This window comes from Rhipicephalus microplus, chromosome 5 (assembly GCF_043290135.1).
Source record: "Rhipicephalus microplus isolate Deutch F79 chromosome 5, USDA_Rmic, whole genome shotgun sequence".
Taxonomy (NCBI): domain Eukaryota; kingdom Metazoa; phylum Arthropoda; class Arachnida; order Ixodida; family Ixodidae; genus Rhipicephalus; species Rhipicephalus microplus.
In genome coordinates this window covers 136,391,196-136,463,284 of record NC_134704.1, presented here as the reverse complement: position 1 = coordinate 136,463,284, position 72,089 = coordinate 136,391,196, and positions in this window count along the sequence as shown.

The window sequence follows — 72,089 nt, the reverse complement described above, 5'->3', positions numbered from 1 at the left end:
TCCCGTAGAAAGCGAAAAACTTGATAACAATGCTCGGAGCCGAAAGCAGAAGCGTTCTATGAAGAGACCATCTTAGTGAAGAAAATGTGTTACAGTAATTGGGTGAATCTCACTGCGATAAGCCCACACTAAAAGGAATACGGCAACTGTTAGCCCAACAGGGACGGCAGGGAGCCGAAGATCTCGAGTGCGTTGAACGAGCGAATGCTGGAGAATGGAAGAGGAAGCAGAGGCTGCGATAAAACCACCATACAATGTAAGACGCCAAGGACGACTTCCCGGTGTCGTGTCATGGACTGTCTGCGTAAGATTGGAACCCCTGTGCGCTATTAATAAACACAGAAAAAGCTTAGCATAACCTGAATAAAACCTAGCAATGACGGGAAGCCACCTATAAAAACAACCCGCATCACCTGCACAAGGCCTGAAAGCAAACTGCAAGCAACCAGATAGATCTACGCAATGAGCTAGTTCCACCATTTTAAGGCTTTCGAAGCACAGCCCAAGCTTTAAAACTTTTTTTCTGCACTGTAGCATGACTTGACAATTTTCTTTAATTAAAAAATGTTCGCGTATTCTCTAAAATTTAGACGGAGACCTAACTTTGTTGAATATTAGGGAAAGCCAGCTGACCCTGCTCGAACATTTCCAGCTAGCCACGCATGCCAATACCGCCCTGCATTGAGCACTCCACAACCACTAAAAGGTGAGTGTGTGCAACTCCTTACGATAAGGTAAAGCGCACCCTGTGCTCAACAAAAATGGCACTGTGAGGAAGAAATGTAGGAAGTAAAGTGATAATTTCTAGATGGGTGAAGAAGGCTGTTAGAGCATCCTTAGTGTATCCAACCTATTCGACACACCTGAGCTTTGGAAGCGAGCTTTAGCCACCCCCGCCCCCCTTGAAGATCAGCGTCAGCTGGTGGAGAGGGCTGTCGACGCGGCGGAAGCCAATGATTTCCTGGAAGGGGAAGACCAGCACAAAGATGACACTTAAAGTGCAATAAAATAAATATACTTACACACACTCTCTCTCTGCATTGTGAAAATATGTGTCATGCGAAACATTCATCCAGTAGTTATATGCAGAATTTATGTTTGCCCTGAGCAAAGTTTTACAAGATAGATTCACGTGTTTTGTAAATGTAATTGTGTGGCTTACCAATGACGACAGCTGCCCTGCTGTTTAATGAAAACTTATCGCATGCTCTAACATTGTGCGTACACTCATCTTTGAGCCATAATGTTAGCGCACAGATCTCCGTTTTGTCACAAGAAACAGTTGGGTACAGCAAAATGACGTTAATATCGCATGTTATTTAAGGTACCGCATTCCTCTGGGGCTTAGCAACGCTTCACCATAGCTTGCCGAGTCCTAAATATGTAATGACATCACTTCAAGGCAACCGAAATAGGATATATTTCGTTTCAAGGTACCCACTATTAACGTTGTGCACACACCGTAGCCAGACAACAGATGAAAATACTTCACTTTGAGTCTGATGCCTTGCATTGCCAAGCCAGCCCCACCGTAATGAACATTGTCCCGACAAGTCAACACAGTTCACAAGGCTTGAGAAATGTTCGTCCAGATTGCAGCCTAAATTGCCAAATTGGCTGTCAGAGTCTCTAAACTGTCATTCTCGCTTCGTTGTTTAAGTGCACCACGTGTGACTGACAGCGAAGCCGAGGTTGTTGCTAGTATGTCGTGAGTTGCAGTCTTCTGTGAGATCGGACAACTCTTGACACTTCACTGCGAAGTCACCCTCTTGATACCGAAACCAAATTTGTTATTAGAATTGTAGTGCGGATTAGAATGCTCTAAAGACGGCCATAAAACCTGTATGACAATAGGGTGTACAGGATACATCTGAAATATATTGCTTATGAAACGACTGAAAACAAGTCATTGACCTGATCTTTACAACACATCAAAAACGTCTTCAAATAGGCTCGTCTTACATTGATATATCGATTCCGGCAAGATTTCTGGGTGGCGATGGTTTCACTATAGCCCTGGTAGAAGCTCCTTCGGCGTTGTCAACTCTCCAAAGGAAGTTGTTTGGGATGTTTGCCACTGCAACACATCATGATAACCATAGACTGTCTGAATGATAAAAAAAATCGCAGCTTTGCCGCAAAGGCGAATTGCAGTGAACGCGATAGTAACAAATTGGAAGGTCAAGCGCCGGATGGCAAGCGCATCGAAACATGTCCCATGTTTATCACGCACAAATGGCACACAGTACGTACTCACAGGTACAAGTGAACGCGAATAAGAGTCTTGGTTGTTACTTCGCTGTGTCTGAAAAGCCCGCCCTTTTCGCAAACGAGACTGTGCAACGATTGCAGTGACCTTCCTGTGCCTAATAACTACAACGAAACTTTCTAGTGAAAGCCCAACATAAGGCAAGACGTGCAATCGTCCCCACCGCGAGATTAGGACGTGCGAGAGAACGCCCACCTTCTCCACTTTGAGGGGCAAAGTACGCGTGAGAGATGAGAACACGCGCTCATTGCGCCATCTCGGTTGTAATGCTTAAAACGCAATAGTCTCTCCCTCTTCAGAGACCCCCCCCCCCTCCCACAAATGCCCATCACCAGCGGTAAGTGGTAGATATAAATAGCTTGCCGTTTTAACGTTGAAGTACGTGCTTCTCGGTGGGTCAGTGTTTTAACACCACGCATTTATGACTCGCAGGTTCAAAGTTACACTTCGCACGGCAGAGTTTCTTTCAGGATTTCTTTAGGGGCGAGGCCCTTTAGAGCAGCACCTGTTTATCCCTCGTAGCCGTTGTAGTAGTGTGTAACAAGTATAACAATCTGATCTTCAAGGTGGTGCCGGTGAGAGATTTCTTCTGTGCGTTGTTGAACATTAAAAGATAGTGCTCAATGTACATGCCAATGGCTGCTAAGGGGGAATGAGAGACAGGACACTTCAGCTTTTAGTTAACGCGCACGCTGCGATTTTTTTATTGTTCAACAACGCACAGAAGGCAAGAAAGGATGGCTACGTCATACTCGCTGGACGTAACCTCCTAGGTTTTAGAAAGGTTTTGCGAGCGTTGGGCCGCAGTGCCATGAATACAGTGAACTAGTATATACCATGAACTCGAGGTGGTTAAAAGTGGGAAGTAGACACGAAGCGCAAGCCGCAAGAAAGTGTGCGTGTGCCTCTTCTCGTTCAGTCCTTGGAATGTCCGCTGGATGGCGTTGCTTCTATATGAGCAATATATGATGAAATGATGCGAGATGGTGGTAATTGGAGCGTGGAATAGGTGAATGAACGGACACACAGATGTATGAACGGACGCGCGGATGGCTGCACGGACGGATGGACACATGAACAGACGCAGGAGTGGATACATGGACGAAAGCAGGGACAGACGCATAGATGAACGTGCGGACGCACGAACAGAAGCACGCAGGTACGAGAGGATGGACGCACGGGTGGCCACACTTACGCACGCATGGATGGGCGGAAGCAACAACGAATGGATGGACTGATGCTTCGCCCCACTATTCATCATTCACTCCGTGGATATGCTGCCATTTTTTTCTTCATTGCGTTTTTTACATACGCGTATACATATACGGTGAGTGACGGCGACGCCGACCTTGGCGCTGACCTCGACTCCGACCTCAACGCCGACACTGGTGGCGAAATTCAGCGAAATATACTCAAATAATTGCTATCGCAATAAAATTTTAAACGATGGACTTGCTAAGTTTCCGGACAAAGTTGGGGCCGATTCGTTCGCGTTTGTTTCGAGGACTGTAGTAATACGGTTTGCAAGGGCGATGGAAACTAGTTTCATGAAAACGTCTTCCTCTACTCCTCTTATGACCACAGACGAGTTAGTGAGCCAACGTGTATCAACGAACGTCGCCTTCCTCAAAAAACAATGAACTTAGGTGCGCTTCCGCCCGTGCAGGTGCGCTTCACAATGTAATAACTGACATTAATTTTCGAACAAACCTTATATAAAGTTTTCAGTGAACAAATCTCGTATTCAATTGTTATAAATTCAGATAGCCAGCAACAATACTACAATCGACACTGTAACGCCATTATGGTTGCACAGGGGTTTTTTTTTGTTGTTGAAAGAACTTTCTATCCGTGGCGTGACTGGCAGAATACCACAAAAGCACGACTGCTCTGCAGAAAGATAGGGATTGATTGCTGCTGCAATACTAATTTTTATTCGTTGCAGGAATCAAGTGTATGCTACTGGCTTCAGTTTTGCTTCACACCTTTTGCACCTATTTCAATCACCAATGTCTCTTTTCTCCGTCTCGGGACAGATAAAAAATCACAGCATATCAACGGAGTGAATGATGATGAGTGGCGCGAAGCGTTCGCCAGACCGTCCGTGCTTCCGTCCTTTCGTTCTTTATTTTGTGTGAATATGCGTCAACCCCTGCATCAATCTGTCTGTCCGTTCTACCACCCGTGCATCCGTCCGTTCGTCTGTGCATCCGTCCCTAAATTCATTCGTGCGTCCTACCATCCATCTATCCATCCATCCGTCCTATTGCTTGTCTGTCTGTCCAATCGTGCGTGCATGCGACCATTTAGTGAACACTCCAAGTACCGCCATCTCGCATCTTTTCATCGCGATTGTATTTGCACGATCGTCTCTCTCCTTGCCCTTTGACACGTACCCGTCAATCCCCTGTCGGGTATGTGCCACCAGCAGTTACGCACAACGGCAATAGGGGACGCTCGAGCCACGGCATAATCAGGTTCGCCCTCAAAGCTGTCAATCACTTGCGGCGCATACCCTCATAAAAAAGCTCTTGGTATATTCGTTTGTGCCACGAGCGTTTGCTGTGTAAGTTTTGTTGATGTATGCGATGGTATTTTCGTGCAGTTCGTATCACGATCATAAATTTATACTTGCGAAAGCGTCTTACCTCTTTCCCCTGCCAATATTGGTCTACACCACACGCCTTGATAAGGGAGCGAGTTAGGGAGGAAGGCTCATTGAGAAGAACAGATAGATAGATGGATAGATAGATAGATAGATAGATCGATAGATAGATAGATAGATAGACAGACAGATAGATAGATAGATAGATAGATGGATAGATAGATAAATAGATAGGTAGATAGATAGATAGATAGTTAGATAGATAGATAGAAAGATAGATAGATAGATAGATAGATAGATAGAAAGATAGATAGATAGATAGATAGATAGAAAGATAGATAGATAGATAGATAGATAGATAGATAGATAGATAGATAGATAGATAGATAGATAGATAGATAGATAGATAGATAGATAGATAGATATACAGGTCCGACGGCAGTCAAGTCGAAAGGATCGCCATGTCTTGGTTTTGTTAAGACATGCTTTGCATTTAAGAAGGTAAGGAACCCGATCCAAACTTGATATTTTAGCACGTCACTTTCATGATAAAGAAGAAAGCCCTGCAAAACGTTCCCTGCGCTTACTTTTTGTGGATGCTGAATCGAAAGCGTGCATCTGAAAAGTACACAGAGCAGGGTCTCAAAATTTTGGAACTACTGACAATTATTGTAGGACAGACAAGCAATGTTAGCCGTTTATATATCAGGCGATTGATTGTATCTTCTCGTGGGAAATGCATGGATCATTCAGTATAATACGTTTGATTTTAACATGTTTAAAACATGGTAGGTCTAGCGCGAGCTTGTGCACCTCATCAAGTTCTGAAGAATCAGTCTAATTCTGAAATGTGAATTTATTTGACCTTTGTGTAAACAAAGGTACACATCCTCCTAAAGCACTCTAATTTTTTAAGTGGAAAAACAACATAATGCAGTGCAATATCCACAGCTACTGACGAGATTGTTTTCGCTATTCAAGCTTTGTTGACTAGATGGTATGTTCTTTTTTTATAACTACGCGCGGCTTCTCTCTAGTTTAACAGTATGCCAGTGTTACTGTAGGGTATGTATTCAAAAAGTTATTCTAGATTCTTGCACTTCAAACACTGAGAAGAAGGACGAACAAGTAGAAGTTACGAAAACTGAGTGATGTTCATAAAAAAACGCAATCTCTTAACTCTACTTTACAAGGCATACAGGCTGACATTATTGCGAAAGAACTGCTTTCAGTTCTTAAAACATGAGCAGGATTTAGCACTTTTTACATATCAAGGAAATATAGCCAACATGCAATGAACAAGTTCAATGGCGAAAAACCCCTTGTTTAGAACCATTCTTAGAAAGTGTTTTTTTTCCAGCACTTTCGCACAATCCCGATATTTTCTGTCGACGTAGAGTAGAATACCTCGAGGAACGTTGCGCAAATACGAAAGCAGATGCTTCCATTGTCTTTGTGTACACTTGCTGTGTTCTATCAGACGACGTAAGCCTCCAAGCAATATCAATCTCGGCATCGCTTACTATAAAAACAGAATATTTTTTGTGCTTCGGCGTGATTTTTGATGTGGAGTATTTTTTATGTGTTTGATAGCAGACCCGCATAAAATGCAGTTGCTGTTTTTGTTTACACATCTGGCTTCTGGTCTCAAAACTTTTTGTCGGCTTGGTCCTTCCTCATCAAATAGAAGCATAATAAAACTGGTGGATCTAAAGTAAATAAAACGTAATAGCGTATGTTTACATTTCTGAAGAAATGTCAACAATGAACCACCGAACAGAAACAACCTAGCAAGTTTGTGACAGAAATGCGCAAAGAAACTTTACGGTCTACCGAATGTCGCGACAACGTACTCGCCTGTTCTAAATACGAAAGGCAATTCTCTGTGTAATACTCAGATGCACGTTTGCAATTCAGTATTCAGAAGAAGTAAACGCAGTGATCATTTTGCAGGACTTTCTTCTTTATCATTACAGTGGCGTACTAAAATATCCTTACCATTGGTTTGCTAGCTCATGACATAAGCACTTGAACTAAAGAGGACTTGACGCGGATGGCAACAATCTGCTTAGGTGCTGGCAGAAAATTCGGGAATTTAGAAGGCAACTGTTCCACTAGTGCATTCTACGGTACAACTAAGGAAAGCGAAATTCCCAGTTTCTCCCCACTTCACAAAGAAGGACATGTTGAAAAAAACAAAAAAAAACATAACCTTTTCGTCAATCTTTGGTAAATGTCCCAATTTTCAGATATGTACAAATTGATGAAGTGACTAAGCAATATATTTCATAAAATGGGTAAATTGACTGGACCCTTTTTACTTTTATTGTCCCTTTCACATAGTCAAGTTTGCAGTGTTGTGTTTTACACATCTATCAGCACGCTGTGATAAGCATAGGTTATTGATGCAAGTGCAGCGCTTGAGCAAAACAGGAAAGGAACATGCGGACATGGAAAGAGAGAGAGAGAGTGAAAACGTTTTATAGGTGGTCAAAGAGTAAATGAGGGAGGGTCACCTATTCCAGGAACCTTCTGGCTCGGACCACCTTCCGGGCCTGCGCGACGAGTTGGCGCTGGCCGACGAGGTCCGGCTTGGAGATCGCAGCCTCCCACGCTTAACTGAGGAGGCTTAGATCTTCATTTAATGCAACTGCTTGTGTGGATGGGTTGCTGCCTTTCCATTGCAGTAGCAGGTGGGCTAGGGTGTCCGCCATATTACAGTGTGGGCAGGTGTGGTTTGATGTGATGCAATAAAAGATCATGCCTAAACCCTACTGAAAAAACCTATATAATTCCATACAGGATCCGTATGCTTCAATACAGGGGTTACAGGAGCTAATACAGGAGCTGTACAGGAACCAAATGGGGGTAGATGGGTCTTATACAGGAGCTATATGGTGGTATGTAGGAGCTGAATGGGACCTGGGCAGGACATATAGGTGTATGTAGGAGCTATACAGGCATTATGGGTTTGGTATGTAGGACTCTCATCTAGCACAATATAGGAGCTAATGGGGCTGAATGGGGGCCATACATAGGACTTGATAGGGCTCAATGTCAACCTTGATAGTCAATGTAGTACATCAGTAAACTTATTAGACCAAATACCTAGGCATGCATAACATTTTTGTTTTTTTTGTGTGTTTAAAGGGCTAAAATACTAAGTTTTTCAGCTCCATTAGTAAGCTGTACACAACCTCAAGAAATAACCAATTTTAACTAGTTCATATCATGAGATGCAAATATGTGCAAAAGTATAACAGATAAGTATATCAGATAATTACCAAAGAACTTTATTTCATTTGATCACCTTAGTTGTACACGTGTTATATTTGCACAAATATTGCTGTTCAATTTATGAAAAAAAAGAATATTTTAAATGTTGTATTTGTGCAATGAATAATCTTTCTATGAGAAATCTCTAACAGAAAATAGTGAGTGAGTAATTTTCTATTATATGAACATACACAAGAAGATAAAAGACAATTATTCCTTATATTCAAGAGAGATATACCAAGCCTCGCTCACGTGCTCTGTCATTGAACCAAGGCACAAAGCACAAGGGGCCATACAGGACTGCCAAGGAAGAGTGCGAATGAGCTCTACGAAGCTTGGACCTCGAGGAAAAAGTGCACACGACACAGTCGAGAGGCAAAGCGTCTCTGTTATGACATAGCAATTGCGCTCTCTGGTCTAAACACACACAATGAAAGATATCGATAAAGTCTTTAATCTGTACAAGAACAAAATAATTACATACAAACACATTAAAAAGGTTTTGCAATACTGGTATTGTTGAAAGAAAACTACATCCAATATTCAGATCAATTTTCCATGCACTGCTCAAAACGGTCGATCTGAGAGTTTGGTTGGCTTCGCACAAGCTTGCTCACTTGTGAACGGTACTTGACTGTGTTTATTCCTCAGAATCAGAATAAGAGCAAATAATTATAAAATTTCGTTTGGTGTGCTTCCATCTGAGCCGTTGAAAACGGCTTATTGTACGTCTGCATCAAAGTATCTTCACCACTGGCCAACTAAGTATTTCTAATGCTACTCCTGTCTTACAACAAAATTGATTCAAATATACAGTTTAACTTTCAACACATTACTTTAAATAGTTGAATAAGTGTTTGGGTGGCACAAGCTTGCTTGCTCGTAAAATGTACTTGGCTGTGTTTATTGCTCAAAAGCTAAATAGGAGCAAATAGTTCTCAAGATTTTGTTTCGTGTGCTTTCATCTGAACCTTTGAAAAGTTCTTGTTGTACGCATTCATATATCACATCATTCCAACTCAACAGCTAATGGTCAGGATACTCATGTCTTGCAAACAAGAGTTGCTCAAGTTGTTGTTTTGAGCTTCCATGCATTACTTGAAAAGGTTGGCAAGAGTGTTTAGAGGCACAAGTTTTCCTCTTCGTGATACTTGGCTGGGCTATCACAGAGAAGGTGTACATTAGCAAATATTTCTGCATGATTTGTTTTGTGCGCTTTTGACTGAACCTTTCAAAACGGCTTGTTGTATGCTTGCATGTATAGCATCACCCCCATTGGTCAGCTATTTGTAACAGTACTCTTGTCTTGCAAATAAAAGGGGCTCAATTTTTCATTTTGAGTTTCCATGTATTGCTTAAAATGGTTCATGACAGTGTTTTTGTGGCACAAGAATGCTTGTCTGTGATACTTGCCTGTGTTTATCACTCAGAAGGTGGACTAGGGAAAATAATTCTCCACGCTTTCTTTTGTGCGCTTCCATCTGAAACTTTCAAAACGTCTTGTTATATGCTTGCATGTACAGCATCATGCCGATTGGACAGCTATTTGCAACGGTACTCATGTCTTGCAAACAAAAGGGGCTCAATTTTTCATTTTGAGTTTCCACGTATTGCTTTAAATGGTTGACGAGAATGTTATTCTGGCACAAGAATTCTTGTCTGTGATACTTGGCAGTGTTTATCACTCAGAAGGTGGACAAGAGGAAATAATTCTCCACACTTTGTTTAGTGCGCTTCTATCTGAAACGTTCAAAACGGCTTGTTGTATGCTTGCATGTACAGCATCATGCCCATTGGACAGCTATTCGCAATGGTACTCATGTCTCGCAAACAAAAGGGGCTCAATTTTCCATTTTGAGTTTCCACGTATTGCTTGAAATGGTTCATGAGAGTGTTTTTTTGGCACAAGAATGCTTGTCTGTGATACTTGGCTGTGTTTATCACTCAGAAGGTGGACAAGAGGAAATAATTCTTCACGCTTTGTTTTCTGCGCTTCCATCTAAACCTTTCAAAACGTCTTGTTATATGCTTGCATGTACAGCATCTTGCCGATTGGACAGCTATTTGCAACGGTACTCATGTCTTGCAAACAAAACCTCAATTTTTCATTTTGAGTTTCCACGTATTGCTTTAAATGGTTGACGAGAAGGTTATTGTGGCACAAGAATTCTTGTCTGTGATACTTGGCAGTGTTTATCACTCAGAAGTTGGACAAGAGGAAATAATTCTCCACACATTGTTTAGTGCGCTTCTATCTGAAACTTTCAAAACGGCTTGTTGTATGCTTGCATGTACAGCATCATGCCGATTGGACAGCTATTTGCAACGGTACTCATGTCTTGCAAACAAAATGGGCTCAGTTTTTCATTTTGAGTTTCCACGTATTGTTTTAAATGGTTCATGAGATTGTTTTTGTGGCACAAGAATGCTTGTCTGTGATACTTGGCGGTGTTTATCACTCACAAGGTGGACACGAGGAAATAATTCTCCACGCTTTGTTTTGTGCGCTACTATCTGAACCTTTCAAAACGGCTTATTGTATGCTTGCATATACAGCATCATGCCGATTGGACAGCTATTTGCAACGGTACTCATGTCTTCCAAACAAAAGGGGCTCAATTTTTCATTTCGAGTTTCCATGTATTGCTTTAAATGGTTCATGAGAGTGTTTTTGTGGCACAAGAATGCTTGTCTGTGATACTTGGCGGTGTTTATCACTCACAAGGTGGACACGAGGAAATAATTCTCCACGCTTTGTTTTGTGCGCTACTATCTGAACCTTTCAAAACGGCTTATTGTATGCTTGCATATACAGCATCATGCCGATTGGACAGCTATTTGCAACGGTACTCATGTCTTCCAAACAAAAGGGGCTCAATTTTTCATTTCGAGTTTCCATGTATTGCTTTAAATGGTTGATGAGAATGTTATTGTGGCACAAGAATGCTTGTCTGTGATACTTGGCTGTGTTTATCACTCAGAATGTGGACAAGAGGAAAGAATTCTCCATGCTTTTTTTTTGTGCGCTTCCATCTGAACCTTTCGAAACGTCTTGTTATATGCTTGCATGTACAGCATCATGCTCATTGGACAGCTATTCGCAATGGTACTCATGTCTTGCAAACAAAAGGGGCTCAATTTTTCATTTTGAGTTTCCACGTATTGCTTGAAATGGTTCATGAGAGTGTTTTTGTGGCACAAGAATGCTCGTCTGTGATACTTGGCTGTGTTTATCCCCCAGAATGTGGACAAGAGGAAATAATTCTCCACGCTTTGTTTTGTGCGCTTCCAACTGAACCTTTCGAAACGTCTTGTTATATGCTTGCATGTACAGCATCATGCCCATCGGACAGCTATTCGCAATGGTACTCCTGTCTTGCAAACAAAAGGTGCTCAATTTTTCATTTTGAGTTTCCACGTATTGCTTGAAATGGTTCATGAGAGTGTTTTTGTGGCACAAGAATGCTCGTCTGTGATACTTGGCTGTGTTTATCACTCAAAAGGTGGACAAGAGGAAATAATTCTCCACGCTTTGTTTTGTGCGCTTCCATCTGAACCTTTCAAAACGTCTTCTTATATGCTTGCACGTACAGCATCATGCCCATTGGACAGCTATTCGCAATGGTACTCATGTCTTGCAAACAAAAGAGGCTCAATTTTTCATTTTGAGTTTCCACGTATTGCTTTAAATGGTTCATGAGAATGTTATTGTGGCACAAGAATTCTTGTCTGTGATACTTGGCTGTGTCTATCACTGAGGAGGTGGACAAGAGGAAATAATTTTCCACACTTTGTTTTGTGTGCTTCTATCTGAACCCTTGAAAACAGCTTGTTGTACGGATTCATGTACCGCATCATCCCAACTGAACAGCGAATGGTCACGGTACTTATGTCTTGCAAAGAAGAGTGGCTCAAGCTGTTGTTTTGAGCTTCCATTCATTGCTTAAAATAGTTGACAAGAGTGTTTAGTGGCACAAACTTTCTTGTTCCTGACGCATGGCCGTGCTATCACAGAGAAGGTGCACAATAGCAAATAATGCTCCACGCTTTGCTTTGTGCACAAGATGCTCATGTGCTGTGACATGAGTATCGTTACAAATAGCTGTCCAATGGGGATGATGCTGTACACGTAAGCGTGCAACAAGCCATTTTCAATGGTTCAGATGTAAGTGCACAAAACATAGCATGGAGAATCATATGCTATTGTGCACCTTCTCTGTAATAGCCCAGCCAAGTATCAGGAAGAAGAAAGCTTGTGCCACCAAACACACTCATAAACCATTCAAAGCAATGCATGGAAGCTCAAAACAACGACTTGAGCCACTTTTGTTTGCAAGACATGAGTATTTTAACCATTAGCACTTCAGTTCGAATGATGTGGTGCACGAATTTGCATTGTTTGAAATATGTTATCTGAGTAATTGTGTGACACAAACTTGCGCATTTTCTGCTTGCCTGTATTGAGTTTTTTTTTAAAGACCTAGAAAACGTCATTTGAAGACATCTCTCTAATTTTATTGAGGGACGTAATCTTGCAGTGCCATGCAAGCATGGTTTAAAGAAAACGTTGGTGTAGTGTAACTGCAGAGAGAATTCATTTTTCAAAGAATTGAAGAGAAGTGTCTAGTGTTAGCCCTCTTTATTTACTTTAAGGAAGTATTACACTCATAAAACAAAACCAAGAAATACTTTGTGTCAAGCTTGAATTTCCGTAATATGATGGCAATTGAGTCTTATAACTTGTGAATTCTTATGCGTCACTTTGACATCAGCATGTTAATATTGATTAGCACTCATGAGAAACACTGGATCCTACGCCAGCTAGGAGTCACATAGAGAAGCATACTGGTTTGTTTCTTGTTTAACTTATTATTACCAAGACTGTTAGTATATATTACTCATTTTGTTTTGCACACTTATGCATGGGTGTCAGTAAGGGGAAAAAATTGGAGTAGTTGTCCCCCTCAAGCCTCACTAGCACTTGCACCCACCCAAGCTATGGCAGTGCTTTCGCCCTACACCAGCCATTTTCACCCCTCAAGAGAGAATCCTGCCTATGACCATGCACTTATGGCATCGATAATACAGTTGTGTGAGAGAGCTGATCTCAAGGCGTGTGCTCCTCGGTCATGCGGCTTCGCTGTCTGCGTTGGAGGCGTAACCGATAGATCGAAGACGAGAGAGTAAGCGCGGAGTCTGTAGATATCAAGAGCGACTGCAGCATCGTGTGCTTGCTCACTCACACAGGCTGTCTCCCCACTCCTCGCTTTCGTTCCTTTTGAATGAAGTTTGTGCGCATGCAGTGTGGCAGGCTTCGATTGTCCTAAAGTGGCTGTAGGCGTTCCGCTTAGTTCGCGGCTCCTTGAATGCACATAGAGGTGTGCGTGAAGCTTAAGCACTGGCAGTTTTAGTGGCAACATGTAGCGAATTAATGTTATGTTTCTACAACTGCGGAGTGCATGTGGCTGCAGTTAGCATTGCTTCAACAAGAAGCTGTGCGTTAAATGTGCGTTAAGTAATATCGTAATCTTCGTAGAATTTTTGGTTAGTAAAAATGGAGCGTGACTGGAAAAAGTGCACTAGAAATTGTCGTGGCTAATACGAGAGGGATCACTTTTTGGCCACGGGGTGAAGCATGCGCTATGACAGGAATCAGTGACTTGCAGCTCTAGAAACATAAAAAATGTGCTAGCCATGTAAAATTCTAGGAGTTTGGTTAACATAAAAGTTGCTGAGGGATGTGCAGGCCAGTCTCGTGCGTTAAGCTGTCTCGCGTTTTAATTGTTTTTCCTACTAGCAGCACTTTAAAGAAGCTCCACCTTATTCAAAACAGAGCTTTATGCATAATTTACAACTTAGCCAAAGATAATTCTCCACAGCTCAGCTGTTTTTACACTATTACTTACGCTGAATTCTGGCATATGCATATACAAGATAAAGAATTTATTAATGCTTACAGATACAGTAAGGTCAGCTGAATATTCATCTATGTAACACTTACGGTTCGTGTAAAAATTCTAAGCAACACCACACACTAATTACAGGGCCCAGACGAGAATATCTCTACCATTACTCTGTGTATTGAACAAAAAATAGTCAACATCTCGCAGATCTGCGCCTTATGCTTTCGTCGTTAATCTAGATTAACACGGACGAATTTTACTTTTTATGTTTTTTTTTCTGTTGGTCTCCTCGAAGTTGGGTGTACTGGTCGCGTTCTTTTGGCGATTATGTATGCTTATGTACGCCAGTTAACGTATGCCGTCACGGCATGCTGCTGAACAATAATCAGCTGGGAAGCTTAGTGAAGTTCAAAAAAGCTTTTTTTTTCCACATGCTCTCCGCTGTAGGTAGGTCCAGTTTGTTACTGCGTCGATGAGAATCAACGGTATTATCGCAGAATGCTTAACTGCCATTTGCATTTTTGCGCGACCGGATGTTTACGAGCTATAAGTCAACACCACCTGACAGCCGCACTACGAAAGCCAAAATACAAATTTTTGGTAGCGTGGAAAAAAAAATTTTTTGAGACCAATCAAACTTACTACATGCTTTTTTATGCGCGCAAAAAAACGTGAGTTTATGAATTTGAAGTTGTGTCAATGAGTTTTCTCTTTCTCGCCAGCTTCGAGTTTTTTTTTTTCATTGTAACTGCGGGAGAGTCGGTTAACGACAAGCGGCCAAGACAAGCCCATTTCGGAGTCATTCGTCGTCAATATGGCGCTTGCAGGTTGTGCGAAGGGGTTTGTTGCTTGTCTTGTGCTACCGGATTTAAACGTTTCCTGTGTGCAGCCTCTGTGCCTATTCGAACTGTGCGGCAGGTGTGAAACAGATGTGGTTCAGTAAAACGTTGAAAAGTTATTTGAAATGCGGGGTGCACCAAAAGTCACGTTCGTCATTTGTGGAGACGGTTACCGCGCCGTTGTGGACAACCTCGAGAAGTGCTTCATATCGCTGAGCGTTGCCGATATGGCAAAAAAGGCCATTATCGGCAAAGTGAGCCGGGTAAGGACATCAAGAAGAGCTGCTATTACAGGGATGTCCATCTTCTTTGAGGTGAGTGTCATTTTATTTTCCATGACGTTTTCGCTGGCGTGCGTTTAGGCGAACAAAGGAGGGCACAACGAAAACATGTTTGAGTGCGTGTGTGTTTTCTTTTTTTATGTGGCACATTTTATCCGTGTGTTGTGTATGTTGGCATGCTGCACCTGATACCGCGCGCTCGTGTCCCATGGGATCTTTCGATCGCAATCATGACCGATCTGGATCAAAATGTATTATGTGTGGCTGCACAGTGACCTAAGTTGTAGCTGGCACTGTTGGTCGCTATCAAAAACCGCATTCGGGTCGGCCCTGATGGGGCTGGAATTGTCCGGTGTGACACTGGTAGAGTTATTAATATATGAACAAGTCGACGTCGCTATTCCTGAAGGCAAACCTGCACTACATTGCATTTATTTATTGTTCGCATGTAATAGTCACACATTCTACGTTTTCATTTGTGTGGTTATTTATAGTAGCCTGCTCTCCAACTTTATGTGTTCTCTGATTAAACTATTTTTACTGACCTCGTGCAGATGGAGAAAAAAACGACGCGCCGTGCAACACAATCTTTTCTACCAGAGTGACTGTGAAAAGAACATCAGAACTTGGAAGGTAAATGTGGTTTAATAGTAAAACTTATTTTAACAACATATACAAAATGCTAACTTCCAATGTCCTGGTTGCTTTCACAAGCCGCACGTCTGTACAATAGTCGCTCATTCATGTACATTTGTGCTACTTGGCTAGGCAAGGGTCACTCATTCTATGTTGCAATTTTTTTTTTAAGTTCTGTTCGGTCGTGAAGTAGTAACCAGAGCGAAAATGAAGACTGCTTAATTTGAAACGTTTAGGTACATATACCAGCTACATCTGTACATATTTGCCATTTTAATTCAGACATTTGACAGTGTGTAGCATCAACTCAATAATTTATTTATTCACAATACTGCAGCCTAGCATAGCCCAAGCTGCAGTGGAATTACAAGAAAGGAGAATGGTACAGAAATAATTAGTAACAATACTGGCACCACACGTAAATACGTCAATTTTGCCGGGATGATTCTTACAAAGAAAAAGAACAGCACTAATAGTTAGCAACCACACTTTTGACTTAGTAATGTAAGAGTCTCAGTGATTTAGTATTCAGCACAACAAATGTTGATCAAGGGCTTCATCAGAACTGTCTGCCTTGCAACTTCCTTTACTCTCCGCCTAGAAGTTCAGTAAGCGAGTCTGCATCAAGCAGCAGAGCGAAGAACAGGACTGGGTGAAAGCACAGGCCTCCTAGCCAGCATTTCGCGTTAGCAAAAATATGGCAATCAGAGATAGCTAAGTTGAGTCTGTATGGTGTTGGGCGACTGAACTTCCCGCTGCTTCCTCTGTGGCCCCTTGTTGTCATGAAAAAAAAAAGACAGTGTCTTATGTCTCTCTTTGCTTATTCTTAATTGCGCTCTGTAGACATTTGAGAGTTAGACCTACAATACTGCAGTGAGGGTCATGCCATGTCCCATGAATAAGTGAGGCATAAACTTGCAAAGGCTCATGGGATTCATGCCACCTGCACCAGCTACCATTTCAATGGCTCTCTGCGTGCTGCATCACTCCTTGAGTATTGGCGTTTATCCGTGTCACTCGCTTTCTTCATGGTAACCCGACGCATATGCTGCAAATTTCTAGCACACAATAGCATGGCCGCACCTACGACTGACCACAAAAGAGAAGCATGTGCTGTGATTGCCAAATAATATTTTCATTTGAAGTGGCAAACAACCGACTCTATGTGCTATCACAATTATGTGTTTTCTTTTAAGTGGCGTGGCCTTCGTTGTCACGTCTTTCAACTAATTTTACACTTGCATAATAATGCACATCACCGACTAATGTGCTTATTTTTGCGTGTTTGCCTCAGTGAGGGCGGTCAGCTGTTTTGCATTTGCAATTGAAACACTCTGTCGCTGTCTCAGATTGTTGGATATATAGTATCTTGTATCAACGTTCACCATGTGCAATGAGTATCATATGTTACTAAAACTACGTGTTCAGCGGTGACGGCCTGGTAAAATGTTCAAATGTTCATGAATGACATCGACTTTTATTTAGTAAAGTCGAGCTTCTTAGGCGTTTCCGCATTGAATCGTTTTTGTGAACAAGCTGGTATAGGCGATGCTCACCTCACAGTCAGGCACCGTGTTTGTTAAGCCTTGTTACCTGTCCTGCTCGCATGTGCACCAGATCAGGTATGAATAAATTTACTACGTATTGAATGCTTGGAGGAACAGTTGAAATCACTAGCAACACATTGTATACCTGTTCTATATATAGAATAGTGGAGCGCCCTTTCTTGTCTACATAGCATTACTGACACATCATTTTTTCCAACTGGTACGAAGTCGTCGCCTTCTTAACCACTACTAATTGTGTATACATCACTACAATTGGTGCCGTGGATTCCACGGTGTCACCCCTGGCATGATAACGTGCGGCTGTTGGCTGCTCTGTCTTGCTGTTTTCTGTATCAAGCTCAGAGCTGGCTGCACGTTGCATAGCGGCCGTGCATTTTACAACAAATGCCGTATGCTTGTCGTAGCTGTGTAGATAGTGATTGTGGTTGTGCTGATGAAAACTACACATCCAAACGACTTTTGTATTTCAGTCTTGGCGCCTTAGATTCTCTTTCGACGTGCTAATATGTTGATGGCACGTAGTGAACCTGCCATGGATCTTTGCTTGGAGCGCCTGTACATAAATACCGAATGTGTCAAACGAAACCATCCATGCAGGATTGTCGATAAATATTACTCACCTTACGGTAGACATATACCACTCACCATGTCTCTCCACAAAATTTCCTTCAATTTTCTATCTTTGTTCCAAGGGAATCTGAACATTTTTTCCCGTTTGGCACTATTTTCGACAGCTACACAGCCGACTATGATTGTGCAAATGACTAGATTTCAACACAATTGAAAGAAAAGCCCTGTCTACGTCTCCAAAAGTGTGGCCAGCGAAACAGCGTGTCACGAATATCTTTAACTAGGAGCCGATGCAGATGGCAAATCTCATGAGTCTTTGTGGGTTTAAGCCTCACCTATTTTATCAAGGAAACACCACCATTTATCTCCCCAAACACAGCAGCCATGCACTTCTTCTTGGAGAAGGTTCACTTGAATTTATTAGCGCTCATCGGAATGCTTCTGTTTGTATTGCACCTTCAGTTCTGGAGTACATCATGGTAGTGCCAGAGAAATGTCAAAATGGCACCCGTTTATTGTTTTGTTTTCATGACCAGTCAGCATTTTAGGAACTGACTGCACGCAGTTTGCAGCACTAGAGTCTCACTCTGTGTCCAACCATGGTATACCATCTGTGCTGTATTGAGCTGACTGCAATATTTTGGGAAATGAATTACTCAGCCCAAAAATTCTGACCCCATGATTTTACCAAATTATCTGATCCGTTCAGTCAACAAAATCATACTTTTACACTTGCTTCATTCCTAGTCAGTTTGCATTGTAAATATTGTACATCATGCTTCTAATTTCCTACACTATTGCAGTGCTTTGCTGTCATGTATTGAAAGTGGTGCTGTACACATTGCTCAATATTCGATGAATTTCAGCTGCACTGCACTGCTCAGCACCCTGAAATTGAATTCTAGCACACATTTCACACTTATCCGAGGCATTCTTGCATGGGTTTTGCGTCAAGAACTGAAAGCTGTGACTTCATAAGATAGACAGACACACTAAAGAAATCGTACAACACATATGCGTTGCATCATGAAATTTTAATTGCTTTTTATTCGGAGGCCAGTTTGACTTTGAAAAATATAGGCATTGTATTTTATGAGCTGAAATATATCTCCGGAGTGTCTACACGCCAAAGCAAGCTTCTCAAGTTATACTCATGCTGACTCTATGTTTGTTACGTTCATGAAGCAGTTAATTTTGTAATGATTTGCATAAATTCATGTGGCTAAATCACTGCATAAACATCAGTCTGCAAATATGAAGTGCAATTATTGCATAGTTATAAATTAAGGAGCACATGCAGCTGTTGCGGTCAGCAACGCAACAGACAGTATGATATTCAAGTGAATATTCATGGCTTACTGCAACTCTAGTCTTGAGGTACGTGTAACTGGAAAGTACAGACTTTGTAGTATGTTGTGTTTATCGAAAAATTCTCAGCAAGTGCTCCTGGAGAGTGAATGATAATTCGACAAGGTTTGAAGAGTAGGCTCTTGCTCAGTCATCGGTCAATATTTAACGTGGAAGTGGAAGAATCACTGAGAATAAAAAGTGCACATCGGTGCGTCTACTTAAGCACTTTCTTGAATGCCCATGCATCCACGGCTTTATTTCGCATTCACTCGGCAAATGAAAACAGTGAAGATGGTGGTAGAGGAGAAGAGGCTACTTATTTAGCACCTCTTATTAGCAAGAAAGTAGGGAGGTGCTTGCTCTGTTAGGAGTGCTTACTCTGGATTTTATGGCATTTAGAGCGTCTCTACTGAGTGGTAATATTTTGGATTTTATATACACTCCCAAGACCCCCCCCCCTCCAAAAAAAAAAGTCGCAGAAGGCAGCGATTCAAGAAAGAAAAAGAGCCCTGTAGGATGGCTCTGGCAATTAGAAAGTTGTTTGATTGAGCCTCCTCCAGAAAGAGAAAATTTTTACAATGGAACGAGTGGATTGAGCAACAAATAGAGGCTTTGGAGGAAAGGAATGGCAGACTTCAGAACCCCTCTCAGCCATAGGTCGGCAATCTCCCTCACAAGCCGAGTCACTCAAACTCGGATTGGGCCATAAATGAGAATCTGAATGAGCCATATGTGCAAATACAATTTGCGATTGAGTGAGCTTCACATTTTTTTTTGGTCAGCCTGTGCTTTCAACACACCTTCAACAATTTAAAGATAGAATTTTCGGTGAGCCTGTAGTTCGCGCTCTCTTCTTTTTCATTCATCTATAGTTAACACTGGCCCATCTTCCCTATGTAGGTATGGCCAAAGCTAAAAGGAACATGTTACTTTACGCCTGTATGGTAATCAACAAAATTTTTGGTGTGTTTACGAAACAAATGTGAGTCCAGCTTCTTGTCCCCTCTCGATGTTTTTCAGCATGACATTATATCTCGCCTAGTACCTAGTCTATTGGTGGCCATAATGCTTTTATGTTGTATCTGTTTATCACTCTATTTAGCCCCTGAGCTATGTTGTGAATGTAGGTACTACCCACGACACACCCTTTACATGCTACGCTTCTCGCTTATTATGTTCACAGAAGTCCAACATAAATCTCTACCAACAAGCTCAGCTGTCCATTACTCTAAGTTGCAAATTTCTATAATGTAGTGAACATTCTTTTTCATGATTTCTTAATGCCTATTATCTGTCACCCCTTAGGTTTCAGTGATATCCTCCAGATCAGGCACCTTCGGCAGAAACACTGCAGCTGCTGCTACCACCACCACGACCGATATTTCACTTCAGCCATTGCTGCATCACAACCAGTATTACAACTTCTGAGCCGCTACCACAGTCCTTCCCAATGATGCCTCACCTTGACAAGGCTTCACATGCTTCAAGAAGAAGCTGTCAGGCAAGTGTGTACTGTTAAGAAATTTAGCTTTCAATAGCACTGATGTTTTCAATGGGCAGAATAATTGACAAGTCTGCCAGCTTCATGCTTCTCTAACAGGGTTGAAACTACGTGTGTCTGTCAGTGTAGGAAACCAAGTTTATGTGAATTTCAAAATAGCTTATTTTTATTTTATTTTACAATATTGCAGGCCCCTTCTCGGACCAATGCAGGAATGGGTTGAACTTGAATACACAAAAATGTGAGGAAAATAAATCGAACTTATGTACAAAGCAAGTAAGAGCAAGAAATATGCACATTGTATAGTATACAGGTGTTCACATAAGTTCTGAATTCTGTTCATAAATTTGACAGAAGAGCAGTTCACAATATCAGCGGGCAGAATATTCCCTTGCTACAGAACTAAATAATATTTGTAAGGGTTATGTTATTAATTTTGTGTATGAAGGAAGCAGGGTAAGCAAACGTTAGAAGAAAGTACTTTTCATTGTTTACTAGATATGAAAGCAGATTCTTCTTCTACAATTTTCGTGTACCGTGCAATCCTGAGCGAGTGCTCCCACTATGGTGAAGGTGACGAGAATTGGAGGGGGGGGGGTTCTTGCTCGGTCTTGCATCAAAAAATCAAGATTATGGTGAAAAAGTCGCATGTGCTTCCAACGAAACTGAAACACTTTAAATAATATGCATGAATTCACTATGATTCTGCAACCTCGTTGCGCTTCTAAATAAAGGAAGTGAAGGAAACTACAGAAATGGCAAAAAGACGAGGGGGGGGGGAGTGCTTGCTCAGTTGTTCGTACATGTTTTAAATATCTTGAAAGAGAGAGGATGGAACTTGCTTATGTGGGGGCGCTTGCTTGAGATATTACAGTATTGTCCTCATCCTGCGTATCTTTTTTTAATCAACTGAAAAAAGCGACCTGAAAGCAAATGGCCTTTTTATATATGGTAAATTTGTAGCTTATTTTCTTTCTAAATTGACGAAAAGCCTAAAGTTTAGCATTTTTTAGCAAAAAGAAAAGGCTGTCCAACTAGTGTTGTTTAAGCATTTACCGAAGTCAGACACAGTGAAATAGATAAGGTGGCACAGTAAAAAAAATAAGTCAGCACAGAAAAAAAATGTGCAATTTTTATTGCATAAGTAGAACTCCATCTTCTCGAAATGGCATTTTTTGTTATGTCAGTATGATAATTTTAAAATGGCAAAAGATGTCATGCTGATTGTTTGTGCACGTACTCAAGCAACACATGGTGGTGTACTGAACTGAACTTGATTCTTTAGAATAACTTTCATTTGATCTTAAAGAAAGTGTGCAAAATGTCCATAGTCATGTACAGGAGCAAAAAAATGCAATTTTTTAAATAAAGAAAACCATACTTTGGTTCGGTCAATAGAACGCACGGCTCTGAACAAATTAGTATAAACTTCTGGTTGCTATCATTACATGCTCAAAAATGATTACAATAGGGTAAAAAATACGTGGAAGTCTGGGACTTGCCGGTCTTCTCTAATCAACACAGTGCTCTGAAGTAAGGCAGTGTTTACTTACACCCGCAGAGCTGTCATATTCAATAATGGCAAAGTAGATACATAGAGCAGAAAAGTTATTGTCGCTACCCCTTAATTGGAGGCAGTGACCGGGTAGACTCCAATGGCTGACTTAACATCCCCCAAAATGCACTGCTAAAGCTTGAACAGTTTAACATCAGGCCCTTTTAGCAGGGGTGCAGCAGCTGTGCCAATCGCGCCAATTTGATACAATTCCCGATTGTTGCACCGAGCTGAGCCAAACCCGTGAAATTGTTAAAATTTCACCACGCTGCGCCAAAATGCCCAGCCAGCCTCAATTTTTTTTCAGGTGTACTAATTGCGGTGAGCAATGCAGGCCATGTCGGCCACCTGCAGCTTTGCACCATCACTAAAAGCGCGCAAACCCGAAGTAAACTGCCTAGAATTACCTAAATTAATCTAGCCACCCACCCTATGCTCGTGAGACGTGATCGACCTGATAAAGTAACAACACTGCATGTCTATCGGTCCGCTGACCACAAAAGATACGTATCGGCGGGATGGCAGAACTTCAAAACAAAAATGTGTTGCACCAACCCTTCGCGGAAAATGTAAGTTCTCTTGCCAGAAACGCGGATATGGCTTAATAAGGCTTCGACATGCTGTAAATGCCGGTGTTGATTACCTTAGCAGTGGCAAATAACAAATTTTGGCTGGAAGCTGCGTCCTTGCCACGGTCTTGGCGATAGATATCTAGTACCGTCGCCGGGGCAACGGGCGTGCGCCGTTGTTACTTTATCTGGTCAAACTCGTCTTGCAAGGTAGCCGAAGCGGCACATAGCCCCATGCTGAAAAGGGTGGGTGGGAGGGGGGTGGTGAGCGGTAAGAAAATTTGTTGACTTTCGTTCTAAAGCTGCTTGAGTCACCTTTGCCGCACTAGACCGGTGCCTGCGAAAAAGCGTGTTGAGATTTACAAGGGGCTGTTCGCGATACTGGGACACTTCACATCTTGCTCAGTTACTCATGCGTTTGTACACCATTAAATTCTGAGTACCAGTATAATTACTGACGTATAAATAAGCTACTGTTAATCATTTGAAGCAGTGTGTGACATTTATGCTTCTCTACAGAAATAAACTAAATTGTGCGCCAATTTTTTTTTTCACCACCTCTACTTCTCGTTTTTACAAATCTTCCAAATTTCAAGCTCACAATATCGGCAAATTGATATTGAAATTCTCAGAGTTTGTCAATTGATTTAACAGGTGCAGTAAACGCTAATATGAACTTTATCATTGGTTCCTTAGCGAGGTGGTTCAAAATACTACCTTCATTGAAATAGTAGTAAATAGTATGCTCACACTACATAATTTAGGTTATGTTGAATTGTTTATACATGTTTTTTCTCTAAATGTAAGCCACCTTTTTTTATAGTGCTCCAAATTCGCTATGTCATGATAAAAATGCATGTTCTTTTTTTCCATAACCAGCTCCGAACTTGGAATTTAGTGCTCCAAAAGTAACATTTTGCTGCTCCAAAAATTGCTCCATATGCTATTTCAGCTGTTGTACCCCTGTTTTAGCACGCCAGCAAATGCTGGTTGGGGTCCAAAGATAAAGTCTTAGCTCAGAGTTTTGTTACAAGCACGAAGCAATGAAGGAAATAGGAGCAAATGGGAATGCTATACAAAGATTAGCACTTAACTCTTCAGATTCCATTTCACAAAACGAAACACTGGTTAAAGTCAATGTCAGTGCTGCTGAGAGTGAGTGGGTTTTTGTGCTGTCGGTAGTCTGAATGAATAGAAAGTGCTGAGAGCACACCACGTAAACAAGCCGTGTAGTGATATTTATCCAAATAGCACGCACCAGCACTCATAACTGCGCCCTTATGTTCAATGGTAGCAGCTGTTGAAAGTGTCCATATAATTGCCATTGCAATATTTTATTCTAAATGAATGGCTAGTTAAATCACTGGACAACTCAAGTGGGTTTAACAATGATGGTGAGACAATCATCAAGTATTACTCATCGCAAGCATGAAACTCAGGCACTCCAGAATATTCAATCCTTCAAGCAATGATTTTATCACCAGCCCGACTAGTCCCTCTAAGCAGACTGCAGTATTGACCAGGAGCTCCCCTGCTGCAGTCGGTGAATACTTGTTACTCCTCAGTGTCGAGACTCTCTTTCAAAACACCTCCTCAGTGACTGCACAGCATCATCTATAAAATCTTCATCATAGACCGACTGACTGATGCCCTATTAAGGTGCTATTAGGAGCTGTTTTGTATGCAAAACATCACACTGCATTGTTTCAAATTTTTTCTGGTCAGTGTTTTTCTCGGCAGCGATGTAAGATGATCGATGGTACTACTTAATAATGTAACACTTCTCTGGACAACCGAAGAACTCTTCTATATCATAACACATTGCCTTACCAGCTGAACCACTTCTGCATTTACCGTGTCTCTGCGTGCTTATATTGAGCAGCACCCTGCATAGGTTAAAAAGAAATCTGCGAATCATTCACACTCACTCATGAAATATATTTTTTCCTTAGGCCTTACTAGTGGACTCAGACTCGCTGCTCATTGCAAGTCTGACAAGTCTGGTGAGTAGACTTCCGAGTCCGTTAAAATATGATGATCTTTTCCACACATGATTTCAATGCTCCTTAACAGCAATGTGTTGCATAATTGGTGCTCCAGTTGATGATCTTTTCCACACATGGTTTCAATGCTCCTTAACAGCAATGTGTTGCATAATTGGTGCTCCAGTTACAACCTTTCAATCTCAGACCTTTATATAGTGACTGGAACCCAGTAAGGTAATCTCTATTAAAAGAGATGGCACCTCAGATATTTTATGAGAATGTCCCGGGAAGAAATTCACAGGAAGGTATGTCAAGGAACCTCGACTCCCCCCCCCCTCTTGTAGTTCTGGCCTCTCAGCTATAAATATTGAGTCGGTGCACAAATGCTTGTGCATTGAGATATGTGGGAGCTGTGAAAACTGAGAGCTCAAGGCGCGATTTCATGTGGAGGGACACTGCACGAGACACTGCAAGGTGCCAGCTGGAGCACCTATTATGCAATATATTGCTTTTATGGAGCACTGAAACTATAGGTGAAAAAGATAATCATATTTTAACGGACGCGTAAGTTGACTCACCAGACTTGGTCATTGGTCACTAACAGCACAAAAACCCTTCACTCTTGGGAGCACTCACATTTGCTTTAACCAGCGTTTTGTTTTGTAGAGTTAAGTGAGATTGAATCCAAAAGAGGTTACTGCTAATCTCGATTCTCAATTGCTATGATTCTTGAACAAGGGTGCCAATAGTTGCCATTTGCACCCTGGTTCGAGGAATATTGACATGACTCATCCATGCATAGCAAAACAAAGGCAAAGCCTTGAAATGAATAAGTTTCTTGCATGCTTTTTTCATAGCACTGTAGCAGCTTCTACATGACATTGTGTCCTGAGTTCTCATTTTTTTGGGGGGCTTTTGCACCAGCATTTGGTGTGAAGCATGCTGGCTATTGCCCGGTGCCTTCTTTCAGAGGAGGGTGCAGGAGCATGCATGCTTCAGTAAAACAGCTGTTGATAGCTCGTGTAGCTGCAAAGGGCTCATTAGGGGCTATGCTTGGGGGCTTCTTTTTTAATGCTGTTTAAGTGCTCATTTGTGTCAGCTGTGGTTGCATGCTTGTGTGGAAGCACCTTATTTTATGGCTGACTTAACTATCCACTTTTTTTGCTTTTTGGGGGGCAGCACCCAGGGGGGGGACTGCCGCTTACAGTTCTGGCCCTCATAAATAACAAAGTGGGCAGCTTTGCTTTTTTTTTTAATTTTTGTTTGCTGTTGATGTAATAATACTCATCTCTACCAGTTCCACGACATTCCTCATACAGCCTGAATATGCCACTTACACTCCTGCAGCTTGCACTTATCTTTTTTATATCCATGTACTGTATTTGCTCACATAATAATTGTATTTTCTTTATTTTTGAATAATTTACTGATATAAAGGTGTGGTTGGTACAGTGGGTAAAGTTTTGGAACAGGTCGACTAAATTTAAAACTGGAAGCTGGAATCGTAATGACTACGTTGTGCCATAACAAAACCAATATCAGGTTGAAGAGTTCCTACCTTCAAGTTATAGGCACATGTTCGCATTGCCTTGTAATGAAGAAGCCCTGAAAAGCCTTTCCAAGTAATCATCAAATGTCTTCATTAGAGAAACTTAATTCATCCTAAATCGACTGTTGCAAAAAATTTTGCAATCTGCGAAATACTAGCGGAGCTACAGGAATTCGTCACATACTTTACGTGCTTTCTTTCACCTTTCGTTCGAGTGAGCTCACTCAAAGCCACGCAGGAGGGGATGACTGGGGTACCAGAAGCTATGCCTATTTATCAACGTGCGTCCTGAAGTTGAGCTCTTTTATCCCCCCCCCCTTTTTTTTTTCTTCAAACATGGGGCTTCTTCTCAGTGTAATCACGAACGTGTGCACGGGCATACGAAAGCCTCCGGTTGCGGTTGTACACATTGCACTTGAAGCGCAGTCAGTTGAATTTGGAGCCTTATTTGTTTAGGGGAAACAGCGTTTTTCAGGTGACTGATAATAAATTATGAATTACAGGCTGCGTGTTGCCCCATCATGTCTGTCTCACATGCTCTCAGGTGCCTCGACTACCCTGGCAGCATTTTCTGACCATGCTCGAAAAGGGTTGCTGGGCCACTTAAACTGCTTCATGGAGAGTGTTGTGTTTATTATACTGAATTTGTGAAAGAAATGCCCATTTTAGCATGCCTAATTCCTGTATATCTGCCATCTGCTACAATTTATAAGAACAATTTGAAAAAGATTTAAGTGATGACAGTAGATGATCGAGGCCCTTAAATTGCTGGACATTAAATGTTACCGTCAAGGCACTCAAAGAACAGGAGGAAAAGGTCGCTCTGGTGCAAGTGTGCCCTTAATTGGCTATGCTTTATATGGTTTTGCCTGCTTCAACATCATCAAAGTGCTTGAAGAACAAGAAGAATAATTCTCTGTGGCAGGAGTGTGCGATAAAATGCTAAACTATTTCTGGTTTTCCCACTTCTCTTGAACTTTATAGTATGTGTGCCAAAGTGAATTCTAATATTGAAGTGTGTGTGCAAATTGAATATTTTTCTGAAATTTCTCGAATACTTCTAGAATTTTTTCAAATACTTCATGTGAAATTTTAGAAAAAGTTGGAGAGGCTTCCAAAGTTTATTCTTATGAGATGAAAGTCTTCCTTTTCGCAAAATTGATAAGTGTTGGTAGGGTAGCGTTTCGTAGTTGCCTTATTAAGAATAAGGCAATGCACAATTGAATTTATATATGCACAGATGTGTTCATACGGACGATTTCATGCAGCCAAAGAGTTGATGAAATTTCAGGTCAAAAAGCAGTATAAGTAAGCCCTTGTCTCTGCCACACCTATCTTCTCCTTGTTAGAATCAGCCTTTTCTAGAGTCAGTACATTTGCGACCGTAGCAGAGCCAGAAATGCAGCTTTCATGCAATACGAGTGTGATGAGGTGAAACATTAAAAATTTGGAGGGTCCCTTTCAGTCAGACATTGACCCTATTTTTTGTCTCTGGTAAGTTATAATAGTTCAAATAGCAAAATTTGCCGTACGAATTGAATCAAACAGCAAATTTTATTCAAAAGATATTCAAAAATATGAATATTTGCGTACCCCTACTTATTGTTTACTTCAAATTTTTACCCCATTTTTCGTTCTCAGTAGAAAAGACATGTGCCCTTCTAAATACTGTGCTAAGGCCACAGATCACAACTCATGCACGTGCCTAGAGCTCCACGCATATTCTTCTGTGAGACCTTCTATTTAGCTGTTTGAATTCGAAATTGTGAAACCTCGTGGATCAATTTTCACTATTAAACTTCATTTTTTGAAGTAGTTATGCTAGTAAGTTTTAAGTGTTAAAGCAACAATTTGAGGGTGAGTGTAACAATGTTAACTCCCACACACAAGAAAAAAGGATCACAGAGACATTTTTCCCCTGCAGGTTCATTTGAGAGGCAGAAGAAGGAGCAGTGGGCTTGGCTGCGGTCGTAATGCAAGGAGGCTACAAAGCTCCTGTGGAGTGTCCTTCAGCTTCAGAACAAGAGCCTCATAGTAGCCCGGCATTGGAGTATTTGTGCATCAAGAGGACAAACAAGTGCCCCTGAACGGGGCTCTGACAGCGAGAAATTTGGAGGTTGTGGCTAGTGATTATTGCTTAAAGAGGTACTGACGCAAATTTTTGTCTTGCAATATTAACATTGTTGACAGCCTATTAGTCACAATGTGGTGGATTGCTTGCTGCAGCATGGGACAGATGGACAATTGCTGTCTGTTTATTACAGACTAGTTTTGGCTTGGCACAGCTCTAAGAACACGAGCCACGGAATGCAACAAATGCCAACTAGTGTGCTAAATGGTACACATAAAACGGGGCTTCCAGGTGTAAGTAGCACTTGCACAGCAGGTCTATCAATATTGAAAGTGGACGGTGACAACCGACACACAGTAATCAAGGCGCTGGGGCAAACAGCTCCCGCTTGGCGCTTCTGGCTTAAGAGATGGCCCACCATGGCGTATTGTTCTTCTTCCTTCTTACACACAGAACACTGACGCACTTCTGTGCTGCCTGCGTTATGTGCTCACATTGTTTTGCTGCTGCATATGCAGCACAATGTCGTTGTCGTCAAGTTGATCGTTCTCGTTCGGGTGCAAAGATTTTCTTGAGGCATCCTCACGTTCCACATGTTTAAATTAGGCGTGAACACAGCAGTCGCTGAATAGTAGCCTGCTAGCACAAGTGTGGCCAAAAGGCAATAACGACTATGATGTCAATAATGTAGCTGTGCCAACTCTGAGCTCAGCAACAATGGTGGCACCTGGAAGTTGGGACTCAGCTTCAGGTCACTTTCAGTGATTCAATGATGCGAGATGCGGCATATAGCACTGGATCAGGCACGCAAACTTTAATATTCATATAATTGGCCGTCTGAGCTATAATTGTTCATCCAATTTCTAGATATATGTACGTTCAAGGGAATCAATGTCGCAGGCTATATTAGCCACAAAATTTTGTGTCAGTACTCTTTATGGTATTTTGCTTTATGTTTTAACTTACAGTTAAACAATTAAGTAAAGAATTTAGTAAGTTATAGTAATCATATAAATAAATTCGAGGATGCAAAAATATTTGTCTTGTTTTTCTCAAATGTCCCGACACTACACTACATACAACACTTCCACCCGTTTAGTCTACTGTACTTTCGAAGCACCATTAAATTGCCCATTGTGGCATATTCATATTTTTTACACTATAAACTGGTGTAGCCTTATTACCATGCTTAGACAAACATTACTTATGACCCTTACTACTTGCCCAAAGTAACCGGGGTTGTTCTGCAGAAGGGCTTGTTTTTGGGCTAGTTTATGCTTGCTTAAAATTATATGGTGTGTGGTTTTGTGTGACTGTTCTCTCTTTTTTGCACTATATTATGATTTTCAGCAGGACCGGAGAATTCCTCGGACCCCTATCACCTATATTACCCACGAACCCTTAACTCCTGTATGGTCCATATACCCCAGATGCCCCATAAGCCCTGTATCCCCCATATGGCCCGTAATCCCTGTATCCTCCATATGGCCCATAATCCCTGTATCCAATAACATCGTATAATACGGGTCCTATCTGTACAGGATTTTTCAGTAGGGATTGTATTGCTTTCAAGGCGCCTCTAGTCCGTGCTCTCATCTCTTGAAAGTTTGGTATGTGGGGGAGGGTAGAACCTGCGTTTTAACCGATAGCTTGAAGTGTTGTGTTTCAAACATCTGTTAGCACGCTGTAATAAGCACTGGCCATTGTCGCAAGTGCAGCGCTTGAGCGAAACAGAAAATGAACATGCGGACATGGATAGAAAAAAAACTGGAAGTGTCTTGAACTTTGCCTCTCGAAGCACAGAACACGGTAGAGCAATGGAGCTTCACGCGAATTGGCTGCTCAATCGCTACACTGCCTTCGGTTCTCTGTAGATACCTCAACCACCCGCAGGGTATCAAAGGTTTGTGCGCGTAACAGCGGGTGATTCAAAATGCTCTGGAATGCACCCGAAGGTTTCAGGTTGGGTTCGTGCAAGCGACAAGTTATGTTTTCTTCCATATTACTTTCTTTGCCCCTATATTTCAGTTATTACAAGGCACTTGAAACAGTCCAATTACCAATATGTTGCCCTATATATCTAATGATTTCTATTAATAATAGTACTAATACGAGGTGACCAGTAAGCCATATTTCTTTCATTCGCGAATTCAAGAGTACCGAGTACGCTTAGGTAGTGTCCCACGTGCCGCAGCACAACTGAACGCATCGTTGATGCTGTTGCTAACAATTATGACTAATTATCCCTGATCGCTTTGTAGTCGGTATTCATTTCAAACACCTACTCGTTGCTCTATGCCCATGTTTCGACGCCTGGTGCCATTCTGGATCTTGGCAACGCAATGTTACAGATGTGAAAGATATCCCTCTCCCAACAGAACGATTGTGCAGCCTTTTTTTTCACAGCAGCGAAAAAAAAGCCTAATTTTCCAGTACAACACCTGCTTCATACGTAGAAAATATTCGCTCATTTGTAACTCAAACAGAACATTTTTATTTATTGATTTACTTATACTTTTCATTTATTTTTGTATTCACCAATTATTTGTTAATTTATTTATTTCCTCTTCACGCAATTTTCCCCAACAGGGAAGGTTGCTTTTTAACTCACAACACTCATGTCGACACAGAGATTTCTGTGAAACGACTTCCTCAACGTTCCAAACACTTGTTTTTGGGCGACTGGGTGCTTAATTGGTAGTTCGCTTCCGCTGTGCTACTCTTCCGGTGTTACCGTTTCATGAAATGTTTTTTTGTGTATGCATAAGTCATCTGCACTCCTTGTCGCTCTCAAGTTCAGGGGGGACAAGAGGAACTACTGGTATGGCATGCACAATCTCCCCCCTTTTCTCCTCTGTCTGCGTGTTCCTTTTTCCTACTCCTCTTGAACTCCGTGAGTGTGAATTGTTCTGAATTTCAACTATATCATTGAACTGCATTTTGTTACTTGGTTATCTTAAGTGCTTCCGGTAGCATCATTCATGCCTATTCCTTCTGCACACAGCATTCGTAGTATACTGCTGGCTTCCGTTTTCATGTCAATAAATTTTTCATAATGCACTGCTTAGACACTATACCCCACTGTATGCGCTGGTATGCTATGGCTTTCATCGAATTATCAAACACATAATAATTAAAGATAGTGGGCTTCTTTATCTATCTATCTATCTATCTATCTATTTATCTATCTATCTATCTATCTATCTATCTATCTATCTACTTTCACTGTAGTTAGTCACAACCTTAGGATAGATGAAATTTCCTTCCACGGCCGTTCTGTGTGTTCAGAAATATTTATTGTCACGAACATCAATAACATTCAACAGAACGTTTTCTTCTTGGACGTACACTAACGATGATGACAAAGCAGACGTCATTTACATGAACAGCGATATGAGATGACGTTGGAAGAACATGTGCATTCGATAGTTCACACAAACACAACCACAAAAAATATTTCAAGGTAAACGACAAACAGAAATAAGACAGGAATATGTACATTTTGCATATTTACATGTTGGCATGCCATTTCTGCCGGCGCAATGACACATCAGCCTACCACTGTACACTTTGCATATTTAGATATTGGCATGTCATTTCTGCCGGCGCATCGACACATCAGCCAACCAATACCAGGCCGGCCGAAAGACAAGTAGAACTCGTCCATCACAGACCGACACAAAAGGGCAAGTCCAGTGCCAAAGAAATTCATCTTCACCGAGGAAGAACAGCTCCTTCGACAAAACAGACACTATCTCCGAGTACAATCGCTCTAGGATCGGGTAGAGCGTACGGTGGCGGCGGCCCGCTGCAACCACCTCGCAGCAGTTGCGCAGAGGCAGAAAGAGCCGACAAAAATGAGAAGTAGAGCGAAGCGGCCTCGCGAAGAACGCCCAGAACAAACGAAGCGATTTACTCTGAGGCAGCGAAATCCAGGCGAGTACGGCTCTCTGAAAATGCGAACAATGACACAATTCCTCCGGCATCTCTGCGGGGCCAAATGGGGTGGTACTGCATAGTCATTATTATCCGTACATGTTGCCTGAATACGCCCCATCTTAAGTTACTGCCTCTGCTGCATGGACTTACAGCACCCACCGAAAGGAGACTTCATTTGTTATTGGCAAGGAGCATGAGGGTATATCTGGGGTTGCCACGGTCAACTTCCTGTGCTTTAGCGTATGCAGAGGCTCGACAGCCAATTTTGGCAGTACTCCGAACTACAGAAACATCTCGAAACTTATTTAGAATTTTCACGCAAGATCTAATTCATTCTTTATTTGGTGCGCTAACACAAAAGACGGCAACGAGACTACAGGATAGTATCATCATTTCAAGCAGTAGTACCAGAATTTAAACGATGGAAACCTTCAAAACCACCTTGGGCGCTGCCACTTCTCAACGTTATCCGTGAAATAGGTGGCATAGAGAAGAAAGCGGACATGGCACCTCTAGTAGCGGCACAGATGGTACATCATCAGCTTCATGTAATGTATAATGAAAAAAGCGAAGATATATACAGACGAATCATGCACTGAAGAAGTGTCAGCTTGTGTGGTCTTTATACACGAAATTCCAAAAAAGAGGATGTAAAAATTATCGCAGAAATCTTCATCGGTGACAGCAAAATTGGTGGCTATCTATGAAGCAGTTCAGCTTATCTGCGAGAATCTTGAGCTGCGAAAGTGAATGGTATTGATGGATAGCAAACCTAATCTTCAGTAATCAGAAATTTGAGATCACTTTACAAAAATAGTGAAATAGCACAATGTATTGCAGAAACTGTGGAATATGCTTCATCGCAGGTTCACAACATTGTATTCCAATAGATACCCAGCCACAATGGAATACAGGGAAATGAAGAGGCTGACAGCCTCGCGAAGAAAGCATTGAAGGAAGGACGGGATTGCGCAATCCATATGTCTGACGTGGATATTCGACATTTTATAACGCAAGGAGCTAACCATTGTTCGATGGAGAAGTGGTTTGGGAGCCCTAAATCAAAGGGAACGGTACTTCATGAAGTTGATCCACACAGGAAATTTTCCATAGCGAAAAACCTCCCACGACGCCTAGAAACATTAATCCACTGACTTTTATTAGAAGTAGCATACACAAACAGCTTCCTGCACAATATTCATCGATCCAACTTGCTGGAATGTCATTGTGGTTATGCGGAAGAAAAGGTTCGCCATTTTCTTTTGGAGTGCGTTTTATACGCGAATGAAAGAGAAAAATGAAAAAAACAAATCAGCAAGTTAGGACAGACGGCCCCTCACAATAAATAAACTGCTTGGAGCATGGCCTGAGATGCATCTCAAGAAAAAGGCAATAATCTTCCTGACAGACTTTTAAGTGGAGACTGGACTGGACAAGCGCTTATGAAGGACAGCCAGAGATGGATATATATAAAGTGTGTTTATGCATATATTGACAAAAGAAAAACAAGGTGTGCGTGTAAACAGTTTATGACTATGTGAACTGCTCTAAGAAAACTGTGTATTGGCATGGTATTTGAACTGGTTTCAGTGTGCTATTATGATTTTTCTTGTATTTTAAATTTTTGCGTACTGTTCTAAATTATTCTTTATTTTTTGCTGCAGAACTTTGTGATATGGAGTAGCCGAGGCAATATGCACTTCAACCTCTCCACAGCAAAACAGTTAAAATAGAACAGAGCAAAACTGCCTCAAAAATGCTGATTTGTTTCCCGAAGGGAGCTGTTCGGACATGTTGCTGACTGGACTATTCTCCACCTTTCGAGGCGGTCGAGAGTGGGAAGCACACCCCATCCCAGGCGCCACATGGAGTCCCGCTGGTGTCCAGGCAGAAAAGAAGCCGTTAACGTGCTCCAAGACACCCGTTTAGAGAGAGCACGGTGGGCGGGGGGGACCAACGGAAGCAACAAAGCAGCACTTTTCTCAACTATGTGGTTTTCAACACAGCTATGCCAGGACATGTCGACTGAACATGGCGCAAAGATGCAACACTTGTTGCATAAAACGCAGGAAGTGTTATTGCATGACTGCGGCCTCCTGTTAAGTGGCACATTAGGCATCAAATGCCGAAGGTGAGTACCCAGAAAATAATATGCAAGCGTTCGTCCCCTTGCACTAGGTGCAAAAGGAATCGCAGTGCCAGCAGCCGACAGTGTATGGACACTGAAAGGAAATCAAAGGCTCCGTGAGAACGCTGCTGTCCCAACGCCACACGAGAGACCAACTCAGTGCCGCCTGACGAAAAAAGGAACACAAAGCAGACTGCAGTGATCGCACGTTACGTAAAGATGGTTGCACGACGTGAGAAAAGTGCAGGAGGTATTTGTGCTGCCATAGAGACAGATGGCTGTGATTGAACAAAAAAAATGGCAGCATATCCACGGAGTGAATGATGGAGAGTGGGGCGAAGAATTCGTCCGTCCATTTGTTCTTGCTTCCGTCCGTCCATGCGCCCGTCAGTGTGACCGTCCATGCGTCCATCAGCCCGTCCGTGCGTGCGTCTGTTCGTGCGTCCGTTCCTGTGTTCGTCCATGCAGCCGCCCCTGCGTCCGTTCATGCGCCCATCTATGCATCTGTCTGCATCTGTCTATGTGCCCGTTTGTCCGTCTATTCAACACTCCAAGTACCACCATCTGGCATCTTTTCATCATATATTCCCCATATAGAAGCACCGCCATTCAGCGGACATTCCAAGGACTAAACGAGAGGTGGCACACGCACACTTTCTTACGGCTTGCGCTTGGGGTCTACTTCCCACCTTTAACCACCTCGAGTTCATGGTATATACTAGTTCACTGTATTCATGGCACTGCGGCCGAACGCTCGCTAAACCTTTCGAAAACCAAGGAGGTTACGCCCAGCGAGTATGTCGTAGCCAACTTTTTCAGTCAGATAGTGCTCAATGTGCATGCCAATGGCTGCTAATGGGAAATGAGAGGTGAAGAATTCGGCTTTTACTTTCTTACGGCTTGCGCTTCGTATCTACTTCCCATTTTTAACCACCTCGAGTTCATTCAAGGTTATACAAGTTCATTGTATTCATGGCACTGCGGCTCAACGCTCGCTAAACCTTTCTAAAGCTAAGGTGGTTACACCCAGCGAGTATAACGTAGCAACCCTTTCTTGTCAGATAGTGCTCAATGTACATGCTAATGGCTGCTAATGGTGATCGCAGCCTGCGCGTTAACTAAAAGCCGAATGTTCCTGTTTCTCATTCCCTATTGGCAGCCATTGACATGTACATTGAGCACTATTTTTTATTGTTCAACAACTCACAGAAGAAGTCTCTCACCGGCACCACCTTGGAGGTCAAATTGTTATACTTGTTACAAAATACGGGGTACGAACGGGTGCCGCTATAAGGAGCTTCACCCCTGAAACGAATGTCTCGCGTAGTGCAGCACCTCGGGATGTGCACATGGGTTGTGTCTACAACGCCATGCTGCTACCGCAAGAGACGAAGCAGCAGTCAAGCGCTGAAAGCGTTCACGCAGTTCATGCTGCCAAGCTCGCATCAGAGAAGGCGTTTGGGCGCGCAAAGCAATACGCAACGTCATTGCAGTGTCAGCATGCTCTTCAGAGACGCGTCGACGAAGCGAACGCTCCTTTATACTGCACAGTGAAGGCGCCACTGCGTTTTAAGCGCATTCTAGTTTCAGGACCAGACGCCTTGAGCAACACGTGCATTGCGCGTGACAAATTTGATCTTGAGCGCGCGTCCTGCAGGACGCGAACATCAAGACACCCTGGCTTTTCCGAAAAAGAAAGTAGAACTTCGAGCTTCAAGACAACAGGCCAATGATGAAATATGTACACAGGAGAAGGTTGGAAAAACGGAACGCATAAATCGGAAACAAATGCTTCTAACGCATGTGGGATATAAGCCCTGTCGAGCCTGCTGGAGGATCTTCCAAGTCACCATGTCCAAACAAAGGTATTTCCGTGGACTACATTGTGTGCGTCCTGTAATGAAAAGTGATGGACAAGGCGTCGCAGCTCGCGTAAATTCCAAGCAGGCCAGCCCCAGCCAAGACCTTGTACATCAGTTCGCGTATTTAGAATGGAGTTAGATAGATAGATAAAAAGATAGATAGATAGATAGATAGATAGATAGATAGATAGATAGATAGATAGATACGCTCAGATTCGCTGAAGTTCACTAAGAAATTCTTCACATATAAAAGACTATCCAGACGGTTACAACTTGCGGTTTTAATAAATGATACCATGCACCAAGCGTAAATATTTACCTCTAGAATATCTTCACACTGTTATTATTGTTACGTGAAGGTACACGTGAAACTAGGGCTTAAAGATATATTTACACGGGCGCCAACGCGCAAGCCAAGATGAAGAACGAATGCTGTGCTCTACACCAAAATCATGTCGTCTTTCTCCGCGCCTATCTAACCGATTTTGTGGGACATTGTCTGATAACATAACCCCCGGGTTCCGAAGCACCATCTCGGTTCTTTGTATGATGTTGCTGAGTGGTAATGCTTAAAGCGAGATACATGAATAATGTATGTAGACAGTGAAGTGGAGGAGGAAGAAGACTCGAGTGGGGTCATCTCGTAGGTCACATCTGTCACCTAGCACAATACGCGGTGGGGTTCTGAGTAGCGGGAAAGCAGTTTTTGATGAAGCCCAACGCACCTGGTCGGAGTACACAATAGCACAAGAGAACCCGGAGTAAAGGAAACTTGGCGATGATGGGAGTTGTAACGCTGCCGCTGCTGATTTTGCGATGCTAAGAGGCGCTGAGGGGCAACTTTTCGTGCTTTTCGAGCTCTGTTGATAGCATCGCGGGCGTATTGGGTAGTCGAGTCAACGGCTGTCGGAAAGATGTTGTCTGGGTTTGGGTTTCGGTTTGAGTTTATTTCCAACACAAAAAGTTGGGGGTTTCCCAGGCAAAAAAAGCTGTTGAAAAACAGTTTGAAGGGACCTGGGGGACCGTACAGGCAGCAGCGAATAAAAAGTATAACTAACACGACATGATACAACTTATACAACTTGACAAGATATAATAGCATCAGTACATAGCAAAGTAAATATAAGGAGGTACAACAAAAATGCACAGATACAGCGAAATGAATGTAACAGGGAAATGCATCAGAAATTAAAATGCCCCCTTATAATTAGGTTAACTGCACATACCGAAAATGCAAACGTTTGAACGTATAAAAAATGCAATGCAAGAACAGTGGTGCAGTGACAGTTAATGAGGTTATGCTGTAACGGCTGCACAGTCATTTAATAGGAAAAGTCTTATTTGTTTTTTTTTTGAATCTATGGAATGGGATATCAAAATTTATTTGTGAAGATACACGATTTATTAGTGCCGGTCTCTGATAAGTCAGGCTTACCTTCCGTAGTTCGTACGTGTTCTTGGTATTGGTGTTTGTGTATTACGTAGTGGATAACGTCTTGATGTTGCATGTGCCATGTCTATCAGATCTTGTTTCTGTATGAGCAAGAGGAGTTTACAATCGTATAATTTGCTTGCTTTAAGCAAATTATACTTAACAAATAAAAGATTTGTGGGTAAGTCTTTTGGCTCACCAAAATAGTTTTCGGAAAGTCTGAGCACTTTCTTTTGCATTGTTTCCAGTTTGCAGTAATTAGTAGTTGTTGTGGTACTCCAAACAAGTTTGCAATAAGATAAGCGGGAGTAGAAAGGCGCGTAATATATCGCCTTTTTTAGATGTAAAGGAATTAATTGGGATAGTTTAAATATTATACCGACGGCTCTGCTTAGCTCTGAAGTGAGTTTTTTGATGTGTGTATTCCACGACATGCTTTCTTCAAACCCTCGCCTAAACATATCTGACATTTTTCGCGCTCTAAGACGGTGCCCTGATACGTTATCGTAAGCTCTCTGTCACAGGGCTTATTAACGGGCTTAAAGAGAACTTAAGTGGATTTCTTTTTGTTTAGGGATAGTTTATTAGCGTGAAGCCAACCATCCAACTGAACGAGATATTCGTTTATCACTTTCTCAAGCTGAGTAAGTTTGCGCGCTGAAAAAAAAGACGTTGGTGTCGTCAGCGTACATTACTAACTTGGGAGAGTTAGGAATAACAAATAAGTCATTAACGTACAATATAAATAACAAGGGTCCCAGAATCGACCCCTGGGGCACTCCTTGTTTTATCGTGGTTGTAGGGGAGGTAACATCTCCAATTTCGACACACTGCTTTTTGCAAGAAAGATAATTCTTTAAAAGATCTAGGGCGATGCCTCGAATGCCATAGTCATTAAGTTTCAGTAGCAGAATGTCGTGATTAGCGCAATCGAACGCTTTCCTTAGATCAATGAAAAGACCTACACTGTAGAGTTTGTTTTCAATGTCATGTAGTATTTTATCCTTTACATGTAAAAAAGCTAGCTCAGTGCTTTTATTTTTTGGGAAACCGTATTGCGCATCGTTTACAATTTGGTGCTTAATTATGAAGTTAACAAGACGCGTGTTGATGATATTTTTAAATACTTTAGATAACACAGGTAGCCCCGAAACGGGTGCTACCTGTGTTATTAGGTACCAGGTGTATCAGAGCAAGGCATTCTCTTTCGGCGATTGAGTAATCCTTTCTGCCTGGGAAAGAAGACGGCTGGCATGGACGATAACGTGGGCGCAGCCGCTTTGATGCTGGACCATACATTACCTATATCACCAACCGCACCTCCCTTATGTATCGGGCATATGCGAGCAATCTTCAGATCTGAGGGGAAGATTCCAGTTTCAAGCATTCTGTTAATAATATGTGTTAATAGTGAAGATATAAGAGCCGCAACGTATTTATTGGGTAAGGCACTTAGCTCATCAATACCTGCTGAAACATTGTTTCTAATGTTTCCCACTAATTTTTCTACCTCTTGTGGACTTGTAGAGAATAAACTAATTGAGTGTAGTCACCTTTTGCGTTTATGTGTAGTAACATGACAACTTTCAGAACTGAAATTTGTTTGAAATTAACCCACATTCGTAAAGTATTCATTCATTTCTGTGAGTGCTTCCAATTCCGTTTTGCCATGGGCAAAAGCTGCAATGTTAATACGACGTTTTACTTTCGAGTTGTTTGATAATTCATTTACTTTCATTCCACAGCTTTCTGGGTTCATTAAGTATAGTAGCAAAAAGCGTTTGTTAGTAGCAGGTCTTAGACGTTTTCAAATCGGCGTTTAACTTATTACGGTATCTTTGAAATTCGCTAAGAATAGCAGCGCAACGTGTCTGTACAAATGCCTGATACACTCTGTTTTTACGTTTTATTCTTTTGCACAAACATCGACCAACCTAAGGCTTGCGAATTTTTTTCTTCCTGCGGAATGAAACAAGTGGGAAGTGTCGGTCACAGATAACCTTAAGTGGCTCATTGAAAAGACTGTGTGCTTTATCAGGGTATTTTTCTGCGTAAACGAAGTTCCACTGTGGGGTTTTCAGCGCATGATACAATTCGCTAAGCTGATCCAAGTTTATTCTACGATAACACGGCTTTTCGCTTGAGTCGCGCCTGTCACTATTAGGCGGCAAAAATGTGAAGATAGGCAAGTGATCGCTTACATCAAGTGATAATATACCACTGGTGCAAGTTTGCCTGGGGGCGTTTCTGATACTTACTTCAGCAAAGTGGCCTTGTGGGTGCTAAGACGTGTAGGTTGTGTGATGACATTGGAACAGGCAAATGAGTCTAGAATAGCTTTCAGCTGTTCACATGATGCATCCCTACTGAGCATGTCCACATTTGCATCACCCATGATAAGGAATGGACTATGCATCACATGGAGTTTGCGCAGAAGCTTTTCTATAAACATAAAAAATTCCGACTTATACCCAGTGGGAGGTCGGTAAACAGCTGCAACTATTACCATTTGCACACACATTACAAGACACTCTACATGAGGCGTGATACAGGTCAAGTCGTCGATAACGTCATGAATGAGGGTATCTTTAACACACATACTGATCCCACCACCCCGATTTGAAGTACGAACAATGCCATTATGAACATAACTCGCGAACTTTGGTGGGCTATCTTTTGGAGTCAGCCAAAATTCCGTAAAACACGAAACATGAAATTTACTCTCAAAATGGTTGAGGAACAGGCTGATGTCATCCGTTTTGTTTCTAATGCTGCGAGTAAAACTGTAAATTTGGATCACGGCCAAACACAAGATAGAAAAGTGAAAAACCAGCTGCATCGTGGCGTGAGGAATTCTAGGCGAACGTAACTAAAGGCAATGCAATGTCCCAGTCTTGGTGGTCGGACGATACGTACATGGCGAGCATATTGGTTAATGTCCGGTTCAATCGCTCAGTCAGTCCGTTAGTTTGCGGGTGGTAGGCTGTCCTCAATTTATGTTTTGTCTCGCAGGAGCTCGGATAACTCGGGAAAGAAAATAGCGCCAACGATTTGTGAGGAGTTGGCGTGGTGCGCCATGCTGAAGTATGACGTCGTGCAGGAGAAAATCGGCAACTTCCGTGGCACAGCTGGTTGGTAGAGCCCATGCAATGACGTACCGGGTTGTGTGATCCGTCGCAACAACTATCCACTTATTTCCAGAAGTGGACGCAGGGAAAGGGCCTAGGAGGTCAAGACCAAGTCAAAAGAACGGATCAAAAGGAACGTCAAGTGGTTGAAGGAACCCAGCAGGGCTCACCGAAGGTTTGTTTCGGCGTTGACACTGGTCCGCATGAGGCGACGTAGCTGCGGACCGAGCGATAAAGACTAGGTCAGTAAAATCGACGCTGTATACGGTCATACGCCCGAGACAGTCCGAGGTGACCGGCAGTGACAGCATCGTGGAGCTGGCCAATCATGCTCGCACGTAAGTGGGAAGGTACCAAAAGGAGCGCCCCGCCGCGGTGGTCTTGTGGCTAAGGTACTCGGCTGCTGACCCGCAGGGCGTGGGTTCGAATCCCGGCTGCGGCGGCTGCATTTTCGATGGAGGCGGAAATGTTGTAGGTCCGTGTGCTCAGATTTGGGTGCACGTGAAAGAACCCCAGGTGGTCTAAATTTCCGGAGCCCTCCACTACGGCGTCTCTCATAATCATATAGTGGTTTTGGCACGTTAAACCCCACATATCAATCAATCAAACCACAAGGAGCAGTTCGTTTCCATCAGGGCGGACGTTGTAATGGTACGATGTACCATCCTTGAGCACGAACAGTTGAGTAGACGGATCGGGTGCCGCAGAATGAAGCTTCTCGGTGATGTTACATAAGACAGGGTCTCGGCACTGTTCCTCACGGATGTTGTTTAAAGCGGAGAGGGACAGGACACATGGCGCTTCATCGAACGCCTCAGGTGGGTCCACTGGATTCCGAGATAAGCAGTCAGCGTCATGATGTAAGCGGCCCGATTTGTAGGACACCGAGTAGTTATAGTCTTGGAGTCATAATGCCCATCGACCAAGGCGCCCTGTGGGGTCCTTCACGGATGCGAGCGAGCAAATGGAGTGGTGATCAGTTGTGACGGTAAAATGTTGACCGTGTAAATAGGGCCGAAATTTTGCTACTGCCCAAACGAGAGCAAGGCATTGCCTTTCGGCGATTGAGTAATCTTTTCTGCCTGGGAGAGCAGACGGCTGGCATAGGCGATAACGTGGGCGCAGCCGCTTTGATGCTGGACCAAAACAGCACCGATTCCGTGGCCACTGGCATCGGTGTGGACTTCTGTAGGGGCGCATTGTCAAAATGTGTCAGAACAAGTGGTTCTGTTAGCAATGCAATAAGTGTAGAGAACGCCGTAGCCTGCGCAGCACCCCCTGTGAATGAGACATCTTTTCTCAGTAAGTTTGTGAGAGGACGGGCTACTCCCGCATAGTTGTTCACAAAACGTCGAAAGTATGACCACAGACCGAGAAAGCTGTGGACTTCCTTGGTGCGGGTTGGAATGGGGAAGTTCCGCACGGCTCGCACTTTATCGGGATCCCGGCGTACACCAGAGGAGTCGACAAGGTGGCCCAACATGGTTAGTTGCCGGCGTCCGAAGTGGCACTTTGACGAGTTCAGTTGGAGACCGGCATTGCGAAAAACAGCCAGTATTAAGGATAGGTGGTCGAGGAGGGTCTCAAAAGACGCAGAAAAGACGATAACGTCGTCAAGGCAACATAGACAAATTGACCATTTGAACCTACGCAAAAGAGAGTCTATCATCCGCTCGAAGGTGGCTGGAGCGTTGCATAACACAAAGGGCATGACCTTATACTGGTAAAGACCATCCGGCGTGTCAAAAGCGGTCTTTTTGCGGTCCATGTCGTCGACAGCAATTTGCCAGTACCCTGATCTTAGATCATTGGAAGAAAAATACTTAACACCGTGAAGACAATCCAGGGCGTCGTCTATGCGCGGTAGCGGGTAGACGTCCTTTTTAGTAATCTTTTTCAGATGTCGGTAGTCAACACAGAATCGCCAAGTGCTGTCCTTCTTTTTGACAAGAACTACAGGGAGAGCCCATAGACTACATGATGGCTCAATTATGTCTCTGGCGAGCATCTTGTCGACTTCTGCTTGAATTATGTGACGCTCGGTTGAAGATACGCGGTATGGCTCTAGATGGACAGGGGAGGCATCACCGGTGTCAATGCGGTGCTTTACAGCAGTGGTTTGACCTAGCGGACGATCATAACAGTGAAATACGTCCCAGTATGACTTAAGAACGTGAAAGAGTGCGTCAGCTTGATGCGGCAAAAGGTCTGACACGATCATTTTTTTAATGTCAGCAGAGGGGCTTGCTTGCGAATATCGAGCATGCATGTAGCTACAGTGTCCAGCATCGTTAGAAGACAGAGCTGAGATGACGCATTCGTCAGAGGGAGTCAGCATGGCGAGGGCAATTTCATGCGGGAGCACTTGTGGACACAAACCAAAGTTGAGCACAGGAAACAAGGCGCGGTTTTCACGTAGCTGAATAACAGTGTGTGGTAAGATAACACTGTGACTCGAAAGAAAGGATGTAATGGGCACGAGCACATAGTCGCCATCGGATACAGGTGGTGAGGACATTACGGTGATGCAGGTCACAGTTTGCGGTGACAAACGGACATGCTCAGCAGAGCACATACGAGGTTGGGGTGGACTGGGCCGATCAATCGGACACGGTAGGTAAAGTTGCACAGGACCAGCTGAGCTGTCGATAAGGGCGGAATGAGTGGACAAAAGTCAAGACTGAGGATCACATCATTGGTTCAGTGAGAGAGAACAGTGAAGAGAACATAAGTTTAACGGCCGGCGATAGTGACGCGTGCAATGAAGATGCCAATAACAAAAGCCGTACCATCATCAGCAACACGAACACTGCGTGAAGGGACAGGAGTAAGGACTTTCTTTAAGTGTTTACGAATGTGCAAGCTCATCACAGAAACATGGGCGCCAGTGTCCATCAAGGCTTTAACAGATAAACCACCAACTTCCACGTCGATCAGGTTCTCATTGGTCGGCAGTGTCAACAGAGGAATTGGAGAGCAAGTCTTATCAGCAGCGTCACCTCCAGGAGCTGCAGCCGTTAGTTTTCCGAAGAGAGCCGCCAGGCAGCGGATGGGGACGAGGTACGGGGTGGTGGCGAAGACCGGGCAAATCTACGTCGAGGTAAAGGTGAGCGACAGTAGTGGGCAGTGTTCGTAGTGGTCGGGTCTTAATTAGCTGAGCCATCACGCCGTTGTAGTTCCTGGCCATAGAGATGGGCTGGTGAGTGGAGGTTGGAGAAGCTTGAGTTTGCCCGATACGGATAGGTCCACGTGCTACGGCAATGGCGGGAAATGTGTCCCACTCGTTCACATCGAAAGCAAATAACCCTGTCGTCAGGCGTCCTCCACGCATTTGGGTCACGGTTACGTGGAGCAGGGTGGCGATAATGCTGTAGGTGGCTGGAGGTAGACGAACTGACAGCGTCGGGACGGTGCACAGAACGGACCGCGTGAATACCCGCGTTGGCTAGTTCTTGACGAACAACGGTCAGTATTAGCAAAATGGTCGGATGAGGATCACTCGGTGCTAGTGCTCTCAAGGGTGCGGGTGGTATGGCCTCGATTTCGCGGCGTACAATTCTCGTGATGTCACCGGAGTGTGAATTGGGCTGGGTCGCTATACGAAGATCCTCGCAAGTTGACGTCGCAGCAGTGTTGGGAAGGCGCGTAAAGCGGTGGGCAACGCGACGGCTTTTATCCTCTTGAAAGCGTTGGCACTCCAAATAACATCTTGCACGGTGGAACAGCCTCTGCACACAAGGAGGTTAAATGCATCATCTTCAATGCCCTTGAGCACGTGCGCTACCTTATTAGGCGGAAATACGTGGCGCAAGGTCGACAAAAGAAAAAAAGAGACGAGACAGAAAGAGCGCTCTTTCTGTCTCGTCTCTTTTTTCTCTGTGTCAACCTTGCGCCACGTATTTCAGCCTAATATGTACCAACTAGCCCAACGTTACGTACTGTTGCGCTACCTTGTCTGCTTCAGCCATGGTTCGGTCAATTTTACAGCAAAGGGTCAGCCCATCTTGTATATACGCCCCATAGGACTCCGTGGATGTCTGAACACGTGTGCCAAGTTCTTTCCTAGCAGCCTGCTTGCAGCTGGCAGATTGACCAAACAACTCATGGAACTTAGTCTTGCTTACGTCCCAGCTTGTGATCGCGTCCACATTGTTATTAAACCATGCCTTGGCCGTTCCTTGCCAATAAAAGTTGATGTATGCCAGCATCAAGGTTGGGTCCCACCTGTGGTTTTCGCTGCCGAGCTCGTAGAGGTTAAGCCACTCATCAACGTCCTTGCTTTCCGTTCCCGAAAATATGCCGGGATCGCGGGGTGGAACGGCCGCGAGAAGAACAGGTGAGGTCGGCACCGTTGATGCATTGGGCGCTTCAGTTGACGAAGCGTTGCTGCCGGTGGACATGTCGGAAGCAGCGACTACGCGTCCACAGCGAAACTCTGTCGTGCGTTGTAACCCAGCACCTCCTCCAAAATGTTACGTGAAGGCACACGCGAAACTGGGCACTTGAAGATATATTTATACAAGCGCCAACGTGCAAGCTAAGATGGAGAACGAGTGCTGTGCTCTACACCAAAATCACCTCGTCTTTCTCCGCGCCTATCTGACCGCTTTTGTGGGACGTTGTCTCATAACAATATTCCTACAAGATGTCCTGATCTTTGCAATATCAATAATTAAAAATGGACCACTGAAGCAACAACTCTGCCCTATACCCCATAGGTCGCAATACCCCTTAGGTCTGCGCTGGTCTTCATCTTTTCTGTGTGCATTGTTTAATGTTTATGGCTGAGTAGTTTATTAATAGAAGACCAAGTACCCTGATCCCACGCATGACTTCACACTATAGTTGCTTAATTTTATGAAGAATTATATATTACGTGCAAAGGAAAATGTTGCTTGCTTTTGAACACGAACATGTCTGCCATAACTTTTCAGCACTGCGCCTAAAATGTGTTCCTGACACTGAAAAATTCTTATACAGCTTACGCAAGCACCATTTTTCGATTCATTGCAAGAGCGCAAAGAAAGTATGAGCGAATAGTCAGCACGCTGGCGTTGTTGGTAAAGGCTAAGATATTGCACGCACGTTATTATGACATATAAACCAAAAACATTTCTCTACTGAGTAAAACAAAAACTTCCTCTTAAGGCATGGTTCAATCTGTATAGAGTACGAACTCGTTTTCTATTACTAAACAACCTTTCGCCATAAAACTTGCTGTAACGATATATAATGCTCTGAAATTACATAAAAATATTGTTGTTTCTCAGTTGTCATCAGGTGGTGCAAAATTGTTACTACACACCCCGATCGACTTATTTCATACTATTTAGTTGGTTCTGCCTCCAAGGCACGCGTCGACAGTCTTTCACCTCTACTCTGCTTCTTTTTGAGTGTCACGCACAAGAAATAGAAGTAATGTGTCTATAGAAGCTCAAAATACTCACCCACTAAATTCGTGCGATCATGTGCTCGATTTAAAGTTATACAATTTTTTGTTTTCCTGCTGAAAGGTATGCGCAAGAAAAAAAGGGTTCTAGAATGCCACGTGAATAAAACAAGAGCACGTTATACAATCGCTTGTACGCGATGTGGAGGAGCAGAGAGGGCGAAAAGTAACTACGATGAGGTCATGTTTCTAGTGGTCAGTTTGTTTCGACGTAGAGTGTTCCCGTGAACATTGCTTGTTTGTTATCTTTATTAATGTGACATTTATCTGGTGGAGGCTCTAGGTAGGAAATTCTGTCTAAGAATTCGGAGAAAGCTGGAAAAAAAACTTAATATAAGAAAGACAATCAAATGTGAGCATTCTGACGGAATCCCTAGTTCATGCATAAGCGTCTTCCTACATAATAATATGGCGAGGGCTGAGGTCACTATACGCTTATGTTGTTGTAGGTTTGATAGAGTACACGTTTGTGACGTGTGAAAGGTTCCGTCAGATGATTCAAATTCACTTACAGCTGAAATTTGAAGGGTTCAATACTGCATATGCTCGGAAGGACTTTCAGTAAGTTGCCGATTGAAGTCACGATCAAATACGCATCCCCTAAACGGCGATGCCCGCCTAATTCTTTGTTTTGTGGCATGTCAGTGCAATCAGCATGGCGTCCTAATGGTTATGACACTGGACGTAAGACCAGAAAGCTGTGGGATTGAATGTTAGCAGCATTCAGAGAAAACGGTTGAATTGGGTACACTAATGTCTAGGTGCACGTTAAAAAAGACCACTGGTGGTTGATGTCTCCCAAGTTCTACAGTGTGGCGCCGTGTATATTCTTGTCATGGTTTTGAGACGTTAAAGACCAGTAAGTGTTACGATGAAATTGTGTATAAAGAGAAAAAAAAGTGTGGGGCCTACGCGGAACACGCACAACTAAGCTTTTCGTTCATAGAAAAATTACTTAGGCATCGCCCTCCTTGTTCATTCCCGAAGTCCCACTGCCACGCGATTCATGGCTGATCCCTCATAGTGGGTTGAACTATTCTTCTTGGCTCCAACCAACCAACCAACGTAGCATGGTTACAGCGAAGGCTTGAAGAGCGACAATATATTTATTTGCTAAGATTGTGAACGGGCTTCTTTTAAAGAATCTGCCGACCATGTGTGGGAAATGTTTCGCGCGTGCGCCAAGCTCTTTGAGTTAACTAGCGGATGTCCTAGCGATAATGTCAAAGAGGCTTCTTGACATATGCATACAATAAAATATTACTGGCCTGTGCTGGCAGTATGAGCCGTGCAGTTGGAAACTTTTCTAATCTGATCACAGTGCTCATTAGAAGTTGGTGAAGACAAAAGTAACGAAATAGTGTCTATCTAATGCGCACCAAAAGTATCGCAATCATTAGATTAGGAATAGCTTGCGAGTGCAGGTGTTACGATTAATTAGGGTAGGTTATCCCCAAAATGTGTTTATGTCCATTGCTCGAAATATATTGCAATATATTTAGTCCAGCAAAGCCATATCGCAAGAAAGAGCCCAGAATAAAGATCCAAAGCACCCACGGGAGGTTCTGGGTCCAAGCACCTCCTGTGAGCACTTGTACCCATATACGCACCTCTTGTGGGTATAAATGGGCCATGCCCTTTACAAAGTACATCATAATTTGAAGTGAATAAGTCAACGTGTCAAACAACATTGACTTGAACGGCACCTAACAAGATGGACAGCTTATGTAATGAGCTAAACACCCACAGGAATGACGGCCTCCGATACAACAAAAACGTAAGTCACATTTTACTAAATGTGCTGCAAATGTATGCAAAACACCGTTGATATGTGGGGAGCGTATGTGGGCCAGACTTGCCGCTGTTTGAATGAGATGCACTAGTATATTCTGACAAGGGCTATCACTGGCCATCTTAGAATTCACGAGGAACAGTGCAGCTGAGATAGATATGTGGGGTTTATCATACCAATACCACCATATGATTATGAGAGACGCCGTATTTGAGGGCTCCAGAAATTTCGACCAGCTGCGGTTCTTTAACGTGCGCCCAAATCTGAGCACACATGCCTACAGCGTTTCCGCCTCCACTGCGAATGCGGCCGCCCCAGCCAGGGTTTGGTCCCGCCGCAACCTGTGGGTCAGCAGCCGAGTACCTTAGCCACTAGGCCACCACGGCGTGGTGAACAGTGCTGCTGCAAACACGAATTCAACTATTATGAAGGGTTAGCTAGAATTGTAATAAACTAGCACGTGAAACATTCAAGGCCGCGTTGAAAAAACAATGCCGCGTTCAAAGGTAGATGTGCAAGCAGTTCCTCTGCTTTATTAACTGCCAAGAAAATCGTGTATCATTCTGCTAGCATAAAATATTAGCCATTGCTGTCAAGTCCTCTAAGGCTTTTGCATCGATGAACAATTGATGTCTTTTTTAAAAGTCTTCCTTTATCTGTTCTCGATTACTTTGATGATGTTTCATACAGTTATATGTATTCATTCCCTTTCTTCGCCACAATCAACTGCAGTCGCTCGTCAGTTGCACGTTTAGATGAATGTGTGCATTTGCTGTCCTGGTCTTTAGCGCTGTTTCCCCTGTGATTAATTATTTCATGACTGCGTAATCTTTTTAATGCAAAACAAATTGGCAGCATATCCACAGTGTGAATCATGGCGAGTAGGGCGAAGCATTCGTCCGTTCATTCGTCCTTGCTTCTGTCCGTCCATGTGTCCGTCTGTGTGATTGTCCATGCGTCGATCCGCCCGTCCGTGCGTGCGTCTGTTCATGCGTCCGTGCCTGCGTTCGTCCATGCATCCACCCCTGTGTCCGTTCATGTGTCCATCCATGCATCTGCCCGTGTGTCCATTCGTCCATCTATTCAACACTCCAAGTACCACCATCTCGCATCTTTTTATCTTATATTCCCCATATAGAAGCACTGCCATCCAGCGGACATTCCAAGGACTAAACGAGAGGTGGCACACGCGCACTTTCTTACGGCTTGCGCTTCGGGTCGACTTCCCACCTTTAACCACGTCGAGTTCATGGTATACACTAGTTCACTGTATTCATGGAACTGCCTTCCAATGCTCGCTAAACCTTTCTAAGACCAAGGAGGTTACGCCCAGCGAGTATAACGTAGCAACCCTTCCTTTGTCAGATAGTGCTCAATGTACATGTCAATGGCTGCTAATGGGGAAAGAGAGACAGGAGCATTCGGCTTTTAGTTAACGCGCACGCCGCGAACTTTTTATTGTTCAACAAAGCAGAGGGGAAATCTCCCACCGGCACCACCTTGCAGGTCAAAATGTAACACTGGTTACACACTACGACTACGAATACGACAACGAGGGATGAACGAGTGCCGCTTTAAGGAGCTTCACCCCAAAAAAATTACTGAACAAAGGTCTGATCTCTCTACACACCTTCTGTAGCCTGATGACGCGTGAGCACCTAAAAGTTTTTGCCCCAAACAATGCATTCAAACAGGAGCGCTAACATTCACAGCCCTAAAAAATAAATTTACTGGTTCCCTTTCGAAGCAAGTAGCTAGGTGCGGTGCATATTGCCATTGTGTACAAATTGAAGATTATTGACCTGCGCAAACAACCTTGCTGCAAGTGGTATTTATGAACCCATATATTTGTAATCACGGCTGTCTTTAGAGATAACAGTAGTCTCGCTTTGAAAGCACTCAACACATTTTAACGTGATTCTTTGAGTGACCTAGTTGTGCAGAAATGGGCGTCGGCTAGAATGGCCTGCAGTTCCGGCTGACTTGATGCCATCATGTAGTACGCAACGATTTATCGATGAGCTTTGCGCATAGAAAAATAACCACGTCCAATGGGAAACCAGCTGGCAAATGAAATAGCTTTCCAAACACACCACAAGGCTACGAGAACACCTACACTCCCAGATTTTTTTACTGATAGATCTCCAGTGAAGCCAACGAAGGGACGACCACATTAACTAAGTTGGTAGAGCATCGGGCGTGATATAAGAAGATTGCACGTTAGATGACAGCCGGCGTCTAGTCACCTTTTCTTCAATTATCTGTTTTTTCACACCTATATCATAACTACTGTATTGAACTCATGCCAATACAACTAAGATGTCCAACTTTCTGTTGCTTCATTATCTGTTTATGTTCGGTACGTTCTACATAGATGTTTACGTGCAATCTGCGAGAACTTGCTGTTCGTAGAACCTGCCCGTTTTTGTTTCCTCAATATCTGCATATGATAAGTAGTGGGATATCTAAGGGCGTACAACTGTGTTTACGTAAATTAGCATTATTTTTGGAGTAGAAATCTCGCCCAAGTTGACGCCCAGCTGAATGATTCACCAAAATAATGCGCCATATAAAGTTTAATAAGATTCGCGCTCAATTCTCAATATTATCGTTTGTAAAAAGAACAATGTTACCATACGCCATGCAGATCGTTCTTCTACATTTAGCGGTCATCAGTTCATTTTTATTGCGACAAAGAAACAGACAGAGATGGTTGCTTATGGAGAGTCCCAGCGTCTTTGGAAACAAAAAATCCATGCGTATTTCAGTGGTTTACTGCCAATTATTGCTAGTATTGATTTGAGATAAGCTACTGACAACAGGTAATTGATCGAAACCTACCATTTCTAATGCAGTCGTGTTGAAGGAGGCGGAGAAGCAAAAAAAGGGCAGAAGAGGAAGTCAAGCAGAAGCATTTCCTGTTCGGTAGCCCGTGAGTGCAACCATGAGGAAAAGCATTCACCATTGAAGAATTTTCTAAGGTAAAATCACCTTACCGATTACTCTTAAAGACAGCCCGGGACAACTTCTTGACAATGGTGGAAACAACAGACTGCAAGACCGTAATGACAGCGTTCTAGGACCAAAGGAGTGAAGTACATGATGTGGGTGACGCCGAAAATTCTCAAGCACTTGTGTTGTGATGTTCAGAAAACCGAGAAAAGTATCAGTTCATTAGTGATTCAGCCGTTCAACAAACCAAGGTTTTAAAAAGAAATAATGTATTCGGAAATCATATAGGAAGATTTAAACAATAATGACACAAAGTATATCGTGCACCGCAGCAGACGCGCACCGATTTGCACCAGCCCTTCGATTCCATTATTTCAATGAAAAGTTGTCATAAAACATTCCTTTTTTACTTCTGCAATTCCTTGTGCCCATGAACCACTGGTGATGCTTTCTTTTTTACATCCTGTTTTTCGTGTGTTTTTATATTTGTCTGTGTGTATACTTTGTCATTACTAAGAAGGCCCGCTCATGTCGTGTTTCCAAGTCGTTCGTCACAATAAATGACCTACGAACATCATTGGCAACGCGACAAAATTGTTGTACCTAGCTGGTGTCGATAAGGCGGAAGCTTTTGGCGATCGATGGAAGTGGGGCCGTAGTCACGTCTTTTCACTTTAATGGCATTTTTGACTCAACTAGTCCGACTTCGTGGTCTTTTTCTTCGTGCCAAGTACACGCGATGCGGCAAGTAGCTCTTGGGAAAGAAAAATCTAAATTAACGACAACGCGGTGACTATTAGGGGGAAGCGCAATCCAAGCGTCAAGAGCGATCTACAACACGTGCCTAGGCAAGCAGGAACGTTTGCATGCTTCAACAGCCCAAGCTCAAGAAAACGTTTGCAAAAGAAGCGCCGGTGGTTAGATCGATCCGAGCTCCCACAAGAGGCTACAGCTGCCCTCTTCCAAAGCTTGAAATCAATTTTCGTGCTGCGCAGTGTTAGAAGGCTTAGTGAAGCACTCGAGCGCGATTCATTATCCTGCGGGGACACTGCAGGCGTGCTGTGTAAAAAAGCACGACAATGTGAAAGCGCCTGCGCAAAACCGTTGATTTAAAATTTTCGTTTGTTTGTTTTTTTTGTTTCTTTTTCTGCACGACCTACCTTTTCATAAGTGCGCGCAAAGGCCGAATGATACCCTGTTACTGTTACCCTGTTCACTTCCGCTCTTGAGAGATGATCATTACGGTGGACAAAAGCGCGCTATTCTTGAACCAGGAAGAGGGTGGTGGGTGAAAACAGTTCCTAATAGAGCACCACGATATAGATCCAATGCTTTTTCTTGGTTTGACTGTGTCGCCATTTAGGCTGAACACACCGATTGAAGTATTAGGTTAAACTGAGAGATAAAATCACTGTTACTAGATTTGGCAGTTGATTCTTGATCTCTGGACCTTGCTCATATTTTGGGCTTTATTTTGGTTTTACACACACCCGAATACGGGTGCACTCTAAGAAAGAAGATATCGAAAACATTATGTGGCTGACAAAAGAAACCACTGCGAACCAGCTACATTAAACTAAAGTTGTTCACAATGAGCCTTCAGAGTCTGGTAACTCGCGATGCAGTCATTATTGAAGATTACGCGAACTCTGATAATTGTCACTCTGTGTAGTCGTCTTTTAAGTCAATAACTTCATTTACATACAATGTAACCGCGATAACTCGAAGCCCGCTTAGGTAACAGAGGGGGCTTCGATATGAATACAATTCGGATATTCAGAGAATCCAGCAAACTAGGCTTCTGATAGGTTTACTCACTGAATGAAAACATCAGCAAAAGTAATTTTGTTATGCGTGGGCTACTCCTCACGACGAGAAATATCTGTACTTTTGAAATTCTGCAATGGGACACATCTAACCGCAAGAATTGCTCAGCAACATTGAATACCAAAGCTTGTATGGGACATTATGCGGAGCCCTTCAGCACTCACGTGTGTTGTCAATCTCTTAGTTCGCGGTTTCACACCTCCAAGTTCTGAATGCCCGTAAGCCATGTATTCAGAGCCCAAGTGAAATGAACAGCGTCATCGCCAGCATACCTAACGAGAGTGATCTATTAATGTCAAGTGGTGAAATTTTTCTGTAATTATGACACGCTGTTAAACCAAAGACCAGCTTCAATTCTTTCGTTCAAAGCCGTCGTTTAAAATGAACCAGTGACTATTTAGAACAACCGTCAACTAGTACGTTTCGAACTTGCTGCGTCATTCTTAAAAAATATCTCAGTGACCAGCAAAGACTGCTACTTACTATTTCCTTAAGTCTCGTTTGAGGCTAAAGCACGGCCAGTAAAAAAAAAAACAGGGCGCATAAAAGACAAGTTAATGAAGCACGAATATTTCCGGCACAGGCCAGATTCGAGAAACATATTCGCATTGTGTTTGTGTCTGCATGCGTGTTATTTGTGTGCTGTAGACGCACAAGTAATGTTTAGTGCACATTACACGTTTATTTTAATGCTACCTTGTTTTCGATGGTAACGCGAATATTTATTTTTGCAATATTTTAGTTAATTATATATTTATAAATATTGCAGACTACAGGTACAAGACGAAAATTATAAACGAAAGTACTTGAAATAAAATGCAAATATATTACAAAACCAGAAAAAAAACAGATACTTACAGTACGCATGAAATGGAAATGGAAAGATAAAAATGATATGAAAGGAATGGAAAGAAAAAATGAAAAGATAAAAGACATTTCCGGTACACATTGACGCTCCAAGTTACAGAAAATTGCTAAGATCTGTTAGGTGATTCTTTTTCAACATTGCCGCGTGGTAAAAAAGTACATCTAAAACGCGTAAGTTTCACCAAAACCTTCGAAAGAAACGAGCTAGAGTCGCTCTATATGCTGACTACGGGAAGAGAGTAGCGCATAATTCCGTCATCTTACCTAGTTGGACAACCTGGCTACGCGGCGAAGCCGCGCTCTTGTTTTGCTTTAAGCATGTAGACGTGCTTTAGGCCAGTCCTCAATCGATGAAGCGGTGATGCCTCTGCAAGAGGTCCGTCTGTGCCAGAAACTTACCATGTTTACCCGAAACTTACCAAACCTACCATACTTACCATATTTACCAAACTTACTAGCTGTATAGTATAAGGGCACTGGCCAACAAGAAATAAAAGGACAGCCTGATCCGCAAGCGAAGTCAGAAGATTGTTGCACTGTACGCTCAGGGTGAAACTCGATTGATCAAACTAGTTCTTTTTTTTATTTTCATAAAACGAGTGCCTAAATGCATTTATGTCAAAAAAAATTTCCATAGTTGACCCAAAATCACATTTTTTCTTTTACATCTCCTTGACTAAAAATATGCGGTATCAATTTGAATCATATATGCCTTAAATGATAACCCATTCGAAGCCAACGAGTGAGGATGGCTTGGAACAGAATCAACCCTCAGCTTGCCAACATTGATAAACTGCACGAAGACGTTTGATGACCAGATTATATATTAGTATTTGCTTTAGTGGACCTCGTGAAAAGTTGAAATCGCGAATCACAGAATGGTTCTTGGAGCGTGCTTTGTCTTGTAAAGATGTAGCTACACAAAGACTTTCGGAGCTCGAGATTGGGCAGAAGGTGTTCTTGTACGCTGAACCATGAGTGTCTCTACTATGCCTTTGATCTCTATTTTCCACGCTCCGCTTCACTGTGATGGTCAGAGTGCAAACAAGAGGCGTTTCGAATTTTTCGATAGAGCCCATTCGTCCCAGTCTATTGCTGGGCTCAATGCTCGTTGGGTTGAAGTCTCGTAACTACTGGCCGATCGGACAACAACACGCTGGTGACGAGTTTTTGAGGCGCCATCACTCATTTTGTGAACTCTGTGGTGAAGTATGTCTTCTGCACGGCCCTGCATAGCTTGTCGTCATTAAGTTGCGGTTGTTTTAAGCAACAAAACTAGACGAATGCGAAATTCGGCTATGACGTTATGCACAGGTGTCTCGGGAAGAATACTGGGATGTCAAATAGCTGTACTTAAGGCGTAGGGTTGTTTTGCGGCATACTATAGAGAGAGAGAGAGAGAGAGAGATTGACTTTATTTAAACATATCCTGAGGAGGCTGAGAAAGGGCCATTCCGACCCTTAATTCAACCTGGAGGCTCCGCCCAGGATGGCGCTGGCAGCCGAAGGCTTGTAGCGATGTCCCAGGCCATCTGGACCCCATGTAGTTGCAGCTTGTATTGATTGCTCTTGAGGGCTTCCTGCCAAGCCTCTTGGGTATTCAGTTGTGCTGCGCTATGGGTAGGGCACAGACAGAGCATGTGTTCGAAATTGCAATAGGAATGGTTGCAAAGGGAGCATGTGCGTGGTGTGTCGGGGTCGACTCTGTGTAAGGTGGATGGTGTTATGTACGTACGTGTTTGCAATCTTCTGAGAGTTAGAGCTTGTGCTTTGTTAAGTTTTGGGTGCGGTGCTGGGAAGGCACGTCTTTGTCCCCGGTAATGTGAAGTGATCTCGTGGTATGTGAGTGCTTTGTCCTGGCTGCAGAGATTCTCGTACCGCTCACTCATCGAGGGGTCGTTGTCTGCGGCAGGGCGTGTGAGCTCACGCGCCAGGCGGTTGACCTCTTCGTTGGGATTGCAGTGGTCGAGTCCCGGTAACTGTCCCATGTGGGCTGGGAACCAGGATACGTATATTTGAGCTTTCTCTTCCTTGACAAGGGTTTCTTTGCTCTCGTACTCTCTTATTGCGTTGACGGTGAGTTTTCCAGTGCTTCTAGCTACTAGGCCAGCCGCGAACGTTCGTGCCGCCGTCTTGGAGTCTGTGTATATTGTGGAGTAGGCTTGGCAGCTTTGCAAGGCTAGCGCGATCGCCATTTCCTCTGCTTCGTGGACATGGCTTGTTTGGACGGTAGCCGCGTTTATGAGGTTTCCGTCTATATCAACGACCGCTATGGCAAATGCCTCCCTGCCATAGTAGCGGGCGGCATCTACGAATAGCGCGTGCGTGTTGTGTTTTTTGCCTTGTTTATGAGCGCCCTCGCTCTGTCTTTCCTTCGCCCATTGTTGAACGTAAGGTGAACGTTGTGGGGGATTGGCTCAATAATTAATATGTTTCCTAACGTCATTACCAAGTTGTGTTCTTTTCTCTGGTTGAAAAATTGGGCAAATGCCTGCGTCTCATAGGATGAGATGGCCTGCCTGCGTCAACGACAGGCGTGTGATCTGTGCCACTCTCTGAGCCTCAAAAATTTCTTCGGCAGTGTTGTGCAGACCAAGTTGCTCGAGTTTCTCGTTGCTCGTGCTATTGGGCAAGCCGAGTGCCGTTTTCAGTCCCTTGCGGAGCATGGAGTCGACCTTTTCATTTCAGCCTTCGTAAGTTTCAGAAACGGGAACGCGTATGCTACGTGACTTACGAGAAAGGCGTGATACGCCTTCATGATGTTGTCTTCCAGGAGGCCTGCTTTCTTGTTGGCGATTCTAGCAATGCCTCTTGAAAAATTGTTCGTGCTTTTTTCAAGGCGCTTGAGTGCTTTTTTGTTGTGGCCCTCCTTGGCGCTTAACGTTAGCCCTATTACTTTGACCGTATATACTTGCGGTATCGTTCGTTTGTTCTCAGCTTTGAGCACTACTTGCTGCTCCTCTTCGCCCGAACTTCGTCTTGGGTGAAAGAGCGTTAGAATAGATTTAGTGGGAGACGGTGCGAGTCCAGTTGGCTTCAGAAATTCTTCAGTTGTAGTCAGTGCTAGTTGGAGAATTCCTTCCCAGGCACCATATGAGTGGCCACATGGGACACATATGGTAATATCATCCGCGTATATGACATGGTGCACGGATGGGATTTGAGCGAGCTTCTCTGACAACCTGTGCATCGCCACATTAAAGATCAATGGCGAGAGCACTGACCCTTGTAGCGTGCCGATATTTCCGAGTCGTTCGGGTTCGCCGCATTGCTCTCCTATCCGTACGGTGGTGGTTCGGTTCGCCAGAAAGCCTTTAATGTAGTTGTAGAATTTTTTGCCTAGGTTCATGTGCGATATTTCACCCAGTATGTGTTCATGTTTTACGGTGTCAAAGGCCTTGGCGAGGTCAAGGGCTAATATGGCTTTGGGCGTGTGAAAGAGGCCGTAACATATGTGTTCTCTTAACATCAACATGGCGTCCTGTGTGGACAGTGCCCTGCGGAAGCCAATAATGTTTTGTCGAAAGAGCCCATTGCTCTCAATGTGGTCCGTGATACGGTCGAGTATTGCATGCTCAGCTACTTTTCCAACGCAAGATGTGAGTGATATGGGCCGTAAGTTATCGAAGCTCAGTGGTTTTCCACGTTTCAGGATGAGCGAAACCTTGGCACTACGCCATTCTTTGGGCAGGGTACCCGTTTTCCATGCAGCACTTATCTTCTTAGTAATGACTACATTCGCTTTATCGTCTACATTCCGTAGCAGTTTATTGTCGATTCCATCTGGCCCTGGCGCAGATTTGCCATTGAGTTGTTGTAGAGCGTACCGTATTCCAGCTTCGCTCAATGGTTGGTCTAGCCTGTTCTTGCGGACGACCTCCGTATGAGGGATTTTTGTTTTCCCAGGCTACTACTTTGCTTTCCAGTGGGAGATATTTTTGGCCTAGCGTTTTGAGGAGAGCTTGCGAACAACCACTGCCCAGGGCGTGCTTGTGCACCAATCGTTCTATTACAGCTGGGTGCCGCCTCTGGTGGGTTTGTCGCAGTGCGCCATAAGGTGTTTGAGCAACCCCCATTTGCTTCCCTTCCTCATTTTGCCATCTGCTTCGTCGCATGTGTTGTTCCACTGCTGCGCGCAGAGTGTTTTGGCGTGAGATTCGATTTCGCGGCCAAGGTCCGCGATTTTTGTGCGTAAACGGTGTTAGTAGAGCTTATTTTTACGCCACGTTTCTTTTAGGTCATGCTTTTTCTGCAGCAAACTGGCCAAGTTAGAGTCCATTGCCTGGATGGATTCATCAGTCTCGACTTCTTTGGTGGCCTCATTCGCTGCCATTTAATTCATCTAAGAGGGCTTCATATGATAGTTCTGTATTATAATAATAATAATAATAATAATAATAATGTTTATTTCCATCAGCGATGGAGGAGACTGCGGGTAAAAGTTGCTTGAAGGCACAATACGGGAGCAGATTGCCCTTCTGCTCCCGTATTTTACGGAACTGGTCCCAGTCTGTGATTTTTAATTTTCTTGGCGCTTTCGCCTCGTTCTCAACGGTAATTTCCAGGATGCAGTGGTCGCTACCTAGGTCTTCGGCGAGGTTATCCCAGGTAGCTCTGACGTTCTTGGTGAAGGTTAAGTCCGGCATTGTGTCTCGCTGTACCGAATTCCCTCTTCTTGAAGGAAGGGCAAGGTTGTTTATCAGCTGCAGGTCCAGCGCATTCGCACTTTCTGCTGACTTGGTGCCTTTGCCTTCGCTTTTTAGGTATCCCCATTTGTTACTCCTGGCGTTAAAATCACCCGCTGCTATGAGCGGATTGTCACCCGCCATTTTTACCGCCGAGGTAAGCAGTCTGTTGAAATCTCTTTTCTTATCTAGTGGAGGACTGTAAACATTGAGCACAAAGATACTTCTTTTAACAGCCCTGGGTGGTAAGATTTCCACCAGGACCGTTTCCAGGCCTTTTTTGTATACGGGGGCGTCCCTGTCGGCGAACATTACGTCCTTCCGGATGAAGGTAGCCACTCCTCACGTCTTGTTCTGCTCGGGGTGCAAGGTCGGCCTGGCTACCCTGTACCCCTGTATACCAGTGCTTTTAGCAGTTTTGCTTTCTCCACATTCCTGTAGCAATATTATATGCGGCTTTTTTTTACAGGCTAGCAATATTTGTGTTAGTGCTGCTTTGCGTTTCTGAAGGGAGTTACAGTTCCACTGCCAGATCTTAATCTCGTTACGGTCAGCACCCATATTGGCTTGGTAGCTTGTGTGCGTCGCGGCTCGGTATTTCCGCGAGATTGCGTGCTTTGGCTGGTCGGACTTTAGCTCTAGAAGTTATGCTCGGCACGCTTGCCGTAACCGCTGGTTTGTCCGCGCTTAGCTTCTGAGGAGCACCTGCCACAGGTGAGTGTACTGCCATCTTCGTCAGGCTCACGAGCTTCTGGTCAGCTTTGTCAGTGTAAGTCTCAAAGGTTTCCATAAACTTGGCAAGCGTGTTCGCCAACGTATCAAGTTTGTCGTTGAGCTTAGTTTTCGCGGACTCGACATTTCTCAGTGGGGCTTCTTTTTCTATCGAGACCATCTTGATCTCCTCCGTCGTGTCGCTGTCGCTGTCTACGGCTTTGCGTTTGTGTGTGTTGTGGGTCGTTTGTTGTGAGCGTGTTGTCGGGGGTGCCGGTGAGCTTGACAGATTAATTCCGTGGCAGTTCTCTATTCTAGCTATTGAGGCCCGGAACTCTTCAAGCTCCTTCTTGAGGGCCCTGTTTTCTTGTTCAAGCGCTACAATACGAGAATCGGGAGCATGCTCTGGCTGTGCCTTACCTTTGCGCTGGCTACTTGTGCTTCGTGATTCCCCTGCAACCCTGCTGGCCCAGGAGCCATTGTTCGGCTGCTGCTGCTGCGTGGCTGTTGGTCTCGTTCTCGATCGGGATCTGGAGCACTCCCGAGATGACAGGTGGTTGTCGGATCACAACAAGATCGAGGGGCGCCCTCCGGAACGAGAACGGCCTCTGGATCGAAAACGCCTTCTGGATCGGGAACGCCCTCTGGATCGGGATCTCCCCCTGGATGGAGAACGATGATAGACGCTCGAGGCGTTCTCCCGTCCCGGCACCTGGTTGTGGCAGGGTTCCTTAAACGTGACAGATGTTGGTGAGTCTTGACGTTGTTGTGCTTGCCACTCTTGCTTTCTGAGTCTTCTTCTCCTTCTCACTATGTATGGAAGGTGGAAGCGTCTTTTGCATTCGCGATCTCCGGTGGGGTGATTTTCATCGCAAAGCTTGCATTTCGGCTCGCAGTGATGCACGCCGTCTTCTTGTAGCGTTTCACCGCAATTGTGACATTTCTTGCTCGTTGCGTTTGTGTGCCGGCAAACACCGGCGCGATGGCCGACTTTTCCGCACGTTCTGCAAACACCGACTTGTCCCTTGTAGAGCGAGCAGGGAACCATGGCGGTTCCGCATATCACTGTGCTTGGAACGCGCCACCCGTCAAAGAGGATTGCGACTACTTTGGTCTTTTTAATGCGTCTTTTCTCGATGGCAGTGGGATTTCGGTCGTGCACAATCAGGCGTTTAAGCGTTGCGTTGTCAAGGGAGAGGTCAACGTCCTTGATGATGCCCTTGCATGTATTATCGGGCGCGGCCACGTATGCGGCAACTTCGAACGAACCTTGGTTTGTGTGCAGTTTCTGCACGTTCACGTATGATGTAGCATTGTTTTGGTACGGCGTAGAAATAACAATGATGTTTTGCATATTGTTGGGGCAGATCGTGTCCTCCTGTGCTGGTTCGTCGGTGATCTGGGTGGCCATGATGACGGCTCTCGCCAGCAGAACGAGGTCGACTCGGGCTACGTCCAATCCTCTTCTGGGTCTCATAATTACCCTGATCTGGTCCTTGGGTAGGCGGGGTAGCCTGGAAGCGGATACCACACGGTGTAGTGCCGATTGACTTTTTTAAGGCCCCTGGGGTGCTTCGGCTGGTTGCTGTGCTCGACCGTCCCAGCGGCCGGCTCCTCGTTCAGCGGAGTCGTCTGTCTTCGGCGTCCCATGGCGGTGGCCCATCCTGGTCTGTCGAAGATCTCCGCGCTTACTTCCATTCCCTCCACGGTTATGGTGGAAGGCATTTTCAGTGCCTGGTTGTCGGCGGCGACGTACGGAGGTTGATCCAGTAGCTGCCGCGTCTGGCCGAGCCCTTGGCTATGTGTAACGGCCGTACTCCTATCCAACCCTAGGTGTGGTTAGGGTTAGCGGGGACGCTCGCCGCGTCGCAACTTTAAAGTCCAAAAATATGTCTAAGAGTTCACTCAGCGCCAAAAATGGCGTCTCCACTGAAACGGCAGAGCTTGCTTGTTCGAATAAGCATAAAGACAAGTGATCTTGGCGCAAAGAAACGACCAAAAACATTCAGAAAAGCGGGAGCCGACGTTTTCACAACCGCGCTCCTCGACGCCACCTAGCCTGCGGCATACTATAAACTGCCATTCTTACTTATCATAATTTTAAGCTTAAAAAGTTGACTGCTCGAACATTCTTTTTATCGTTCTTGCTGCTTTGTAACTACACTTTTACCTTGTTCTTACTCAGGCATACCAGCATCCTCTTACGGATAGCAAACTTGTGTTTTACGAAAGCGTCGAGAAAGATTGAGGCAGAAGAGAATCGCGAATAGCGCCGGATTACAATTTCAGTGTTGTTAGGAGAAATACAGCAAAATTTTGGCTAGATTAGATTGAGATATAAAATTTTATTCATGACAAATACATTGTGCCTTTTGAAAGATTATTGTCATTCCAAAGGAGCAACACATTAGAGCTGCGTACTTGTTTTGGATACATTCAGGAAAAGTTTTTACGTTGTGTATAGGGATTGGCTTACAGTGTAATCAATAACGGCGCATCTGCGTCGAGTGAACGAAATATTTTGCAGCTCGTTGCACAGTGTTTTATTTGTTCTATTGTGAAAAAAAGTACACGAGTGGCCTTCATTCGAAAACCAATGACGGCTTATGACATCTCGATCAAAGAATGGCCCATTGGTTACGCACTAACTGACAGGTTTCTTGGCGTAATTATTGACAGGGACCTTGGCTGGGGCCCGTACGTGTTCTCTATGAAGGAGTGCTTTACGGCAATGTTTAGGCTCTTGAAGTTCTTGGCAGGGAAAATGTAGAGAATATCAGTAGATGCGATGATGGAGCTATACAGAATGCTGTTTCTCGTTTTTTTTTTAGATAAAGCCTGCTTGTGCTGAGAAATACTAGCAAAACAAATATAAGGGTTTCGCGGGCAGTCCAAGCGCAATTACTCCGAGTGTGCCTAGGTTTTCCCAAATTTACGCCGACAGAGGCAACCATTGCGATTGCTCATGATCATCCAATGCAGTCTAAAATTACATTTGAGGTCCTGAAAGCGCACGTCAGATTTTGCACGCACTTACTACTGTCCTAACCTTGCGATACTGCATTCAGACTGACGCCAAGCATCGCTTGCTAAAATTGTTGTCAAATACAACGCCAAACTTCGTTCTGACTTAACCATGGCGTCTAAACTATTGATTTTCTCATGATTCTATACTCGACCCACAGTGCACGAGATGTATGCGGACAGTATACACATATATATAGTGATGGTTGCACAAACCTCCTGTCTCTGTCCGGTGCAGTGGTTGCCCAAACAAGAGTTATGAACATCGGCTTTAAAACTGAGTACCCCACGACGTCGAAAGCTGAGGATCTAGCTGTGGTGCGCGCTGCCCTCTTTTTAGTCAATCATGAACTTCCTATACTGTAGTTGACTTCCACCGACTCCAAGGCAGTTTTACAAACGGTGCTATCTGCACTGCGTCCCGGCCCATAAATGCAGCTCGTATTTGAAATTCAGCATCTTATTTACACATCACATGAGAAAGGTCAGTACATTACGTTTCAGTGGCTTCCAAGTCACAGCTGCGTCAGAGGAAACGAACACACCGATAATGACACTCGGGTGGTTCTTGACGGCACACACCAGGATGCCACACACTTTAAAGGTCTGACACATCCTGGAGCTTTTGAGGGCTTGCACAGAAGATATCGCTGTATTTGTGGTACCCACCGAGCAGCCAGATCAACCAGACCACTCCTCAACACTGCCTGCGCTCTTTGCTATATCTCTATGTACCAATTTGCCTGCACTCAAGAGAGGCCACACTTGTTATTGTTCATGGTTAGGTGTGTCATTTACGAAATCATCTTTGTTCCTCCTTGGAACGACCGACAATGATCTGTGCGACACATGTCACAGTGAGGAGAGGATACGCCATATACTGTGTGACTTTCGGTTCTACAATTTGCAGAGACAATCAATGGCGTCTATTATAGCGCGCTTTGACAATAGACAAATGCGTAGTGAATCTGTTCTAGTATGTCGTTGACAATTGACATTTCAGTTAATGTCGACTAAGGAACCGCTGAGATTTTTGAGGAAGATGAACCTGGTCAAGCGGCTGTGAGAGTTATTTTAAGTTCCACGCCAGATTATCGGACTCTTACTGACTAGATGCTTGTGTACGTGCTGTTTGAAGTGCCATCCATCTGTGCCTTCCCTCGCTTTCCTCTCCCTTTAAAGACGATAGTCTCTCTTGGGGACCTTCCACGCTAAAAATTTGGTCTGTGTGTCTGTCTATCTGTCAATTTTTGTTTGTCCGCCCTTAACGGTACATCAAACGATACCCTAAACGGCGGACCCCATCCGCAGCGCCCACCAGTATTTCTCAAGTTCTAGCCTTGATACTTGTGCGATTGTCAATTCACAAGAGATTATTGCGCGTATCTTAGGCACCATAACAACACAACAAAATCCTGTATGTGTGCCTTTATACTAGAAAAGACTTACATAAATAATTCTAAGTACCGTAGAATTCCTCACGCTGCCCTGCGCTGAAACACTTGCATGAAAATGCAAGTTTTTTCAAAGCTTTGCTGAGACGACACGGTGGCGGCACCTACCCGTCGCCTTGCGTTCTTCACCTTATCGCCTACAAGACGGCCGCGCATACCGCGCGCTTCTTTTTCCAAGATAACTGCCAGATAGAGCTAATTTCTCACGTGTGACGTGACTCGGTGCACTCGTTCGCCTCCGCTGCACGCTCGAAGCACTCTCACGCAGCGCCTCCAGAATACCATTCACTGATGAGAACATCAGACAAACGTTTTGTTCACCCTCTTCAGACGCAGGACTATCGTCTTTCGACGACATTTGCAGAGTAACATGCAGATACGGGGAAATGTTTTTTTTTTTCAATTTCCCTTCACCAAGTGTAAGGCAGCAAACCAGTTATCCTAGACTGGTTTACCTTGCTACCTTTCCTTCTCTACCATTCTCTTTTGTAGTAAAGCACATTTTCTTACTGCACATTTTCGCACTTATGAAACGGGCTGCAGAGTGGCGCCGCGGAAGCATGCTGACCCCATAACCCAGAGGTGATCTCCTTCTTTGATTCTCCCCCATCTCTTTCTTACGTGCAGGGTAGAAAACGTGTTATCCTGGATAAATTGTCCTCCCTACTTTTACATTTTTACCATTTACTTCCCTCTTCTCTTGTGAATTACTCGGATGTCACTTATAAAGAATTTTAGCAGGTGCCAAGTGTCATCGAATACCAAGTGCCATGTTATGCAAGGGTTGTGAAGGTAAGGTGACTACTTTGTAATTTTTTATTCAACAAAACGGTATAAGGAGGAGGAGGAAGAAGGAAGGAGGAAAACACGGAGACAGGGAAGAACGTCGCGCTTAAGATGTGTATAAAAGTACTAGAAGATACATGTTTAACAGTCGCATCACATATATTCCATACAACCTGTTTACCGTTGCCTATAACCATGTTTATATATATATATATATAAACATCCTGGAAGAAATCTACAGGGAATCAACTGCTACCATAGTGCTTCATAAAGAAATCAACAGAATACCAATTAAGAATGGTGTAAGGTAAGCGGACACAATCCCCCAATGCTAATTACCGCGTGCTTACAGGAGATTTTCAGAAGCCTAGAATGGGAACAGTTAGAGATAAGAGTTTATGAAGAGTACCTTTATAACCTGCGCTTCGCCGATGACACAGCATTGCTGAGTAACTCAGGGGACGAATCGCAACTCATGAGTACGGAGTTAGACAAGGAGAGCAGAAAGGTGGGTCTTAAAATTACTCTGCAAAAAACGAAAGAAATGTACAACAACCTCGGAAAAGAGCAGCGCTTCGAGATAGGTAACAGTGCACTTGAAGTTGTAAAAGGCTATGTCTACTTAGGGCAGGTAATAACCGCGGAGCCAAACCACGAGTTATAAGTAATGAGAAGAATAAAAATGGGGTTGAGCACAATTGGCAAGCACTCTAAAAGGATCACAAGTAGATTGCCACTATCCCTCAAGAGGAAGGTATATAACAGCTGTATTTTGCCGGTACTTAGCTATGGAGCAGATGCCTGCAGACTTACAAAGAGAGTTCAGCTTAAATTGAGGACGTCGCAGCAAGCATTAGAAAGAATATCGTAGGTGTAACCTTAAGAGACAAGAAGAGAGCAGAGTGGATTAGGTAACAAACGGGGGTTAAGGATATCATAGTTGAAATAAACAAGAGGAAATGGACATGGGCCGGGCATGTAGCGCGTAGACAGAACAACCGCTGGTCATTAAGGGTAACTAACTGTATTCCCAGAAAGGTAAGTGGGTCAGGGGGAGACAGAAGGTTACGTGGGCAGATGAGATTAAGAAGTTTGCGGATATAAATTGGCAGCAGCAAGCAGAAGACCGCGTTAACTGGCGGAACATGGGAGAAGCTTTCGTCCTACAGTTGAAGTAGTCAGGCGGATGATGATGATGATGACAACCATGCCAATAGAAGCATGGTCAATAAAAACAACAGATGCGTTAAGCTGATATACAGCGCTTTTGCTTGTAAAACTGTTAGCCCTGTAAAGTGCCACGTAAACCAACTACAGTACATGGTGCTTGAGTATAAAATACACGTTAACCTGATAGGACTCCTTCATAATAGGAACGAATAGTGCCACACATGTCCCCTTCTCTTCATGTTTTATGTCACCGGGTCATTTCAGGTGTAGATGATCCGTTATGCAAACCACGCCACAGTTTCTGAATTAATTTCATGCTATTTTTACAGGTCCTTTACGACTGTGCACGAAAGCACGAAGACCTGAGTTTATTCTCGAACGAACGAGGCCCCCAGTGGCAATGCTTGAATGTTCAATGCCGCATGTGTAATTGCCAACGCACCACGGATCAGATCATCGGTGGCCAATGTTCTGTTCACCGTTAGCAGTGACAGATCATATTCCTGCAATGTAACTTTCAGTATCGCGGCCAAACTTTCGGCAAAATAAAGAGTTTCTTCTTTGACACGCCGACTGTCACCTTCTTTACCGTAACAGAGTTGTAACTGCGTTAAGTCAACTGTAAACACAATTGACGGAAGGTCAACTGTAAACAGAGTTCAAGGTTTACCACACTACACCTACTTATATCGGGCCTTGTAGAAAGCAGTTTCAATACCTGACGTGGCTCTGGGCATCAATACTTCATTGCCATAGATTGCTGCGGTTCGATTTCTTCTGGACCTCTCATTTCTGTGCTTTGCCTTCATCGCGTCAACGCTGGCCTTGTGAGTTCCTAACACCCTCTCATTTAGAATACCAATGTCTGTCCTCGCAGTTCCTCGGTAGAAATAAATTGTCGAACACCTCAGGGGCATAACCACATACTAAGGTCGGTGGGACATGATTATATTTTACAAGTGTCTGAAGGAATGAGTTGAACGACACACGTGGCGGGACTCTACGTAAATTACGTTATGACCAGACAGTCATATTGGTCGAACTCTCTTACCGTGCCATGAACTTTGGTCGTCCTCAAGTTAAGGGGGCTCAGCAGACGTAGGTGGCTAGATAGATAGATAGATAGATAGATAGATAGATAGATAGATAGATAGATAGATCGATCGATCGATCGATCGATCGATCAATAGATAGATAGATAGATAGATAGATAGATAGATAAATAGGCCAAAGTACTTGCAGTACGCCGAAAACTTTTCAGCATTTCATATTAACTGGCCGTTACAGTACCCCATGATTTGAGTTCTCAGCCCATCTTCGTGTTGGGGCAACACCTACTGCGTTTCAAGTTATCACTATCCGCAATGGTCACTATTTAACATTCGGTACATTGTGTTAGGTAAACTACCAGTGATGTAATGCTACGCGCAACGCTGTGCATTGCCGATGTCATGAATCAAGCTGAAATTACACTGCGCTCGAGGGTATATACACACACCACCATTTGCATCGGAGCATTGCACGCGTCGCGAATCAAGTGACACTCCGACAGCCCCGTTCGACAAGCGAAGCCGGCAGCAGTGCATGTGCCAGTGTTGCATGCGCATGAGCTTCGATTGAGGTGGTAACGTGCGTTAGAGGCCACTGAGTCATGATATCGACAAGACCATGGCCCTCGCTATCGAACATATTCCTTGTAGTGAGGAGACGCAATTTTGGAGCACAGTAGGAGGCTAATTGTCACGTCATGTGGATGGCGAAAAATAAGCGGAAGGGAATAATGTACAACAGTCTTCGGTTTATATAGCCAGCCTTCAGACAACCCTGTGGCACCTGGTGTTTGCAGCTCTCGCCAATCAAATGGCTAGACTACCCGACGGTGAGGATGACAGTCTGACACGATGAAAGGGGAGGGAAGAATGTCGTTGCTGTCCCGGGGGAGGTGGGTGCGCTCCCTGTCCTCCACTTCTAGGGCCATCAGAGTATAATATCAGACTAACAGCACCATGCCAGGTAATTTGGTTGAGACGCCTGCTCGATTGTTCTCTGTCAAAACCAGTCTGTTGCTGCTGCACGACCACACAGGCATAGATATTGGCCTTGAGGGCAAACACTGGACAGGCTGGTGCTGCTGTTGCTAGGACGTAGTAAACGACATCACCTGACTCGCCCATGCTGTCGTCAGTGCAGTGCGTTTGTTTTCGATCCTCCTGAGGGAGTTCATTTTACAGCCTACCAGTTTGTTGTCGCTCAATACTGGAGTGCTGGGCTCATTCTAGGAAGCCTGTAATCTGAGAGAGTCATTGCAAAACTTCACCACAGCAATATACTTCACTGACAAAAGTGAAATCGGGGACAACTCAGCGTTATTCCTTTGCTTTGCAGCTCACTAGGTGGCTACATTTTTTTAGCGCGCATGCATCCGTAAAGGTAGAGTGTCCGGAAACGAAGCTTAGGAGAACGTTCAGCATTAAGTACCACGCCGCAATTCGCAGATATGTACGCATAGGAATATGTAACCTTCATTTGCCCCATGCTTGAAAGAACGATGTATTGTTCTCAAAGCATGAGATTGTGCCAACCGTTTTTTGGCCTATTGGATGCTTGATGAATTACACGATGCGATTTTTACTTTTCGTTCTGGTGTGAGTTTGCATGCATCACCCAAGACGAAGCAGTTTGTGCTCATTTTTTTAAAATAACTAAGCACCTTCTACATTACCCGGCAACGTTCTTCTTGTAAGACCTTCTTTCAAAGAGTTTGGCCTTGCCATGCCCCCGCCCCCTTCAAAAAAAAAAAGAACGTCTGGCTACGTGAATGTGTGTAGGCGTTATAAGGTTCATGATTTAAGCTAGTCTTGTTGCTTTGGTTATTCGACGTTATGGTGACCCCGCTACTAACTGCAGCGGATGATCACCGCGGGTTCACGCTTAGCGAGCCACAAGGCCGCTACTCCGTTTACTCGCGTGTAGCGCACCGCTCCGCGCGCGCTCAACTAATAAGGCGTTTAGCGTGGCACGGCAAATAGACAGTGTTCTAGTGCAAAAATACACAACACTTTATTGCCTTTGGCGGCACCCCGAACAACAGTACAACGTCCGCTCCCGGGACGCGGGTAGCAAAGGCCCCCGCACGCGGACGTTCACAATAAGGGGAAAACCGCGAGCACGTCGCAGCTGGCAATGGCGAGCTTTGACACGCCGGTCGGGGAAAGCTCCCTCGCGGCTATGCTGCGCACTCTCACGATGACCACTGGGCCTTGTCGCGAGTGTTAGGGCAAACCTCCTATGCGTAGGCCTACGGCAAGTGCGGCTCGTTGTGGTACGACCACTTCAAGCACTAGGCACCGCTCTGGGCTTAGCGTACGCTACCGAAGCCAGCACTCGAGTAAACACGCCTGCCGGGGTGCCCAAGGCCACCCCAGGCAGGCTACAGTCCGCGAGTCCCAACGGGGACGCGGACGAAGGAAAACACGTGCTTACCCGGCGCCGACCACGGAGAAGAGAGTGCGCCCACGGCGCGCGCGTACCGCGTGCCGCGCGCGCACGTGGCGCCATCTATCGCCACGTGGTGTTAACAGAGCGGTAAAGTAAAAGGGTGTGACCGTGTGGCGGAATGCCCGCGAAATGGTCGCGGTCGCGCCTCAGATCCCCACAACGTATGAGACATGAACGGCAAGTTACCGATGCTGTTCACTGTTGCTCATATAACCGTTACGGCAGCGTCTGGTCGGGCGGTCCCCATAACAGAACCAGCAGCCACACCAGACCCTGGCACAAAGGGGAAAACCAACGCAATTGCCACATATTATGAAAATTGTCAAAAATTACAATGAAACGTGTTTGTGTTTCAACTGTTAACAGTAAATGTTCTTCTTAACAGAAAGTGTTTAATAAACTTGATTGCCCGCGTAGTTGGGGCGCACAGGGTTATTTTATTTGTACGAATAGTAGCGTCAAAGCATCTAGGTGGAGCAAAAAATACCCAGTCGAGATATCAAATAAAACACTTGAAATGCCGCAGTGCAGCAAATTTAAAAACAACTCTAACAAGTTTCCTCTACTTTTGCTGGTTATGTTCAGATAGGTAATGCCTTCTCTGTGGAGGATGCTGGTTAAAATTGGTTTCATTCAACATGACTTATATTCACAAAAATTACCCATTTCGTTCGAGGGTGTAGCGAGCATAGCCTTTTCTGTAGCTCAGTCACCTCGACACACACTCCATGATGAATGGAATGGAATGAAAAAAAACTTTATTTCAGTCCTGCAGGACGCGCTTAGCGCGTCGCGGGCATCTCCCACGTAGGGACTAACAGGGAGTACCTGGCGGCCGCTTCGTGGGCCTGCTGGACGGCCCAGTGCTGGTCGGCGAGAAGTGAGCTCCTGAGGGACCTCTCCCACTTGCTTGAGGTAGAGTCGGCAGGAGTTGTTCTACACCCCCAGAGCACGTGTGTGAGTGTCGCTGGATTGTGGCAGAGTTAAGAGTCTGCTGCGCGAATGATACCACGACCGCGGCGACGGCTCGGTTGTTGTGACAGGCAGCAGCGTCCACGAACGAGACGTTGTCCGCTTCCTTGTCTATGCGCTTGAGAATGCCGGTCGCCCGCGCAAGGCGCCTGCCTCTGTTGTATTCGGGGTGTACATTTCGTGCAATGGGAGCGATTGTGATAAGGTCACAGATTTCACGGGGAATTAGAGTCAATTTGGGGGGGGGGGTCCCTGGCCCTCGAGCAGAAGAAGCTGAGCTCACGCAGAATATGGCGGCCTGCCTTGGTGGTGGTAAGTCGGGTCAATTGCACGCGTTTCTCAGCTTCGGCGATCTCTTCTAGCTTGTTATGTACGCTAAGCTCGAGGAGTTTGTACGTTGGAGTGGTGATTGGGAGGCCAAGGGCTCGTTTTACCACATTGCGAATAAGCACATTGAGTTGATCACGCTCAGCACGTAGCCATTTGTGTATAGCGGCAACATAAGTAAAACGGCACAAAACAAACGCGTGTACGAGACGCAGCAGGTTGTCTTGTTTGAGGCCATGTCCGAGTCGTATGGCATTTCAGTCTTAGTCCTGAGCTTGCGTACTGTTTGTGTGTTGGTTTCGCAGGACTCGATGATCATGCCGAGGACCTTGATGGTGTCTACCCTGTGTACAGTACGACCGTCTCTGGTGTGGAGGGTGATATTGCGTTCCGCCGGAGGTTTCCACCCTTTGGGCTTGGCACCCCGGTGTTTGGGCAAATATATCAACAGCTCCGCCTTCGTGGGTGAGCCCCTGAGACCAGTGTGGTCGAGGTAGGACTCGGCGGTGTCGATAGCCTCTTGCAGGGCGGACTCAATGAAGCCATCCGACCCTGTGGAGCACCATATGACTACATCATCCGCATAGATAGTGTGATTTAGCCCGTAAATTTTCGAAAGTGGTTCGGAAACCCCGATCATCAGGAGGTTGAAGAGCGTGGGCGAGAGGACGGATCCCTGAGGATTGCCCCGCTGTCTGAGCTCCACTTCTTCCGACACTAGGTCTCCTACGCGGAGGACGGCTCTGCGTCGAGTGAGAAAACAGCGGATAAAGTAGTAAAATTAATGATCTAGGCTGCGATCGCTTTCAAGATTGACGAGTGCGTTATTCTATCGAAGGCCTTTTCTAAATCGAGACCGAGTATTGCACGAGTGTCTCGAGTATTTTCGCCGCCCCGCCGCGGTGGTCTAGTGGCTAAGGTACTCGGCTGCTGACCCGCAGGGCGCGGGTTGGAATCCCGGCTGCGGCGGCTGCATTTCTGATGGAGGCGGAAATGTTGTAAGCCCGTGTGCTCTGATTAGGGTGCACGTTAAAGAACCCCAGGTGGTCCAAATTTCCGGAGCCCTCAACTACGGCGTCTCTCATAATCATATAGTGGTTTTGGGACGTTAAACCCGACATATCAATCAATCGAGTGTTTCCGCCATCTAGAATTTGATGCTTTAGGAGTAACATGGCGTCTTGAGTGGATAACCCTGGTCGGAATCCAATTATGTGGTGCGGGATGCAGTCGTTATCTTCAAGGTATCGACCAACCTTGTTGAGGACGACGTGCTCAGCCACTTTTCCCACGCACGACGTGAGAGATATGGGGCGTAGTTTATCTAGGCTGGGCGCCTTTCCCGGTTTGGGTATAAGAACCGTGTGAGCTAGTTTCCAGGCACTGGGTATCTCACCCTTTTTCCATATTTCGTTGATAGTGTCGGTAAGGTGAGTGATGGAGGAATGTAGTGCGTAGGAGCTTGTTGGTGATGCCTTCGGGGCCAGGGGCTGAGTGGCCATTGAGCTCATGGAGAGCTTGGCACACATCTTCAATAGAAAAGTCGGCGTCTAAGTTGG